Below are 72,089 nucleotides of genomic sequence, written 5' to 3'. Positions count from 1 at the left end.
ATTCTAATATAGTAAAAAAAAAAAAAATGTCTTTATTCATATGAATTCTATAATGAAGCAAGTGATTTTCTGATTGCCTAACATCCTACAAGCATAATACTCTTACAATTTCTGTCATAAAAAGATAAGCTAAAATAATACTATGCACAACTTTTTAGCAACCGTCTTTATGAATGGCTTATTAAATCATCACTTGGTTCCTTATAAAAAGTAATTGTCACGATGGACTGGCATGTGGTGTCTGAGGTGGGTCTCGAACCCAGGTCTCCCAGTTGGGGACAGCTAGTTCTCTACCGCTGGTCTACTGGGAAGAACAGTTTCTTAGAAGACCCATGTGCAGAAGGAAGAGCAAACTCAGAGGCTCAGGTAACTCAAAGGCAGGCAGTCTTTACTTGGTCTCAGTAGTAAAATATAAACAAAATATCAGTTACAGCTTTACAGCACGAAACAGAAGGTAGTCCAATAGGCAACTGGAAGATGAAACTTTTCTACAACAGGTCTACAACACAGGTAATACGTACTGGGTAGGCTCAAGACTGAAGACAGTACAATGGAACTGCCAAACTTAAATAGGTCAAAGAACAGGTGGAAAAACATTAACTTAATGAGCAGTCTTAATTAAAGAGTTCACGGCCGTTAGTGCCACCTAGTGTCCTGGAGAGTTCTCTCATTAAGGTGCAGGGGGTGCCCACCAATGGTTGGTAGAGTAATTTACACGTGGTAGCGGACAGCGCTCCCTAGTGGCTTGGAGAGTCATTACAGGAGGAGTCATGGCGGTGGAACTCTCTGATCAGGTTTGGATCTAGGATGTCTTTAGCTGGCACCCAGGACCGCTCTTCTGGACCATAACCCTCCCAATCCACTAGGTATTAAACCCTTCCACGGACTCGACGTGAATCTAGCAGTTGACGGACCGTATACACTGGCTGCCCACCAACGATTGGGGTAATCGGGGGAGCTTCTTGGCTGTGGACAGAGGAGAGCAGACAAGAGGTTTCAAACGTGAAATGTGAAAAGTGGGGTGGATGCACATAGACCTTGGTAAGAGTAGCCAGTAGGACACAGGGTTGATCTTCCTAAGGATCTTAAAAGGACCAATGAATCGGGGTGCCAGTTTCTGAGACTCTAGATGAAGTGGAAGATACTTAGTTGACAACCACACCCTCTGACCTTGACGTAGTGATGGCCCAATTCTACGGCGCTGGTTGGCCTGTTTCTGCTGCTGTTGTGATGCTCTCAGTAAGGCTGTACGTGTTTTCCTCCAGGCCTGACGACACCACTTGACTAGTTGGGTTGCAGCTGGTACCTGGACCGCCAATTCCTGCTCAGGAAACAAAACTGGGGGATACCCAAATTGACATTCAAATGGAGTCATGCCCAAGGATGAATGGTGTAGGGTGTTATGAGCGAATTCAGCCCAGATCAGACAAGAGCTCCAGGTGCTTTGCTTATTGGACACCAGGCACCTGAGGGTCTTCTCAATCTCTTGGTTGACACGTTCTGTCTGACCATTAGACTGAGGGTGGAATCCAGAAGACAGACTGATGGATGCTCCAATCAGACGGCCAAAAGCTTTCCAAAATCGAGAAGTAAATTATGACCCCCGATCAGAGACCATGTCTTGAGGAAACCCGTGGATCCTGAAGATGTGCTGCATCATGAGGTCTGCGGTCTGACAAGCTGTGGGGATCTTAGGCAGAGGTATCATTCAAGTGATCGACGCCTTGTGGTACCATCCCAAAGAAGTTCAAAATCACTCTCAAGGACCTTTTCCTGGACTGTGCCCAGCTGGTGGAATGACCTCCCAATCTCAATTCGTACAGCTGAGTCTTTACTCATTTTCAAGAAACAGCTAAAGACTCATCTTTTTCGCCTGCACTTAACCAACTAACACTAGCACTTTTCCTTTTCTTGTCTTTTTATTAAAAAAAAAAAAAAAAAAAACCTACCTATGCGTTCTATACTAGACTAACTGAGACTTGTCATGGCACTTGTACACCGTTGTTGTTCTCTTGTTGACCTGACTGCTTCTATTGTTCTCATTTGTAAGTCGCTTTGGATAAAAGCGTCTGCTAAATGATTAAATGTAAATGTAAATGTAGGTATCAGATGACATGCTTTTGAGAATCGGTCTACTACCACCAAGATGACTGTGTTACCTTGTGATTTAGGAAGTCCAGTAACAAAGTCCAAGAAGATATGGGACCATGGACGTCTTGGGATGGGTAAAGGATGGAGTAGACCTTGAGGGTGGGCTTTAGGTTCTTTATTCTGGGCTCATACAGAACAGCCAGACACAAATTTTCGGACATCCACCTGCATACTGGGCCACCAAAACCGTGTCTGGATGCGCTTCAAAGTTCTTGCAACTCCAGGGTGACCCGAAAGAAGAGATGCATGTCCCCACTGCAACACATCAGAGCGTACAACATTAGGAACAAAAAGGTGGCCTGGGGGGCCATTACCTGGGTCAGGCTGTTGTCGTTGAGCCTTCCTTACTGCCACTTCTATTCCCCACTGAACCCCTGCCACCACCTTGGAGTTGGGAATGATGGGCTCAGGTCTGTCCTCCACATCTGGCATGTCAAACTGTCTCGAAAGGGCATCAGGCTTGGAGTTCTTTGAGCCAGGTCGATAAGAGAGAATTAACTCAAAGCGGTTAAAAAAGAGAGCCCATCGGGCCTGGCGTGGATTCAGCCTCTTAGCCTCCCGGATGTATGTGAGGTTCCGGTGATCTGTCCAAATGACAAATGGGTGTTTGGCCCCCTCTAGCCAGTGTCTCCATTCCTGCAGTGCCAGCTTCACCGCCAGCAACTCTCGGTTACCTATATCATAGTTATTTTCTGCTTGGGTGAGTCGACGTGAAAAAAAGGCACAAGGATGAAGCTTATTGTCCCTCTTGGCCTTTTGAGACAAAACAGCTGATATTTTTTGCTTTCTAATCTGATGCATTCACTTCTACTACAAAAGGCAAATCTGGATCAGGGAGAGTCAGGATGGGTGCAGAGGTGAAGCGGTGCTTGAGCAGCTCAAATGCCTGATTAGCCCCTTTAGTCCATCGAAATGGCTTTGAGGTCTTTTTGGTAAGGGCTGTAAGGGTTCTGCAATAGAGCTGAAATTTCTAATAAATCTCCTATAAAAATTTGCAAAACCAAGAAAGTGCTGTACCTGTTTGACAGAGCAAGGCTGAGGCCAGTTCAGAACTGCTTGGGTCTTGCTAGGATCCATCTGAATGCTGCCATTGGAGACAATGAACCCAAGGAAGGAGACAGTTGATACATGGAACTCACTTTTCTCAATCTTCACAAAAAGCTTGTTTCTTAACAGTTGAGACAAAACCTGCCGGACATGTTGGACATGATCTTGGTAACAACGGGAGAAGGTTAAGATGTCATCCAGATAAACAAATACAAATTTGTTTAGCATCTCTCGTAGAACATTATTAATGAATGCCTGGAAGACAGCTGGGGCAGTGACTAGACCAAAGGGCATTACCTGATACTCATAATGGCCAGTTGGGGTGTTGAACTCCGTCTTCCACTCATCCCCGGCACGGATCCTGACCAGGTGGTAGGCATTCCTAAGATCCAGTTTGGTGAATATTGTGGCACCTTGTAGAAGTTCAAAGGCGGAGGTCATCAATGGCAGTGGGTAACGATTCTTTACAGTGATACGATTTAAACCCCGGTAGACAATACATGGACGGAGACTGCCATCCTTCTTTCCCACAAAGAAAAACCCAGCGCCTGCCCGTGAGGTTGAAGGGCAGATGAATCCACTGTCAAAAGCCTTGATATATTGATATATTCCTCCATAGCGGCTCTTTCTGGGGCAGACAGAGAGAATAGCCTCCCTCGAGGTGGACAAGTGCCAGGATGCAGTTCAATGGCACAATCATAAGGTCTATGGGGAGGAAGAGAGGCAGCACGTTCCTTGCTGAAAACTTCACAGAGGTCTGCATACTCTTGGGGGAAACGGGATAACTCGGGAGAGGTAGAGAGATCTGTGGAAGCCACTTGTCTCAGTCCAGATATAGTCAGGCTCTCTGTGGATGGGAAGATTGCCTGTGGCTCAAGAGAATGGCAGAGAGACAAGCCAGACACACAGCAGTTAGGCCCCCACTCACTTATCTGGTTGGAAGACCAGTGAATTCTTGGATTATGCAGAGCTAGCCAAGGATACCCAAGGATCAAAGGGATCTCGGGAGAATTAATTAAAAAAAACGGTATCTCTTCTCTATGAGAACCTACTTGAAAATGGAGGAATGTGGTGCACTGGCTTACCGGGCCAGAACCTAGGGGCCTTCCATCCAATGCGGTAACAGTTAAAGGATCATGGAGAGTGATGGGCTGAATCTTTAACTGTGTCGCCAATGCAGAATCCATGAAATTTCCTGCAGCACCAGAGTCTATGAAAGCCATGAGCTTGTGACGTTCATTGCCCCAGCAAGTTGAGACCTCAATCAAAAAGGCCCGAAGCTGCTGGTCGGGGGTAAGTAATTACTCTCATCCCAGGCCCCCTCTTCTTGGGCCAGAGCTGCCTTTTCTTGCCAGTTCAGGACAATTGGCCCAGAAGTGACCGGACTCACCACAGTACAGGCAACACTTATCTCTCATTCATATCTCCCTCTCAGCCTGAGATAAATGGGTTCTTCCCAGCTTCATTGGCTCCTCAGGACACCCAATCAGTGAGGAAGGTTCCACCAAACCAGTGGGGGTGTGGATCGCGGGTAGTCGAGTTTCATGACAACGTTCACTTTGACGATCTCGAATGCGGTTGTCCAGTCTGATGGCAACATCAATTAGAGACTCCAAATCAGGGGCTGGGTCTCTGTAGGCCAGCTCATCCTTTAACTCACGTGATAGAGCACGATGGAATGCAGCTTTCAGGGCTCCCTGATCCCACTCACTTTCTGCAGCCAGGGTGCGGAACTCGATAGCAAACTCTGCGGGTTCCTTGTGCAAGTTGAAGAAGTCGATGATCAACCTCTGCTCCACTAACAGGGTGGTGGAAGACCTTCCTCATCTCAGCTATGAAGAAATCACTGTTGGACGTGAGAGGAGACCTCCTCTCCCAGAGAGCTGTAGCCTAATCCAGTGCCTTTCCCACAAGAAGGGTTGTCATATAAGCCACTCTGCTGCTCTCTGTAGGGAAACAGTTAGGCTGCAGTTGGAAAGCAAGGGTACACTAGGTAGTGAATCCTCGACTCTCCTCTCTCTGGGTTCACATCATACCTCTCAGGGGCTGGAAGTCTAGGCTTGAGCAAGGGACAAGGTGGTGGAGCATTACCTTGGGACTGGGCTGGCAGAACTGGAGCGATTTAAGGTATGGACTGGGTTTGTGGGGGCTTGAGATATAGATTGAAGTCTCAGACGCTGCAGAATCTCAGTCAGGATTTGTTCATGCTTATGAATGGCCGCAGCTTGGCTATAGAGCTCAGATAGTATCCATTCCACATTGGAGGGGGGAGTCTGTTCTTCTGCTGGGTCTACTTCCATGGTTCAGTCTTGCTGTCAAGATGGACTGGCATGAGGTGTCTGAGGTGGGTCTCGAACCCGGGTCTCCCAGTCAGGGAGGCAGGCAGGCAGTCTTTACTTGGTCTCAGTAGTAAAATATAAACAAAATATCAGTTACAGCTTTACAGCACGAAACAGAAGGTAGTCCATTAGGCAACTGGAAAATGAAACTTAACTGGTCTACTACACAGGTAATACGTACTGGGTAGGCTCAAGACTGAACACAGTACAATGGAACTGCCAAACTTAATTAGGTCAAAGAACAGGTGGAACACATTAACTTAATGAGCAGTCTTAATTAAAGAGTTTACGGCCATTAGTGCCACCTAGTGGCCTGGAGAGTTCTCTCATTAAGGTGCAGGGGGTGCCCACTAATGGTTGGGAGAGTAATTACACGTGGTAGCAGACAGCGCTCCCTAGTGGCTTGGAGAGTCATTACAGGAGGAGTCTTATGCTGTGTTCACACCAAACGCGAATAGAGCGTCAAATTCGCGTCTACCTCATCTAGTTTGCCGCTTGACCATTTTGAGATCATTCGCGCGAGTAATTCGTTTCATTCGCGCGTGAAATTAACTTCACAACAGACGCGAATTCGCGTCATGGGGGGGCTTCTGCCAGCTGAGTTCACGCAGCATTTTCAACCGCCATTTTTATTCGGATAATTTTCTAAATATTACTGTTATTGTGTCATGAAATGTAGTTTTAAAAGTATTTCAAGCGAGAATGTAGTTGTTTTAAACTCAAATATGCGGTTTATTTATAATGACAGCGTCTATTTAAAAAATGTGTTTCGCCGTTCTCGGAGATAAGCTCCATGCGATCAGCAGGAGCTCAGAGCTCAAGTATCCGCCGAGAGCAGCCTCATCTCGGCTAGACCCTCTGACATTTGCCGCTGGCTCTGATGTCTCTTTAGTGGTTCAAGTTAAAATATAATACGTTTGGGGTAAAACGAAACGTTTCTTATCTTTGGCCTTTATTCAATTAATCTATTAATATGTTATATATATACATATATATATATATATATATATATATATATATATATATATATATATATATATATAGGTTCTTTATTTTATTCCTGTCTCTATAGAAAATTGAACGTTTGTAATATAGCTCTGGTTGACTGCTCACTGACAACATCAGTCATTCCTCTTGTTGAATGAGTGGAGAAGGGTATTCCTGCACAACCGGAGGCTGCAGGAACATACTATTGAATGAGTGACTCCTAGCAGGCTCCTGATTGGTTAACGCGGCGCGAATTGACGCCAAAGTTCAAATTTTTCAACTTGGGCGGCAGACGCGAATTCGCGTCAAACGCTTAAATGCACAAAAGCACCATTCGCGCCTAACGCGCGTATCGCGCGAAACGCTCAATTCGCGCGTCAATTCGCGCGAACTAGACGTGCGATTGAGGCGAATTCGCGTCTTCCGCGCCGCGCTAAACGCCCCATTCAGACGAGACCTCCAGACGCGCGTAAACGCGCCTTTGCATTGACTTAACATTGAAATCATTCGCGCCAGACGCTCTATTCGCGTTTGGTGTGAACACAGCATTACAGTAATTAATCATTCAAGAAGGAAACACAAACGTGAACGCAATGGTTGGCAAAATAGAGCAAATATTGGCAATAATGTGTCTATAATGTACTTAATATTAACTTCAACATCACATTTACATTTATCAGACGCTTTTATCCAAAGCGACTTGAGGACAATGGAAGCAACATAACATTAACATGTATTTATGTGTTTATGTATTATATACCTTGTATAATAAAGTATAAAATAGCAATCTTGAAAGGAGAACAAATAGGATAGGCTGATAATGAACCCAGTCAGTGACGTTGAGAAACAGAGTTGCGACATGCTTTGAACTCGCTGCCACGCGGTCACGTGGTTCAACTCCGCAGGTCAATATGTTTGATTGGGTTTAAGTAGGATAGACAGATATATTTACAGCAATTGCTAGTGATTATTAACACATAGTGTGCATTAATTGTGTATTGATAATTTCGCTGACTACGTTTTAAAATCGCATTTGAATCTAGGGAGTGATGAGACAGCATTAATATTTTTTTCTAATATTCTTATTATTTATATTACAATTAGCGTAGTATATAGGGTTAAAATTTATAATTTTGTTTTATTCTAGTGCAAAGAGGCAAATTACTGTTAAATTCCTATGCAATGTCATGGTTTAACCACTAGATGCCCGTATGGCTGTATAATAAATATATTAGACATTATCAAACACTCAGTGTTTATACTTTTTGCTTTTTTTTAAATGTTGAATTTAAAAAGATTAGTTATATACCAGTATTATTTAATGACATTTATGGATGAAGACAATGTAAAGTGAATGTTTAAAAAGGCCTGTAAATACGGAATTTGACCCACTAAAAATGTAAATAACGCTGTGACGATGTCATAAGTTATCTATAATCTTTGGGAGATGTCTTGTGTTTTGGTGTCTGGCTTGTATTTGTTTGGTTTTCGTTTCTGATACAAAGGTTTTATATATATATATATATATATATAGGCCTATATATATATATATATATTGCTTCATTAAATACAAATTTGTTTTTAATGAAGCAAAATATTGTTGTTTTATATGATTATTTCAAAGATTATCAGTTTCATTTCCTTACATTTTCCCCCTCAAGCTCTGTATTTTTGGTCTTCTCCCCTTTATAAAGCACAAGCGATGTTTAAATACTTCATTCATTCACGCACGCTGCATAAATGCTTTTCTTACGAAGTATTTTTTAAGTACAAAAAAAAAATCAAGATGGATTTTCTATACAAGAAAATGATATAAGATAGCCAACTTTGTATTATCGTTTGTCTTGTAATAAATTCAGACTGCAACAGATGTCAACTGAACTGATGTGCTTTATTCACTATCACTCACGTATCTCCGTCGTACTTCCCTCGCACGGCTTACCCCATGACGTACAGCTTACGTCATCACGTATTACACATGTAGAATACATTACATCCCCTTTTTTTTTTTTTTTTTTTTTTTTTAATGGAACTTTAACAACTATCTCAATACTCAACATGGAATTCACCAACAAGCATTATTACTCTGTTGTGTAATTAAACATTTACTCAGATGTCTCAAGTTAGTGCATTTTATAGTCTCTAAATCTTGAAGGAATTTTAACCTCCCTTCCTGATCTTGTGATGATGTTTGGTTTGATTTGTCCTTCAGTTGAACAATCTTGATGTGTGTCTGGATTTATTTCTCTCTCCAGTGTTGCACTTGCATTTGACTCTGTGTCAAAGTCATCTTGATCATTTGTTGATGGAAATTCTTGTTCTTTTGTCTTTAACAGATGCTTTCTGTTTCTTCTGTAGATCTTTCCATCTGATGTGCGAAGAACATACGATCTTGGCAAGCCATGTTTCCTCAAAACGGTTGCAGGATTCCAGATTTGTCCCTGCTGAACTCTCATGTTGAGCATCATTGTGAGCATTCTCTTGATGGTTTGGATCATTCTTTCTGCTTGTCCATTAGATTGAGCATATCTCGGACTAGACGTCTTGTGCTCGAACTGCCAGTTTTCTGCAAAACGCTCGAATTCTTGACTGGCATATTGTGGACCATTATCTGATATTACCACATCCAGTATACCATGTCTTGAAAACAGTGATTTCAGTGCTGGATTACACTTTTGCTGGTAGTGTCATTCAGCTTTGCGATCTCTGGAAATTTGGAGTAGTAGTCCACACACATCAAATATTCAGAACCATTGTGCTGAAACAAGTCAGTGCCAACTTTTGCCCATGGTCTTTCTGGCAGTGCATGAGGTATTAGCGGTTCTTTTGCGTGACTGTTTCGATGAGTGTTGCATGTGGCCAGTGTTGGGAAGGTTACTTTGGAAATGTAATAGGTTACAGATTACAAGTTACCCTGTTTAAAATGTAATAGTAGTGTAACTTTTTCAATTACTTTATTAAAGTAATGTAACTAATTACTTTTGAGTACTTTTTGATTACTTTTCTAAATTTGTGAAATTTAAAGAATAATAAATAAAAGCATATACATCAACTTAAATACAGTTATCTAATAAACATGTGACGTATTCTGTGTAATAAACTCCTGAAACACTGGTGTTTTTTTAAACTGCTGTCTCTTTGTATATGATATGATGATAGTTTTCTCAAAATAAGTAAAATGCACATTAAGTGACACAAAGCAGTTCTAGAAATTATGTTTATGTGCTCGTGTACTCCTATATTGAGGCAGCAGAGGTTGAAAACACTGCGAGCTTCAGTAGGCCTATGTGTAGTAAATGAAACCATGTCTTTGCCATTAATTTACAGGAAGGGCAGACTGGGAAAAAATTCAGACTGGAAAATTCATACAAACAAATTCATGGACAAATATGTTTTTTTGTATGGACCTGACATAAAAAAGGTTTAAATCTTTAATTTGGGGATATGCAAAATAATTAAAAGTTGTCTCCTGAACTGCACCTTCACTTCCATTTTTCTCTTCAGTCTCTTTATTTTGCCCTGTTATCCATCTCTCGTGACTTTAATACTCAAGATTGAACAAAACTATACTTTACAATACAATACTCTACAATACTACAATATCTTTATAGAAAAATCCTAATACTGTACACGAGTCATGTTTTTCCCTTACAAAAATTAACCTTGCTTTTATTAGCCTATATAAAAGTAAAATAACCTTGTTTTTTTTTTGTTTTTTTGCAAATGGATTTGTATTTATTTTTAAATAAATACATTTGTAAAATACTTTTACATTTTTGGTTATCACATTTAAACAATAGTAACCATTTTCTCTGGATTTATAGTTAAATATTAAAATGTAAATTTAAATCGGAATTTTTTTCAGATAAATTCCTACTGTAACATTACAACAGATAATAATGATGTCCTTTAGTATTTTGAGTGATGGCTGGTGAGCAACGTGCTGCTGCTTGATTAAAAAAAAAAAAAAAAGACAAAAAAGCATCTTTACAGATGAAACTGACCTAAAACCCTGAACAGTTCTGCTTCTCTGCTCCAGCTGTGCGCTTCCACAGTCCACTTTATTCTCTCTCTCTCTCTCTCTCTCTCTCTCTCTCTCTCTCTCATTGATTACTCTGAGTCTGATCCAAACCGTTTGGCGGAGGCGCGGAGAGCGCGCGAGTCATGACTAACACTTGACTTATTAGAGATTTAATTATCAAATGGCGGATTCGCAAATGATCGCTTTAGTACATTCGGCAGGCAATTATACAATAATGATATTAAATAGTGGGGTAAAATCGGCTGCCAGGCCACCGGGAATTGTCCCGGTTCTCCCGGTGTCCAGTCCGCGCCTGATTTCCACAGACACGCAGAATGTGCAAGTCATATATTGCATTTTTGGGGCTTAATATTCACAGACACTAGTCGATGTCATGTTTTGATTCAAGTGTACTGACCTACTTTTGATTTAGTCATCCAAAATGTGGCATATTCCGTCCGCGTTAGGCATTTCGTTTTTATGACTGGATTCTAAGAACCAGACTGTATTTCCGCATCCCGGAAATTATTAGGGTGGTATGTCTCAGAATAGTCAGTGCAATTTGGGAAAGAAATCAGTTAAATCTGTATGTGGATGTGTGTAAATATTCAAATGTAATCCCCTTTGTAATCGTTAACAATTTCATAAGTAACTGTAATTTAATTACTCATTTTTTCGTAGTAACTGTAACTAATTACAGTTACATTTTGTAATTAAATTACGTAACGCCGTTACATGTAACTAGTTACTCCCCAACACTGCATGTGGCACATTGAGATATCATTTTTTCAATTTCAGCAGACATTCCGGGCCAATAAATGATGTCTCTCGCTCTTTCCTTGGATTTCACCATGCCCAGATGCGACTCATGAATTTTGTCCAACATTTCTTTTCTCATTCTACTTGGAATGATGAGTTTTGATGCTTTGAACACGAGACCTGATGCATAACTGATTTCCTCTTTAAAAGTCCAATACTTCTGAATGTCTTTGTGCACTGAACTTTTCTCTGTAGGCCATCCATTCAGTATGTAGTCTTTCAGTTTCTGCATTTCAAGATCTTCAGCTGTTGTTTTCCTGAACTCTTCCAGTTTCTTTTCAGACACAGGTAGCTGAGGTGTGACACAGTTTACCTCTAGCTCCTCTTCAAGCAGGTCTTCGTTGTGTTCATCAAGCTAAGCACGACTCAATGCGTCTGCTATGTGCATTTCTTTGCCTGGCTTGTACATGACTTTCAGATTGTACCTTTGAAGCCTTAGCAACATCCGTTGCAGTCTTAATGGCGTTTGATGCAGAGGTTTTTTGAAGATGCTCTCAAGCGGCTTGTGGTCACTTTCTACTTGGACTTTTCTGCCATACATATTGGTGGAACTTTTCACATCCATATACAATGGCAAGGAGTTCCTTTTCGTTTTGTGCATATCGGTGTTGGCACTCCGTGAGCGCTCTTGATCCATATGCTACAGGTCTCTGGTCTTGAAGCAAAACTGCACCCATGCCTTCAGAGCTGGCATCTACTGACAATGTTAACGGTTTGTTGACATCGTAATATTTCAATGTTGGTGCATTTGTTGCTAGAGCTTTAAGTTTCTGAAAACTTTTCTCTTGTTCACTTCCCCAGAACCACTCAGCATCATTCTCCAGCAGTTGTCTGACTGGAGCACTTACTTCCGACAAGTTAGGAATAAACTTGGCAAGATACTGCAGCATACCTAGAAATCTTTGAAGAGCTTGCTTATCTTCTGGTGGAGGTAACTGAACTACAGCTCTCACTTTCTCTTCATCTGGTTTCAGTCCTTCTGGTGTCAGCACATGACCAATATACTTGATTTGTGATGTTCGGATTTGACATTTCTTTTTGTTTAGTTTGAGGTTGTATTCTCTTGCCCTTTGGAGCAGTTTTTTCAGTCTGGCATCATGCTCTTGTACCGTTTCACCCCAAACCAGCAAATCATCCACAATGTTTATCACACCATCCAGATCTTCAATCATCTGTACTACAGCTCTCTGGAAGACTTCAGATGCTGACGATATTCCAAATGGCAAACGCAGGAATCTATATCTTCCTATAGGAGTGTTGAATGTGCACAACTTGGAACTGTCATCATCCAATTTAATCTGCCAGAATCCTTGGTTGGCATCAAGCACAGAAAACACTTTAGCATTTGGCATGTTGGATACAACCTCTTCTACTGTGAGTAGTGGGTAGTGTTCACGTTTGATTGCCTTGTTCAAATCTTGTGGGTCGAGACATATTCGAATTTTGTCTGGCTTGACAATTGTAACCATGCTACTCACCCAATCAGTTGGATCTGTCTGTCTTGCAATGACATTCATCTGTTCCATCCTGTGCAATTCTTCAATTATTTTTTCTTTCAGTGCAACAGGAACTTTTCGTGGAGCATGTACTACAGGTTTTACCGTCGGATCAACTTGAATGTGGTGATATCCTGGCATGCATCCTAGACCATTAAACAGATCTTCATACTGTTTCAGAATGCCATCATCATCAACAGAAACGTCATGTATCCTCTTTATCATCCCTAGTGCTTGACATTTGGATCTTCCTAGGATTGCAGGTGCATCTCTTTCAACAATCTGGAACTGAATCTTTTGTTTTTCACCTTTATACTCACATGTGAGCTGTGTCTGTCCCAATGGCGACATCTGGTGTCCAGAGTACGTAAGTAACTTGCAGGTAGATTTACTCAGCTTCTCTGTTATGCCCAGCATATTGTAGATTTTTAACGAGAGCACATTACATTCTGCACCAGTGTCCAACTTGAATTTCACTTGCATGTCACTTATCTTGAGCACTTCTGACCATTTTTCTTTATCTTCTTGCGTTTCTGTGGTGAGAGATTGAATGGTTTTCAATTTGTTTTTCTGAACTTCAACCGTGCCAAGGAACATATTTTTGTCATCTTCCTGTGTCTGTTCAAGCGTGTGCATTTTTCTTGGCTGTTTATGCTCAATCCGACACATTTTTGCAAAATGGTTCTTCTTATTGCACAGTCTGCACGTTTGTCCATAGGCAGGACACTTTCTCTGTTCATGTTTGTACCCACATCTGCTGCATTTTGTATTTTCACTCGAGTCATGTTGCATTTCTCTTGGTATACTCTTAATTCTCTGTTTAAATTTTACTGCTTTCATTTTGTGCATGTCTACTTCTTCATTTAGTGCTTTCATTTGACTGGATGTGATTTCGTTAGCTCGACAGATGTCCACAGCTTTTGCTAATGTGAGATCTGCTTCTCTTAGCAATCTTGCTCTTACTGTGTCATCTTTAATGCCACAAACAATTCTGTCTCTGATTAATGAATAATGCAATTCTCCAAACTCACAGTCTTTGGCTTTGTTCTTTAGGTCCGTGACGTAGGAGTCAATATTCTCTGACGGTCCTTGAGCCCTCGTGAAGAAAATTTGACGGATGTAAGGTAGGTTTTTTCTTGGTTCACAATAGTCTTTGAACTTTTGTTTGAGAACGTTGATTTTGTCTCTCTCTTCTTCACCAAATTCAAAAGTATTGAAAACTTGAATTGCCTCCTCACCCGCGACATGTAGAAATGTGGCGCACTGCACTTTTTGAGATTTTTCCGCGATACCGCTAGCCGTTAGGAACAGGTCGAATTTTTGAATCCATATCTTCCAGTTTTCGGCTAGGTTTCCTTGTAGACATAGGTTCGATGGTGGCTGTAACTGTGCCATTCTTCTTTCTTTGCATTTACAACTTCTGACAACATGTATTATCGTTTGTTTTGTAATAAATTCAGACTGCAACAGATGTCAACTGAACTGATGTGCTTTATTCACTATCACTCACGTATCTCCGTCGTACTTCCCTCGCACGGCTTACCCCATGACGTACAGCTTACGTCATCACGTATTACACATGTAGAATACATTACAAACTTCTGTTTCCTGGGGGGATCTAAAGTGCATTTTATTTAAGTTAAATTATATTCCAGTGTGGTAATAAAAATAATCTTAATGCAAATGGAAAACAAGATTATTCGGTGTCTATTACCAAAGACTTTACAATAAAAGAAAAAAGAAAAGAGACTAAGTAAAGAAAAGAAAAGAGATTAAGTGCACATCTAGTGTAGCTCCGCCCTCCATTGTGATATAATAGGCTTATTTCAGATGAGCAAAATATGCGCAGAACCGATCACCGGTGATCACCGCGAGATGCATGCCGGTTAGAAAAGTGTCCGAGTTACGTCTGTCTTGCTCTGATGTCATGATGACGTGTGCCAAAAAACTCTTGGGGGGGCAAAGGACTGTGTCGGATTGAGCAGTAAAGTCAATTCAAGTCACCTTTATTTATATAGCGCTTTAAACAAAATACATTGCGTCAAAGCAACTGAACAACATTCATTAGGAAAACAGTGTGTCAATAATGCAAAATGATAGTTAAAGGCAGTTCATCATTAAATTCAGTGATGTCATCTCTGTTCAGTTAAATAGTGTCTGTGCATTTATTTGCAATCAAGTCAACGATATCGCTGTAGATGAAGTGACCCCAACTAAGCAAGCCAGAGGCGACAGCGACAAGGAACTGAAACTCCATCAGTGACAGAATGGAGAAAAAAACCTTAGGAGAAACCAGGCTCAGTTGGGGTGCCAGTTCTCCTCTGACCAGACGAAACCAGTAGTTCAATTCCAGGCTGCAGCAAAGTCAGATTGTGCAGAAGAATCATCTGTTTCCTGTGGTCTTGTCCTGGTGGTCCTCGGAGACAAGATCTTTACAGGGGATCTGGGGCGATGGGGGTATGTGACGAGTGGGGCGGGGACGAGGGATGTGGGAACACAAGCGAGGCTGGTGGAGTGATTGGGAAATCAGCGACACCTGCGACCCACCGCCGGTCTCGAGTCCCACAGAGGAGATGGAAGGATATAAAACTGGAGCGATGACAGTGAAGGACGAGAGAGGACCAGGCCTGGGCTTTAGTTTATGTTTTGCTTTTTTATTTGAGCGCATCAGTCGTCCGTGAGGGGCTGGTGCGCTGTTTTGTGTTTATTTTGTTATTAAAGTCTTTGTTTGATTGTCCGCCGGTTCCCGCCTCCCTCTTCCGGATGAATATGAAGGTTTTATTATTACAATAAGTAATAAGCAATATTTTAAAATCTATACGATGTTTGATAGGGAGTCAGTGCAGTGCTGACAGGACCGGGCTAATATGGTCATACTTCCTGGTTCTAGTAAGAACTCTTGCTGCTGCATTTTGGACTAGCTGTAGTTTGTTTACTAAGCGTGCAGAATAACCACCCAATAAAGCATTACAATAATCTAACCCTGAGGTCATAAATGCATGGATTAACATTCCTGCATTTGACATTGAGAGCATAGGCCGTAATTTAGATATATTTTTGAGATGGAAAAATGCAGTTTTACAAATGCTAGAAACGTGGCTTTCTAAGGAAAGATTGTGATCAAATAGCACACCTAGGTTCCTAACTGATGTCGACGAATTGACAGAGCAACCATCAAGTCTTAGACAGTGTTCTAGGTTATTACAAGCAGAGTTTTTAGGTCCTATAATTAACACCTCTTTTTTTCAGAATTTAGCAGTAAGAAATTACTCGTCATCCAGTTTTTTATATAGACTATGCATTCCATTAGTTTTTCAAATTGGTGTGTTTCACCAGGCCGCGAAGAAATATAGAGCTGAGTATCATCAGCATAACAGTGAAAGCTAACACCATGTTTCCTGATGATATCTCCCGAGGGTCACATATAAAGCGTGAAGAGTAGCGGCCCTAGTACTGAGCCTTGAGGTACTCCATACTGCACTTGTGATCGATATGATACATCTTCATTCACTGCTACGAACTAATGGCGGTCATATAAGTACGATTTAAACCATGCTAATGCACTTCCATTAATGCCAACAAAGTGTTCAAGTCTATGCAAAAGAATGTTGTGGTCAATTGTGTCAAACGCAGCACTAAGATCCAATAAAACTAATAGAGAGATACACACACGATCAGATGATAAGAGCAGGTCATTTGAAACTCTAAGGAGAGCAGTCTCAGTATTATGATACGGTCTAAATCCTGACTGGAAATCCTCACATATGCTATTTTTCTCTAAGAAGGAATATAATTGTGAGGATACCACCTTTTCTAGTATCTTGGACAGAAAAGGGAGATTCGAGATTGGTCTATAATTAACTAGTTCTTTGGGGTCAAGTTGTGGTTTTTTGATGAGAGGCTTAATAACAGTCAGTTTGAAGGTTTTGGGGACATATCCTAATGACAATGAGGAATTAATAATAGTCAGAAGAGGATCTATGACTTCTGGAAGCACCTCTTTTAAGAGCTTAGATGGTATAGGGTCTAACATACATGTTGTTGGTTTAGATGATTTAACAAGTTTATACAATTCTTCCTCTCCTATAGTAGAGAATGAGTGGAACTGTTCCTCAGGGGGTCTATAGTGCACTGTCTGATGCGATACTGTAGCTGACGGCTGAATGGTTGCAATTTTATCTCTAATAGTATTGATTTTAGAAGTAAAGTAGTTCATAAAGTCATTACTGCTGTGGTGTTGGGAAATGTCAACACTTGTTGAGGCTTTATTTTTCGTTAATTTAGCCACTGTATTGAATAAATACCTGGGGTTATGTTTGTTTTCTTCTAAAATAGAAGAAAAGTAATCAGATCTAGCAGTTTTTAATGCTTTTCTGTAGGATAGCTTTAGCAATACGAAATACCTCTAGTTTTGTTTTCCTCCAGCTGCGCTCCATTTTTCGGGCTGCTCTCTTTAGGGTGCGAGTATGCTCATTATACCATGGTGTCAAACTGTTTTCCTTAACTTTCCTTAAGCGTAAAAAAGCAACTGTATTTAAAGTGCTAGAAAAGAGAGAGTCCATAGTTTCTGTTACTTCATCATGTTGTTCTGAGGTTTTGGGTATGCTAAGGAATTTGGATACATCAGGAAGATAACTTAAAAAGCAGTCTTTTGTGGTAGAAGTGATGGTTCTTCCATACTTGTAACAAGAAGTAGAATTTACAATTTTGGCTACATGAAGTTTGTACAAAACTAAATAATGATCTGAGATATCATTACTTGGCTGCATAATTTCAACACTATCAACATCGATTCCATGTGACAGTATTAAATCTAGAGTATGATATCGAAAATGAGTAGGTCCTGAAACGTGTTGTCTAACCTCAATAGAGTTCAGAATGTCTATAAATGCTGATCCCGATGCATCTTTTTCATTATCAACATGGATATTAAAATCACCAACTATTAAAACTTTATCTGCAGCCAGAACTAACTCGGATGTAAAATCACCAAACTCTTTAATAAAGTCTGTATGGTGCCCTGGTGGCCTGTATACAGTAGCCAGTACAAACATAACAGGGGATTTATCATTAACATTTGTTTCTCTGGATAATGTTATATGAAGCACCATTACTTCAAATGAGTTATACTTGAAGCCTGCACTCTGAGAAATCCTGAAAACGTTGTTATAAATTGAAGCAACACCTCCCCCTTTGCCTTTTAGACGTGGCTCATGTTTATAACAGCAATCTTGGGGGGTGGACTCATTTAAAATAATGTAATCATCAGGTTTTAGCCAGGTTTCTGTCAAACAGAGCACATCTATATTATGATCATAGTATTTACAAAAAGTTTTTCCTAGAAAGGGATCTGATATTCAATAAGCCAAGCTTTATCATTTGTTTATCCATATTGCATCTGTTTTTTATTTGTTGAACCTCAATTAAATTGTTAATCTTAACTTGGTTTGGACGTTTTTTGTATTTTCTAGTTCGGGGAACAGACACAGTCTCTATAGTGTGATATCTAGGTGAAAGAGTCTCTATGTGCTGAGAATTAGCTGACCTCTGTGACGTGAGGCAGCTAGCAGACGGTCAGTTTAGCCAGTCTGTCTGCTTCCTGACCTGGGCCCCAGTTAGTCAAGTATAAACACTAAGACTATTTGCCATATTTCTAGAGAGAAGAGTGGCGCCACCCCAGTAGGGATGAAGACCATCTCTTTTCAACAGGTCAGGTCTGCCCCAAAAGTTTGTCCAATTGTCTATGAAACCTATGTTATTCTGTGGGCACCACTTAGACATCCAGCCATTGAGTGATGACAATCTGCTATGCATCTTGTCACCACGGTAAGCAGGGAGGGCACCAGAACATATTACAGTGTCTGACATCGTGCTTGCAAGTTCACACACCTCTTTAATGTTATTTTTAGTGATCTCCAACTGGCGAAGTCAAACATCATTAGCGCCGGCATGAATAACAATCTTACTGTATTTACGTTTAGCATTAGCCAGCACTTTTACATTTGCCAAGATGTCAGGCGCTCTGGCTACCGGTAAACATTTGACTATGGTGGCTGGTGTCTCTATATTCACATTCCGTACAATAGAATCACCAATAACTAGAGCACTTTCATCAGGATTCTCAGTGGGTGCATCACTGAGTGGGGAGAACCTGTTTAATGTTTTGATCGGAACAGAAGAGCGGTGTTTTGACCCACGACTACGCTGCCTCACTGTTGACCCACATTTGCCCTGCTGCAGGGGCTCTGTTGCCGGAACTGAACAATGTACAGGAATCCCTGTGCTAGACGCATCCAAAGCCGTATCTAGAGCCTTAACATTCTTACTGTCCTCAATTAAAGTTTGGATGCGTGTCTCTACTTCTGAAATCTTCTCTGTCAGCCTAACTATTTCCCTGCATTTATCACATGTGAATCCCTCATCTGCGACAGAGATAGATAAACTCTACATGTGGCAAGAAGTGCAAATAATAATAGCAGGAGAAGCCATTACTCACCGTGCTTGATCAAATATTCTTACTGCGGTTGTTTGATGAACTTGTGAAAAACTGGAGCGAGAGAGAGGAGAGGAGAAAAGAAAACAGCCATAGGTTCAAATGAAAACGAGCGCAGGTGCTCTCCAACGACTGCGCTGATCAAAAGCATGATGGGAAACGACTGACTGATGACACAGCTTCATGCTCATTGGCTGAGAATGTCAACTGATACATTTTCTCTTTATTTTAAGAATAAGATTACCCATTTAATTATTTATATTTACATGCGAACTAAACAAAAGTTAAGAATTAGGACATGCGTTTATTTTATTTAAAATTTCTCTTAATTAGAATTTTTCCTTGTTGTAATTTTCACTTTATTCTATTGTATGTTTGTGTAAATTAATAAATCAATCCATTAAAAATATACATGCACACATACATATCTAAATGGACTGTTTAGCCATTATGCCTCATCTTTGTGTGGTTTCATCTGAGAAGTGTCAGGGTCTGGCTTAAAACAAGGGAAGACATTCTGAAGAATGTTTGCTACAAAACAGCTTTGACATGCATAGTATGTGTTACGTTCCACGTGCGTTTCGCTGGCGTGGGAATGTTGATGTTTTTGCTCGCTGATGCACTACACGTGTGTTGTGCGGTGATTGAGTTTTCTTTCTGTTTTGGCCCACCTCTAGGTCGCTGTGACTGGCTGACTCATCTGTCGGTTATCATTAGGGCGGAGCACCACAACCAATCAGAGGCAGTCCAGCTGGTTTAAGAGAGACAGCGGGTTCATTCACTTGTCTCTCCCTCTCTTGCGGCAGCAAGCTGTTATGTGGCGTGCTGAGGTTTTGTATACTCCTTGAGAGTTTTTGCCTGTTTAATCTAATCTACCCGGAGAAGTGTGCTATGTGCTTTAGTGATTATATTTATATTTAGTAATTTATTCGTATTACGTGTGTATCACTATATGAGAATATCACAAGAGTTTTCAGCTACAAAGCTATTTTGGGAAGGAACATCAGGTCAGTATATCGCGATATACATTCTGCCCGTAGCTGCTTTTGTGTATATACACACTAGGTAAGAGGTGAGCGCCAACCCTTGTATTTTTATTATTAGTCAGGTTCTTTAGGCGCCGGATGCGCGAAGATTTCAGTTTGTTTTCTGCATTTTTCTTTGGTTAGGCTTAGGGACTAGTTAAGGATTGTTTTGTTATGTTTTGTTATTTTCTTTAGCGCCACTTAAGTTCTTTCCCATTTTTCTTTATTTATTTATTTATCGCATTGTACATAGCCCACAGACATAATTGCATTGACTGGATTCAATAGCTACGGCTTGTTGTAAAAAAAAAACTCCAGTCAAATTTCTCTCTCGGAAGTTGTCTGTCATGTTTCCTTCCACCACATTCCACACACCAGTAGTGTTTTAATATCCTTAATGTTATGTATATTTCCTAGACACTTTAATATCGTAACTGTATGTAAAAATACAATGGACGTGAGCTGCTTGTTTGCAAACATTCTTATTAGAAATTTCCTCCTTTGTGTTCAGCAGAACAAGGAATTGATGCACATGATGACAAAACAGTGGTATTTCGATTACATCCACTTCGTCTGCGATAAAAACGCCAACACGATCTCCTCCATTGCTAACGTTTGCAGGCGACAAAACAGCGAGATTCAGGAAGTGTCCGACTTCAAAGGTCTTTTTTTGACCCCTCCTCATACTCTAGTATGTTAAATAAAATAGTTAAATACGACGCCCGTGATTGTATATAGGCAGTAATGTGTTTGAGTACGGATAATCTTGTATCGCTATCAATCGGGTTCGAGGCTAGCTTCTGCCGAGTTCATTCTTCTCACTTTTCCCATCACATTAGAATTTATTTTCAATAAAAATGAAGAAAATGTTGTAAAAGTGGAAGTAAAGATCCTGACGGGTATTTAATATTGATTAAGATAGGTTATCTATAATTTTAATAAATATAATAATTTACAATCTGTTATTATTGCATAATGTACAACAATACTGAGGTGCAAATGTATCTGCCAGAATAAAGTAAAATTAGCATCTAATTATTATTTAAACTTGCAAAGAACTGGTACTTTTACATACATGTGCATGAATATCAATGTTTCAAACATCTCACGTAATATATAGGCTATTTCAGCAAAATTACCTGTATATTATTCATTTAATACACAGGTAGGCTAATTTTGCTGAAATAGCCTATCCATTACGTGGGATGTTTGAATAAAAATATATCAATAATAAAAAAAAAAGATGTTTGCTACGGATGGTTTTATAATGGCATTTGCACAGTTATAAAAAACCTGTTCGGTCATCATAGCTGGGCTTGATTAAAAAAAAACGCCTGTTGATCAATAAGCGTCAAAGAATCACGTTACGGTGTTATGACGTCATCAGGAATTTAGAACGTTCAGGGCCTTAAAAGAAGAAAGAAGAAAGCTTTCAGTCAGCTGAGACTTAGCAGTGAATTCACATCATAAGCTTGATCTGACTAAAGTTTCATCCCTTCTTAAAATCAGTTGTCAACAAAACCACTTTGTTAATTCTACACAACATATGTGCTGTGTACATAGAGCTTTTTGTTTAGAATATTCTAAAAAGGACAATTAAAAATGGCAACGTCCTACAATTGGACTGCAGGTGAGGGTAGCCAGGAACCAAATGACTACGGGTCATCATTGCTTGTCAGTGATTTGCACCCAGATGTGACCGAACAATTGTTGCATGCAATATTCAGCCCAGTCGGACCGATCTGTTCTGTGCGAGTGTGCAGAAACACAATAACCAACCAGTCTCATGGGTATGGTTTTGTGAACTTTGAACACCGCCAGCATGCAGAAAATGCCCTAAAGGCTCTGAATTTTTTGGAGCTCATGGGCAAACCAGTGTGCATCACATGGGCCCAAAGGATAACTATTAATGTCCCAGCAAGGCCTGATGACAGGCCAGCTCTATATGATGCAGTTTCAAACTTCAGGGAAATCCTGAAGTACAGAGAGGGCTGCGACAGGGGCGGCGAATCCAAAGAAAAGGAGAGCAGCTCTAATCCACAAGTCTCACTGATTGTGAATGATTTGCACCCAAATGTGACAGAACAGGATTTACATGCATTATTCTTCCCATTCGGACCCATCTGTACTGTGAAAGTGTGCAGAGATATAAGATCCAACCTGTCCCGTGGGTATGGTTTTGTTATTTTTAAATGCCACCATGATGCAGAAAAGGCCCTGAAGGTTCTTAAACTTATAGATCTCATGGGGAAACTGATGAACATCATGTGGGCTGAAGATACGACTGTTAAGGTGCTTTCTAGAAATGATGGAACAGGTTTCCGTGACATTTATGCTGATGAAACTGAACCCACTGAGTCACTGGGAAGAAGGCTTGCTAATACTGTGAAAAGTTTTTCACAGCAACTATAAGCAGCCCAGGAACCTGGCTGGGTATTGGCCTTTTTGCTCTAGCCGTACACAGAGCTCACTGCAATACAGTAATACCCTTTTAAACTAAACGTAATTTACAGGTGGATCTCGATAAATTAGAATGCACACAGACTGAAGTAGTTTAAGTCTTTGGTTCTTGTAATTTTAATGATTTCGGCTCAGGCTCACATTTAAAAAAAAAAAAAAAACTCAACAAATTAGAATATGGTGACATGCCAATCGGCTAATCAACTCAAAACACCTGCAAAGGTTTCCTGAACCTTCAAAATGGTCTCTCAGTTTGGTTCACAAGGCTACAAAAATCATGGGGAAGACTGCTGATCTGACAGTTGTCCACAAGACAATCATTGACACTCTTCACAAGGAGGGTAAGCCACAAACATTCATTGCCAAATAAGCTGGAGGTTCACAGAGTGCTGTATCCAAGCATGTTAACAGAAAGTTGAGTGGAAGGAAAAAGTGTTGAAGAAAAAGATGCACAACCAACCGAGAGAACCACAGCCTTATGAGGATTGTCAAGCAAAATCGATTCAAGAATTTGAGTGAACTTCACAAGGAATGGACTGATCCTGGGGTCAAAGCATACAGACATGTATTTGTATTTGTGTACAGTTGTCGTATTCCTCTTGTAAAGCCACTCCTGAACCACAGACAATGTCAGAGGAGTCTTACCTGGGCTGAGGAGAAGAAGAAGTGGACTGTTGCCCAGTGGTCCAAAGTCCTCTTTCCAGATGAGAGCAAGTTTTGTATTTCATTTGGAAACCAAGGTCCTAGAGTCTGGAGGAAGGTTGGAGAAGCTCACAGCCCAAATTGCTTGAAGTCCAGTGTTAAGTTTCCACAGTCTGTGATGATTTGGGGTGCAAAGTCATCTGCTGGTGTTGGTCCATCGTGTTTTTTGAAAACCAAAGTCACTGCACCCTTTTACCAAATAATTTTGGAGCCCTTAATGCTTCCTTCTGCTGACCAGCTTTTTGAAGATGCTGATTTCATTTTCCAGCAGGATTTGGCACCTGCCCACACCAAAAGTTTGTTAAATGACCATGGTGTTGGTGATCTTGACTGACCTGTATCTATGGTGCAAAATAAATAATAATAGGGAGCCAGCCCTACACATAATTATTATAGGCCTAAAGGACAAGGAATGCAGCTCTAACATGCCACTGGGAAAAATCTAATGTTCCAAGTGCAAATCAGTCTAAAAATAAGTAAATATGATCCTTTAGAAAATAATCTGTATAGTGCAAAACAAATAAATAGTACAATGCATAAACAATATAAGTAAAACAAATAAATTGTGCAGAAACTATTTGATTGTATTCAATTTCTGTCCAAAATATTCACAAAAAATCATGCAAAAATACAACACAGTCAGTCTTGTCTGATTATAAACAGATCTGTGCATTAGATTGAACACAGTGTTGTGTTTGCGAAGGACTCAATAATCACACCGTGTAGCTTTGTTTATGTTGCCGTTTATCAACTGACGTGAAACTTACATTCTACGACCTTTGCCGTAAATCAATGCCATAACCTTTAAAGGCACAGTAACCTGTCACTCGCAGTGCATAACCAAACATAGTCCAACGGGACCCAATGCTGAACATTTTCAGACATAACATTTTCCCCCCACCCCCCTGGAAACTGTAACATAACTTTTAACCCACATTCCCCAGTGTCACTCACTATCACCCTGTCACATAGTCCCCATGCCAGACAGGCGGGACCCTCATTCTCTGAGGGCGTGCTGGCCGTGAAAAGGCGTCAGGCAATGCTGGTGGATTACCCCCCAACCGGTTAGCTCTTGGCCTAGGCTGCCAACCCAGAGCCGCTGCTGTGGACAGAGGTGATGCAGGTGCTGAGGGAGCTGCGACTCTGTGCAGGCGGTTCGAGTGCCAACGAGTCCCATTCTCCAGTCTATAAGTGGCCGGCCCCAACTTCTTAGTCACCCTCAGGGGTTCTGACCAGTATGACTGTAGCTTATTTTGGCGGTGGAGGTGTTTGATCCTGACCCAAACCCCTGGAGAAAGTGAGGGGATCTGCACTCTGTGCGTGGCATCAAACCTCTCTTTCATCCGAGCCTGTGAACCTTTTACCTGAGCTCTGGCTTCCTGGAGCCCTGGGCTCCCACGAGCAGGAGCTGGCTCAGCTCTCAAGCAGTCCAGTGGTTGCTTTAGTTCACGCCCAATCATGAGCAATGCAGGTGACACTCCCGTGGTGGAATGCTTGGATGCCTGGATGGTCAGGAGAGTTTGGTTGAGTGCATCGCTGAAGGTTTTCCCTTCCTCCAGACAGGCTCTGATTCCATTTTTGAGAGTTTTGTTCAGTCTTTCCACCCCCCCATTACTCTCCGGGTGATACACTGCCGTCCTGATGTGCTTGATGGACCGTACCGTGAGGAACTCCATAAACTCTCCAGACACAAATTGGGGCCCGTTATCCGTTGTGATGACCCTGGGGAGGCCCCAGCGCCCAAACAGTTTGTCCAGGCGGTCGATGATGGAGTGAGCAGTGATGGAGCTCAGCTGAAAAACCTCTGGCCACTTCGAATGAAGGTCGTGCACAACCAGCAGGTAGCGAGCGTGAGCCGGTGCCCCGTGGAGTTCTCCACAGAGGTCGATCTGAATATGTTCCCAGGGTGAGGACGGCCAAGAGGTCGGGGTGAGAGGGGCTGTGGCAGGCTGACCAGTTTTCCCACTCAGGAGGCAGCAAGCGCAGTTACGTACCAGCTCCTCAACATCCGAGTCTATGTGGGGCCACCACACTGTGTCACGGCAGCGCTGCTTCACCTTAACCACCCCCAGGTGCCCCTCATGCGCCATGTGTAGCACTCTGGGCCTGAGAATTTCAGGAACGACCGCACGGTGGCCACGGGCCAGGCACACCGCTCCCCAGCAGGAGAGCTCGTTGCGGAAGCGGTAATAGGGGAGCAGTCTGTCATCTACTTTGGCAGGCCAGCCGTCCTGGACGTAGGTACGGAGAGTTGTGAGGGCCTCGTCAGCAGCTGAGGCCTGCTGCAGCTCCGCCAGAGTGACTACTGAACTGAGAGGCCCATGCAGGATGTGGACCCAGTCTTCATCGCTCTCTGTGTCTGATGTCACCCCGCCTGCATCTTTCGTCACCGACACAGCTCTAGACAGGAGGTCGGCCACCGTGTTGGCCCGCCCAGGCATAAACTCCAGACTGAAGTTATACTGGTTCAGCCTGTCAGCCCACCTTAGCAGTCTCATGGGCCTGTGCCCCGAGCCTTGAGTCGCCAGCAGTGCCGTCAGCGCTTGGTGGTCTGTGCGGATGGTAAAAGGCCTCCCATATAGGTAAACATGCCAGCGTTCGCATGCCCACAGGCAGGCCAGGGCCTCCCTCTCCCCCACCGAATACTTCTGCTCAGCTGTAGTAAGTGCCCGTGAGGCGAAAGCCACCGGGCGTTCCACCCCCTCTTGAGTCTGGGAGAGCACAGCGCCTAGCGCCACCCCGGAGGCGTCGCAGGTGACCATGGTGGGCGCGGTCAAGCTGAAATGGGTCAGTGTGGGTGGGGACGTGAGCTGCCGTTTGATGATGCGCACAGCTTCGTGGCAGGCGGGGGTCCAGTCCCAGGTAACATCCTTCCTGAGCAGCCGGCGCAGGGGGGCCGTTGAGTCAGAGTAGTGTGGCATGAATCTGAGGTAGTAGGCGGCCATCCCCAGGAAGGAAGACAGCTGGGATGGCGACTGCGGGTCTGGTAGGGACAGAATGGCCTCAGTGTGTAACATTATCGGGGCGATGCCCTCTTTTGAGAGCCTGAAACCCAGGAACTCGACCTCCTCAACACCGAACATGCATTTCTCAGAGTTCAGTGTGACCCCATGCTGTTCGAAACGCTGAAAGACCTGCTCCAGGCGATCATCATGCAGTGTGGTCGAGGGCGCATGCACCACCACGTCATCTAGGTAGATGGAGACACCCTGGATACCAGCCAATATGAGTGACATTATCTTCTGAAAACAGCTCGGGGCTGATGACAGTCCAAATGCCATGCGTTTAAATCTGAAAACCCCCACGTGCGTGACAAACGCTGTAAGGTCCATGCTGGCCGGTGCTAGAGGAACCTGCAGGTAGCCGTTACGTAAGTCCATCTTACTGAAAACAATGGAGCCGTGGAAATGGCTAGTGAGCTCCTCCGCCGTTGGTAGGGGGTACTTATCAGGAATGATGGCTTTGTTAACGTCTGTGAGGTCGACACAGAGTCGCAGTCCGCCCCCTTTTCTCTTGGCTATCACCAGGTTAGACACCCACGGCGAGGCATCGACGGGCTCTATAACGTCCGCCTCCACCAGGCGATGCAGCTCGGCCTCCACCGCGTCACGGAGAGCCAGGGGGATGCGCCGTAGGGGCTGGATAACAGGGCGGACTGCCAGGTCAACAGTGGGCTGGTGTACAAATCCAGTCATGTGGCCCAGGCCGTTGAATAGTTGTGGGTAGCGGTCAGACCAGGAGGTGGCAACCTGCAGGACATGCAGGCCCCTAGCATCACTCACAGTAAAACCCAGGGCAAGGAACAAGTCTAGGCCCATAATGTTAGCTCCCTTCCGGGTAATACAGAACTTGGTGGCAGGCGCACATTGTTGATCATATCTGACGGGAAGGCAGGCCACACCCAGAGTAGAGATGGGAAAATGGCCGTAGCCTAACAGGGGTTTAGCCGCTGCTTCCAGAGGCACGTGACTGAAGAAGCGGTCATATGTACATTTGTTCAGGATTGACACTTTAGCGCCTGTGTCCACGAGGAGTGGAATGAGAGCTGTGCCCACATGGCAAGTGCAGAGCTTGAACGAAGGCTGTGAGGTCTGTACAGTGTTTATGGGAACAGCAGCAGTATCATGGCAAGCTGGAGAGGAGCGACAGCAGCGTGCAAAATGGTTCAACTTGTTGCAGTTACGACAACGTTTTCCCTGGGCAGGGCATGACTGATCTCTGGTTGCATGTTTAGGGGAACCACAGTTGCTACAGCTTTTGTGCCCACTCTCCCTGGGCCCCCTGTCCACTCTCTGTACGTCCAAACTGTCACTCACCCTGTCAGCCGCTGCTGCCGTCCCTGTATGCTGAACTGATGGTGGTGATGACGTCACAGGCTCGTGCGCAGCGCGGCCGAACTTGCGCACCTCCATTAGAGCTGTTTCCAACTGCTTCCCAATTACTAAAGCGTCCGCTAGTGTCGTGGAGTCTGGCTCTAGTAAAAGTCTCTCCCTCAGTTGGTTACATGACGTTTTCTCTATTAACTGGTCAACTATAAGTCCATTCTCCAAAGCCCCAAACTCACAAAGTCTAGCCAGCTCACGTAATGCTGATACATAGTGGGCAACGGTCTCACCCGGCGTTTGTGTCCTCTGACGAAACTCAAAACGGTGCATCCGCCGGCTTCTTCCAGAGCTGAAGTGAGCCTTCAAGGCGGCCGTGGCTGTGACGTACTTATCATCCGATAAGGTAAGCGTGGCGAAGATTCGCTGTCCTTCCTGCCCGAGGCAATGGCGCAGAAGCGCGCACTTCCTCTCCTCCGCTAGATCCGAGTGTCCTAAAGCCAGCAAATAATCCTCAAACGACACCAGCCAGCGATCCCAGGGAACAGCTGGATCACCGGGAACAGGTAGGAAAGGTGGCGGAGGTGGTAGGACAAGTTCAGACATCCTCGTTCGCCAATTGTTGTGTTTGCGAAGGACTCAATAATCACACCGTGTAGCTTTGTTTATGTTGCCGTTTATCAACTGACGTGAAACTTACATTCTACGACCTTTGCCGTAAATCAATGCCATAACCTTTAAAGGCACAGTAACCTGTCACTCGCAGTGCATAACCAAACATAGTCCAACGGGACCCAATGCTGAACATTTTCAGACATAACACACAGCCTTTTTAGATCAGATGCTTATGATGTCATTCATATAATCAAAGAGTAATAATAATGCTAAGAGAAAAATCACTCATTGTTCTTAATATTTAATACACTCTTTGTTTACTGCTTGAAATATATTTTCCTCCTTCTTATTACATAATATTTGCCTGCATGTTTTGAAACTATTAATATGAACATTTATGAAAGAGTTAATAAAAGCAAAAGAGTTCAACATTTAACCCTCATGAAGTTAATCTGACATATTTTATGAATTTTAATAACACTAACCTAAATTCACAATGAATGCTTTCAAGACATGAAACAACATGTTCTTACAACTATTAAAACATCATACTGTCAAAGCAAAACAACACAAACTACAAGTACTCTGAATTTTTGAGTTAATAATGCTTACATTTATCAGCTTAAACAATAGCATCATTACTCTCTTATTCAACTTTGAATGCATGTTAATGCTCACTGAACAAAGTCTTTGCTAATGGTGTTTGGACCTCCTTGGAGAGTGTAGTCTCATTCTTTTTTTCAGAATGACGAGACGCATTTCTCTGCACAGTTTTCAGGCAAGCATGATTTCCAATCGCAGCATCACAAATGTGCTCCTGTAAAAATGTTAAAACAGGACCATTTCATATCAATATATCAAAACAATTAACACATGAAATGTCAGACTCAAGTATCAATTTCAGTACAGGAATAGTTAATCCTGTAAAAAAAAAAAAAAAAAAAGCTTAAAATACTGTCATCATTTATTTACCCTCATGTTGTTTCTGTATGAACTTCTGTCTTCTAAGGAACACACAAACAATTATATTTTGAATAATCTCTGCATGTATGGGACAGCACATAAACGAGCGCAGGCACACAATAAACAGTTGACAAATTACACATTTTTTTTTAGAATGACAATCAATAATCTTAAACATGGAATTAGAACATGGAATAGTTAAATCAACAATGTAATTCCAAACCCATACTACTCAGTGTTGCTGAACACAAAACAAACTTTAATGCTTAAAAAAACTATGAGAATAAATTATAGTGTCAAAACCGCTTTGAATAATGAACAATTTTACTCACTCAGTAGAGTTTGAGTATATCGAAAAGAATCATTTTCAAATTAATTAAATGAATCCCATCCAATTCAAATGACTTAAATCAACATCATCAAAACTCACCATTCATGCTCTGTTGAAATGATTTGGTCACAATACACACAAGAAACCAATTACTGATAATGCCATTTCAGATCTCGGCAGTTTACAATTGTCTGATCTGACAATATGATGTTGCAAAATGGGTATTATAAATGAGGCAAAATATTTAAGTGGAAAAAATAGGTTGAGAGGAAGAGATTTTGAGGAATGTCTTTTTATGTCCATATGTCGTAGGCCTAAGTAACCAAAACTCTGTGGTTAACAACCTTCTTCAAAATATAATCTTTTAAGTTCCACAGAAGGTTTGGAACAACATTTATGGTGAGTAAGCCTAAATGATGACAGAATTTTCATTTGTGACTTAACTTACGTTATGAGCAACAGTTGATGAGCACCAATGACTTCCATTGTAGGAAAAAAATAATACTATGGAAGTCAATGGTGCTCATTAACTGTTCGAATATCAAAATGTTTTCATAATATCTTCTTTTGTTTTCAGCAGAAAAAAAAACTCACTAAAAGTGAAAGTGACATTCAGCCAAGTATGGTGACCCATACTCAGAATTTGTGCTCTGCATCTAACCCATCTGAAGTGCACACACACATACTGTGAACACACACCCGGAGCAGTGGGCAGCCATTTATGCTGCGGCGCCCGGGGAGCAGTTGGGGGTTCGGTGCCTTGCTCAAGGGCACCTCAATGGTATTGAAGGTGGAGAGAGAACTGTACATGCACTACCCCCACCCACAATTCCTGCCAGCCCGAGACTCGAACTCACAACCCTTCGATTGTGAGTCCGATTCGCTAACCACTAGGCCACGACTTCCCATGGGTAAAAGCCTCTGTTCCGAGTCACGGGTAGGCTAAAATTAAACGTCTTTGAGGAAAGTTTAGCACATACATATCATTAAAAAACATATAATGTTGTATACTGTGACGAGTGGGGCGGGGCCGAGGGACGTGGGAACGAGGCCGGTGGAGTGATTGGAGATGAGCTACACCTGTTCGACCCGCCGGTCTCGAGGCCCACGAAGGAGATGGAAGGATATAAAACTGGAGCGACGACAGTGAAGGACGAGAGAGGACCAGGCCTGGACTTTATTTTATGTTTTGGTTTTATTTTGTGCGCATCAGTCGTCCGTGAGGGGCTGGTGTGCTGTTTTGTGTTTATTTTGTAAGTAAAATTTAATTTGTTTGTCCGCCGGTTCCCGCCTCCTTCTTCCCGACGATTACAAAGGTTTTAATTCATTACAAATACATATTGTAAATGAGATCAAACTTTTTACTTCGCGAAACAAAGAACACATATGTGTATATACTGTACATTCTAAATCATAAACATCTTAAAGACAGATAATAAATGCCTAATTGAAATCTGATAGGAAACGTCCAATATTTTCATAAAAATGTTGGTATTCGAACAGTTGATGAGCACCAATGACTTCCATTGTAGGAAAAAAATAATACTATGGAAGTCAATGGTGCTCATTAACTGTTCGAATACCAAAATGTTTTCATAATATCTTCTTTTGTTTTCAGCAGAAAAAAGAAACTCGTATAGATTTGGAACAAGTGAGTAAATGACAGAAATGTTATTCTGGAAGTGAACTTATTCTTTAAACACAGTCAGTTATGATGTGAACATATTATATCTGTGAAACAGCATCTCTTGGACATGGCGACGACACACTACTGACACAACTTAACAAGACACTGCCTCCTCTTATTTTATTCATTTATTTGCTTGTTTAACTTTGCAGATCTTTTTCATGTACATTACACACTAAGAAAAAAAGAAAAAAAAAACACAAAGTGACCATTTTAATATTTTATTTACATATAAATTTACATCTTAAAGCATCTTACATCAAGTAACCAGCATGTAAATTATCAATATATTTAAGAGCATTTAATATTATTCTAGTTACATTCCTTGGAGCTGCTGGAGTATAGAATATTATTTACAGCAGATAATGTTAAACCAGTTCAAAGATGTTATGGGATTTGTGAAAACTGGTGACTGTACATTGCTGACAAATGTCACAGGTCCATAAACAAGAGCAAGATTTAACATGAACAAAAGTCACTATTTCTGAACTTCGTTCTTTTTTTTGCGCACGGTTGCTTTGTCTCTATCTCTGTGTCACTTGAAGCTCAGAATACTCTGTCTCTGAGACATTGTTTGAGTGTTCCTCTGTCTTGTGCCCCGTCTGGAGTTTGGAGAAGTCAATTTCACCATAGTGGAGATCATCAGTTTCTTTCTTCTCGCCATTCTTGCTGATCGCAGTGACATTGTTAGTACAGATATCCATTGTGTCTCTGTTTTTATCCTCAGCCTGAGTGGGAGATATTTGAGAAATACTGTTTTTAAATCACTTTCGTTCTGCTGTAAAAGAAGCATTGTTTGTGGAGATCATACAGTGAGTGAAGTGAATTAGTCTTTAGAAAATAAGCAGAAAACAATTTACTTTTATACAAACAATTTACAACATTGTTCAGTATGACAGTTGCTGTCTTTTCTCAGTAGATATATTCATATACTCAGAACCATTCAGGAACAATTTTACATTTTGTAATGATTATGTGACTGAATCATTCTCTCAACTGAATGGTTCAAAAACACTGATTCATTCAGGAATCAAACAGCTATGGTTTGAGACACAGATGTGCACAGACATCAGTTCTGCTGTGACTTTATTCTGAACAGTTTATCTTGTTGTGGACAAAACAACTGGCAATATTTAACTTAAAATTTAAGTTTCTCAATGTTACTTTGTACCTGATCACTTCCTATGACATGGGCCTGTCTTGAAGCCTTTTTTCTGTTGCAAAAAAGAAAAGAAAAAAAGAACACAATTGAAAATTCATAAAACATGCAATTAATAAATACAACATTAAAGACATGAACTACATTATTATCTTTTTACCTCATAGTGTAGAAAAATACAGCAGACAACAGAAAAAAAGCCAAAAGTCCTCCTGTGCAGCCAAATATCACCAGATGAGAGAGTCCGCTCTGTCCTAAATTACAAAAGCAAAAGTTCATGAATTATCATCTGAGCATAGAAATACAAAAACTGTGCTTTATTTACCTGTGTGCTGGGCCTCTTCTGATGACTGATTTCCATATTTATTTTGTGCAATGCAAAGGTATGATCCTGTTTGATTCTGAGTTTGGGTTAAATTAATTTTCATTCCCCAAGCTATAGGCGTCTCCTCTCCATGTTTATACCAGGTGTAGGTCAAGTCATTTGATGGACTGGCTCGGCTTTTGCAGGTCAAAGTCACATTAGTGCCAACAGATGGAGTAATGATGACGTGAGTTTCTTTTGGAGGAACTTTAAGAAAAACGCAAGAACATATACAGGGTTAACAATTGATACATTTTCACTTTAATCACATCAAGGATCATTAAAACATAAAAAAAAACTTTAAATCTCTTACACAGGACTCGTAGCATTACTATAGTCTCCACAGTTGAGGCATCAGGCGTATTTCTTGGATATGTAGCAGTGCAGGTGATGTTCCTTTTGTGATCTTTGTATGAAACTTTGAAGGTCAGCTTTGAAACCACTGACTGAGTTTTATCAGGTTTCTCCTGTAACTGTGTTGTATTGTGGGCAGATTTAGGGATGTTAGACCAGGATATTGTAGGAGGTTGTTTGGGGCAGGGGGCTTCAGCAGAGCATCTCAGATTGACTGTAGTTTCCTCCATCACTCTCTGATCACTGAGTTTAAGTTCAGGAGGTTCTGGTGAATCTACAGGGTAAATACATGTAAGAAGGTCAGGTTTTCACACTCGGGGTGAGGTTTAGCACATTTTACAAAGTGTCAGCTACTACATGCATAAACCCCCCCAACGCAGAAGATACAGTTTTATAATGTTAAGGTATTTTTCAAAAATTTAGTTTTATATGTTGACACATATATAGAATGTAAAACTTACTATCAATATATTATGTAATTAATATTTACATTTCTTCATAAAGTTGGGCAAATTCATCTCTTACTTTGGTGTGTGGGTGGTCTGGGATGACATTTACCTGTGACATTGATCCTCACAGTCTTTTTTGTAACATCTGTACTGGGGTTAAATGTTGCTTCAAACACATTTGGCTTCATTTCCAGTCTGAAGTAATAGAGGTCTGAATGATTCTTCATGATGTTATAGAAGACAGTTGTGCAGTTCCTCTCACTGAGATTTCCAGTCATCTGTATGTCACTGAATCCTCTAATGATGTTTTCACTGCTGTTAAACGCTATAAAACCATCTTTTTCTGCAAACTGTGATTTGGTTTTTGTCCAGATCCCATAAATAGATTCTGCCCTCTTACGTTTGTCCTCAAAATCAGAGATGTCGAATGTGCAAGGAATCTGCACACAGGAGCCTGTTAGAGCTGTTACTGTCTGAGGCATCACAGCAGAGTAGATATCATCAGCTGGAACATAAAACACATTAGGCATGCTAGAGACATGAAGAAATGAGCATTTGGTTTTTAATTCCTATTAACTCTAGTGAATGTATTTTGATTACATTACAATTACACTTTAAATGTGGATTAATATTATACTAATAACAAACTGAGGTCATATATCCTTTACTTTTAGTAGCTAACTTTAAAACGCACTGCAAAAGCATTCAAAGTAAACTTGAATTGTGCTAATAACGTTATTATTGTGTGCTTTTAATGCAAATAATGCATATTTATAAATTATAGGATATATAACCAGATGTGTCAATAAGCTGCCTGCAAATCAAGGCGGGGCTGCACGTGTCACCCCGCCCCATACCTACTTTGGGGTCCGTTTCCCAAAACCATAGTTGCTAACCTGTTAGCAACTTAGTTGGTGGCAATGAGAAATTGCATTGCAACCAACAAAGTTACTAACTTAGTTAGCAACTATGGTTTTGGGAAACGCATCCCTGATTGGTTCGATCGTCTTTCATAGGCATAGCTTCATGATAGGAAATGTGTGCGTAGTTGGTGTAGAACAGAGTATGTTGTTTAAAAAGCTAAAAACTGTGCAGTGTTACAAAGCCTTGATTATAATGCACAGTTGTTTATTGTTATCTTGTCTCACTGTCTGATTTATTGAATCAAGAGATGTTAGCTGCTGCAAGTTTAATCTTCTGGACCAGTCCAATTTACAAATGAATCATTGAGACATTATAAAATGCTTAACGTGAAAGTACGTGGGTTAATGCATTAAAACGGTGTTTTAAAAAAATCTAATCGGTAAAAAAAACTTTTAATAAAGCATTATATTCACAGACAAACAGATATGAGCCCAGAATACGAACACAACGTGTTTAATCACGCGTTAAGCATTTTCCTCACATATCCTGATTGTCTGTAAATGTCTGTGAATGCTTTATGAAAATATTTACTGAGTTTGGTCTTTTTAAAAAACGTTTTAATGCATTACGCCACGTTAAGCACGTTAAGTTAATTCAAGGATGTGCATTTATTATATAAAATGCGTGCCCATCATTGATCTCTATGGTACCACTGAATGATATATACAAGTTTGACTAATGCTGTTAAAATGTATGAAACTGTTTGCTGAAATAACCACAATCTTAACAACTGAACTAAAATAGGAACACGGTGCCCATGAAATTGTGTTAGTTTCTATTGCAACAGATTAGCCTACAGTTATGTCCTTTTAGAATCATCATTGGCCTGCAGAAATAAAAGTTCCTCGATTTCTTCACTATAATGAGGAGCAGCATATTTTCCTGAGATAAAGGGGAGGGAAAAGTCTATGTTTTGCAATGTAGTAAAGAAAATTTAAGTTTCATTAAAAAAAAGGCAAACAGCAGACACATTAGTCTATTGCAGTGTCATTTATCAACTTCATGCCAGATAAGTAACAATAATTGTCTTGTCATGCTTTATAAATTAAAACAATACTGATACATGCTTACATTTCTTTTCGTATACTCTGATGCTATGAAATAATCAAATTTTCAACAATTATTTAATTCACAATTTATTATTCTATCTGAAGACCTGATCCTCCCACTGTGGATAATCAACCCAATTAATTTATTAAATGTAGTGGGTTGTTTGTCTGTTAGCCTAAAGATCAGTTTATTTAGCAAAACAATCATTTCAGGGACATGGAGGGTTACAGGCTAACTTTTTTTCTTCTTCTGTGCATTATAATGAAGGCTTTGTAAAACTGCACAGCGTTTTTAGCTTTTTTAACATACTCCACCCTACACCAACTGAACACATTTCCTGTCATGTATGCCTGTGAAAGACAATCGAACCAATCAGAGTAGGCATCTGCAGGCTACAGCCGGGTGTTTCTCAACCAAAGACTCTATAAAAAGTTCTCAACACTTCGCGCATTGCGTGTCAGTTGCGTCGCTTGGTGTGTTATATGGTACTACTGTCATAATCATATATTATAAAACAAGTGGAGCAGTGTGATTGAGAGTTAACCTTATTTTGTGGAAATTATTGATTTTGTTATAGCAATGTGTATTTTTAAACCTTTTTTTTATAATTGTTTGTTGTGGATTAATTGTATGGTGTGCTGTGGTTTTTCTCTTGTTTGCTGTGGTGTTTTGGACTTTTGGTGCTGTTTTTCCTCCTTCACAAACTGCAACAACAAACACTAATTGACACACCTGTAGAACCCCGTTTACATCAGCGATCTAATTTGCCAGCTGATCAGGTCATTCGGATAAAAAGGAAGCTAGATCTCTTACCGGGGTACGCTCTGGATGGAGGAACGAGCCGTGTACTGAAGCGGATGGGCGCTCGCTGATTTTCTCGCCCCTCTGTGTTGTTGCTGACTGGATCTCCTGCACTCTGGTAGAATGGAATCTCGGACTCTGCAGTGTCAACGCTCACGAACCCCCGATTGAAGGGAAGAGATTCTTTCTTTTTTCCCATGCTGATGCGCGCGCGTGTGTGTGCTTAGCATTTTGTTAAAGTCGTTCTTAGTTGTTCATCTCTGTAAAGGTGTCAGATTCGGGGGAGCTGACGGCAGAGTGGCAGACACGATAGTATTGCTGATGTGTCCATTTGAAGCATAGGAAAGGAAAGTTGTTATTCCATTCATCTGAGTTTTGTCAGTTGCAGGCTACGTGCAATCTACCCAATGACTTTCCGATTTCCCCCTGAGAGACGCGGGGCGGCGCTGTGGAAATCCTGGTCCTGGATTTGTTTGAAGTTGGCCAATTGAGATCCTACTGAAACAGACATTGTTTGCCAATGGTAGGGGAATCACTGGGCTGATTTTAGGCCGGACCAGACTTTGGAATTACCCTGGGCAGAATATTGGACAATTTATGGGTTTATTGTCTCCACTGGTTTGAGGAGGAAATTGTGATTTGGATACTTGTTTTTTTTAAGCTTAGCTTTTAATGTAATAAAACGCCATTTGAGATTTCTTGTGTCTTTCTCTCTGTGTTGGTGTGGCTGGGAATCTAAATTTGCAACTTAATAGATTTTTAATCTGTTATTACATTAGTGGCGTAGTCAGCAGGGTTTCCCTTTCCACACCACACAGTGAAGAATGGCAGATGAAAATGAAGGGCAGTCTGAAGGTCCAGGGGGTAATGAACTGGGACTAGGCTAGAAAATGTTCCACTTAATCAGCCTGTGACAAATGCAATGATGATGCCTTGGTTTATGGGGGTCCCATGGATTCCAAGGTTTAATGGTGGCTCAAGTAAAATGAGTTTTTCTGAATGGAGTGGGCAGGTACAGGCCATGCTGAGGGCACAAGAGTTAAATGAGGAACAGAAGATTGATTTTATATATGGGGTTTATATACTGAATTTAGGAAGACGCTTAACAAGTGTGGATCTACTGAGTGAGTTAAAGAGGCTGTATGGGCGTGTAACACCAGTGGCCCAGATAAGGGCCCAATTTTTTAAATGTCATCAACAGGAAGAGGAAACTGTTTCTGCTTTTATTCTCCGTCTTCGGGAACTATTCTCCACATGGAGGGAGCAGGAGCCAGCGGGCTCTGCCCAGGATGAGGGCAGAGTGTATGTTGTTGTATACTCCTCAGACTTTGACACCCACATAAAGCATCTGGAGAAGGTTTTTGGCAAGTTGGCAGCCCATGGCTTAAAGTTGCAGCCCCATAAATGCAGCCTCTTCCAGAAGAAGGTCACCTACCTTGGCCACGTCATCTCTGGTGAGGGAATATCCACAGATCCCGAGAAGACCGTTGTCTTTCAGAAGTGGCCTTTTCCCTCTACTATTAAGCAGGTCCGATCATTCCTTGGGTTTGTAGAGTACTACAGAAGATTTGTGAAGGGTTTTTCTAAAGTAGCAGCACCTTTGAATGCTCTCCTAGTAGGTTCTGCTAGTATGCGGAGAGGAAATGCTGCCATTGAGTGGACTACAGATTGCCAGGTGGCATTCGACGCTTTGAAGACTGCTCTGGTGAGCGCCCCGATCTTAGCATATGCTGACTTCTCGAAACCCTTCCATCTGTACACGGATGCCAGCCTGGGAGGTTTGGGGGCTGTGTTGGCACAGCTACAGGATGGTAGAGAGCGGGTTATAGCCTATGCCAGCTGGAGCCTTCACCCCACTGAGAGAAATGACCAAAACTACAGTTCTTTTAAATTCGAGGTTTTAGCCTTTAAATGGGCTGTCACTGAAAAGTTTAAAGACTATTTGTGGGGCAATAAATTCTTGGCCTTTACGGATAATAACCCCCTTGGTTCACCTGAATACGGTGCATTTGGGGGCCACAGAACAACGGTGGGCAGCACAGTTGGCTAATTTTAACTTTGAACTTAAGTATCGCCCTGGCGCTTCCAATCGTAATGCTGATGTTTTGTCCAGGTTACCACAGGAAACAAGAGCTGACCAGCAGGCCCATGTGGAGATGGCAGTGGTGGAGTCTGAGGCAAGTACGGAAGCTGAAGACCATTGGAAGGATTGTCAGGAGGAAGACCAGACGGTGGCCCAAATAAAAGGTTGGGTAGTTGGAAGTTGTTTTCCAGGAGCTGAGGAGAGGGAAGCGTGCCGACCTGCAACCAAACGCCTCTTAAGGGAATGGAATCGACTACATATCCAGGAGGAAGTGTTAAAGCAGAGAGTCCAGGAGCGTCATACAGGTTTGAGCCTCTATCAAATTGTGGTTCCCAAAGACAAGACTTATCAATTATGGGAGAAGTATCACAATGCCTCAGGCCATATGGGGGTAGCCAAGGTCGAGGGCTTGCTGAGAAAGACCTTCTTCTGGCCCGGGATGGGTGTAGACTTGCAAGACTGGACATCCAAATGCGCAATTTGCACTCAACAGAAAAGAGGACCTAAGGTAAGGGCACCCTTGGTGCCTGTTCTTATGTCATACCCTATGGAAACCGTTTCAATTGACCTCTTGTCTCTTGGTAGGCATGGTGATACTTATCCCTATCTGTTGGTAATAACTGATCTTTTCTCCAAGTATGGATGGGCTGTCCCTACAAAGGATCAGACAGCAGTCACTACGGCACGGGCCCTTTGGCGGTACCTTATTCAGCCATGGGGGTGTGCTGAACGACTTCTCTCAGATCAAGGAGCAGCCTTTGAGTCTACCATGGTGGCACAGCTGTGCAGTCTGTATGGGTGTGCCAAAGTTCGGACTACACCCTACAGGCCCCAAGGAAATGGGGCCTGTGAAAGGTTCAATAAGGCTGTTCTGTCTCTTTCAGGGACATTGAGTTCAGAGGACCAAGTGCGGTGGCCAGATCACTTGCCGACCCTTCTGCAGATGTATAATAACACCCCTCATGAGACCACTGGACTGACTTCACATTTTGTCATGTTTGGCCAACATGCCCGTCTCCCAGTGGAGACAGCTGTCGGTGCACCACCATTGACCCAAAGACAAGACTTGGAGGATTGGGTTCACCAACACCAGTGTCATATATTATAAAACAAGTGGAGCAGTGTGATTGAGGGTTAACCTTATTTTGTGTAAATTATTGATTTTGTTATAGCAATGTGTACTTTTAACCTTTTTCATATTTGTGTGTTGTGGATTAATTGTATGGTGTGCTGTGGTTTTTCCTCTTGTTTGCTGTTGTGTTTTGGACTTTTGGTGCTGTTTATCTTCCTTCACAAACTGAATCAACAAACACTAATTGACAAACCTGTAGAACCCCATTTACATCATTGATCTAATTTGCCAGCTGATCAGGTCATTCGGATAAAAAGGAAGCTAGATCTCTTACCGGGGTACGCTCTGGATGGAGGAACGAGCCGTGTACTGAAGCGGATGGGCACTCGCTGATCTTCTCACCCCTGTGTTGTTGCTGATTGGATCTCCTGCACTCTGGTAGAACGGAATCTCGGACTCTGCAGTGTCAACGCTCACGAACCCCCGATTGAAGGGAAGCGATTCTTTCTTTTTTCCCACGCTGATGCCGAGCCAGATAACGAACAAAAGACTGACTCATTCGTGAGTCAAGAACAGTTTCTGTCAGACGCGTCCAATTCGAGAACTGAGGAGTTGATGATACTGCGCATGTGTAATTCAGCGTGAAGCAGACTGACACACAGAGCGTCTGAACCGAACTGATTCTTTTGATTCTGAACTGATTCTGTGATTAATGTTATGAGCGCGGGTAAACCGAAGGATTGAATCAAAGGGCAATCATCGCAAATGAAGTCATTAGGTCGAGTGCAAAAGAACTGGTGAACCGATTTCTTCAACCGGTTTATTGAATCGAACTCTTCGAAAGAACCAATTTGCGGAAAAAGAACTGAACTTCCCATCACTACTGGTGATCTGACAACCAATGCAACCAGATTTTGACTCAAGAATGAGTCGATCGTTCGTTCGTATCTGGCTCGGCTCTGTGTTCATCTTCAGTTCTCTCTTCACAGCAGTTCAGTCAGTGTACTGTTTGAGTACATGAATTACTCCGGGATATTGGTTTGTTTTAACTCAGAGGGAGTGTCAGCCACATAAAAAAAAGTCATTTGTGGATTAATGCTTATTGGAAATGCGAACCGTTTCAAAAGATTCAGTTCAATTCGGTGAACTGGTTCAAGAAGATCCGGTTACATTGAATGATTCGTTCGTGAACCAGATATCACAAACTGCTTTGTTTTGAACTCTCTCTCACAACAGATACGGAAGAGGAGACAATGCTGAATAAAGTTGTAGTTTTTTATATTTTTGGACCCAAAATGTATTTTCAATGCTTCAAAAAATTCTAACTGACCCTCTGATGTCACATGGACTGCTTTGAAGATGTTTTTATTACCTTTCTGGTAGGGATGCACCGAATATTCGGCCACCGAAGATTTTCGGCCGAAAATGGCCCAAAAGAGCATTTTCGGTTTTTGGCCGAAAGACTTTTATCACCGAAACAACACGGCCGAAATGTTGTGATGATGACGCAAACAGAAACCGCGACCTGAACGTGCACCTGCATAGCGCAGACCACGAGCTCCCCGCGACATTCACTTCACACCAGTGAGAACATTCTCTCTCTTCTTATTCCTTTATTCGCAGCACTAAAGCGTCTCCTAACAAAGAGATTGAGACGGACCACGAAGTGAGAACAAAGAAAGGTACAGTCTTATAGAGTCTGTTAGCACACGTCTCACTGAGATCTTTTCGGATCCTCTGCACTTCATCGCGAATATGCTTGATCCGCGTTATAAAGATCATTACTTGGATGCGGAAATAAGGCAGCGCGCACGAGAAATGATACAGGCCGCGCTGGATGCGGAGAACCCGCGTGGAGACGGAGAAGCGCCAAGCGCAGGAGACAGATCAGAGCGCGGAAAAAAGACTCGTCTCTTGGCATTCACCCTCGTTGTCTGATATTTTCAGTGAAATTCTGCAAGAAAGTGCCTCAAATAATAATACATTGGCTATTGTTCTAGTTCTTAGGCTACTATATATGTGACATTTTATTTACAGTAGCCTATATATATATATATATATACACACACACACACATATATATATACATATACATACATAATATCAGATTGTAGCCATATTTCTGCTAGATTTTCTGCTAGATTTCTGCTTTAATTTGATAAAACAAATTATTTATGCCCTGCCCCTATTTAAATACACTCTCTCAAATATTTCTCAAATGTCAGGCAGATGACAAGCTCAACTGCTCAACAGCTAGATGGTTATCTGTCTGAAGTCCCCATCCCCAGAAGTGATAACAGTCTTGCCTACTGGAGAAGTAATGCACTTTCTAGTCCTACAGAGAACAATTTCAAATGCACTTGACCTAAATGCACTTTGTTTTTATGAGAGAACAGTTCATTTTAAAACCTTTCTGCAGGCCAGTAGGCCTGTACATTATTATTTAATATTCACATGAGTGGGATACATTTTTAGTTTGAATTTTATTTTATACTGTGCATTGTTGCAATGTGCTTAATAAATATTGCATAATTTGTAATTATGTATTTTTATGTTTTTTATAATTTATGTAATTGTAATTATCTTTGAAACTTTAATATTAATTTATGCAATTGCAATGTCTTAATTTTAGTAAAGTTAGTACATGGTCATAGCAATAAATGCAATGGAATAATTGGCATAATTTCTTTCGGTGTTTCGGCTTCGGTTTTCGGCCTTGGTTTTCTCTTTTTCGGTTTTCGGTTTCGGCCAAGAATTTTCATTTCGGTGCATCACTACTTTCTGGACATGGACAGTATACCGTACACACAGCTTCAATGGAGGGACAGAAAGCTCTCGGACTAAATCTAAAATATCTTAAACCGTGTTCCGAAGATGAACGGCGGTCTCACGGGTTTGGAACGACATGAGGGTGAGTCAATAATGACATAATTTTCATTTTTGGGTGAACTATCCCTTTAAGCTGCTCATGTGTTTGCCACAAAACGGGCAAAACATCCCTCGGCCGCAGTCCATGTTCTGTCGCCATAAACTTTAAGCCATTTACTCCACAACCACAACACGAATTTACCGCGCTCACCAACCACAACACCTTTCATCGCGTTACTTCCAGTGTGTGGTACATTCCCTTTCCGTGAAGAAAGTCATTGTAAATTTGTTTTGGGACTGGTAAAAGTGTTTAGCGTCTTGTTAATTTGTTTTCTAAGATGTGAATTTGTTTTATCCTTGGTAAAAGTGTTTTCCCCATGTAATTGTGTTTTATGATAAGTAAAAATGTTTTCCAAAATGTAAATTTGTCTCGAGCTTCGTAAAAAAAGTGTTTTACACTTTGTAATGTTGTTTTGCACTTCCCGGCCACCGTATAAAACCACCCATTAACATTTCTCTGCACGCTTCAACTCTCAATGCACTCCAAGTGTTTCTCATGTAAAACGCAATGAAATGATTTAGCGGTCGAAATACACTGCAGATTTAAATGTGACGCATGAATAGAAAATATTTAAATACATTTTACATTATTACTTTTCATGCAGTTAACGTCTCTGAAGTTTGTGTAATTTTAAGGACTGGTCAGGATACTTTTTTTTTATCATTTGTTTAGTTATTCATGATATTTTCACAGGCCAAAGGGCTTCAGTCACATTTCAAAGTGCAATATTGGCGTTGTCTGTACGTGACATAAAGAAACATGAATGGAGGAAAAAGGGTTTTGGTACCTGAGCAAATAGGCTATAAGAATGTCTTTTACCATTTCAAACTAATTAGCTATGTTGTTTACGTCTTTACTTTTTGTAATTACTTTCTGTAAAGCTGCTTTGCAACCATGCAGAATTGTGATAAGCACTAAAAGTGAAGTGTGGTTTAATTATAAAAAGAAAAAAAGTATACTGCATGATTATTTATTATTATTATTATTATTAGCAACTCAAAACATTTATTTGTATCTATACTATTTTTATACTCAAGTAGATCTCAAATACGGTGTATTAATCTTAACAGGTCAACAGAGGATTCAATAAAAATAAATTAACCAAGTATTACTTCAATATTTAACAAATTAAATTGTTTTATTTTCAAATTGCTCATTGTTATATTTGCCCTGTAGACAAAAGTTGTCTCTGGAAATTCTGTCCTTACAGCACCTTTAGAAATATACTAGATGTTTCTCTCATTTTCAAGTTTCATAAGAAAAATTCTAATAATAATAATAAATAAAAAATGTTTAAAAAAATGACACCGCATAATCTTAAAATAATTTAATTATTCTCAGATTTGAAATACATGCTCAGACTTGTGTCTTTCTCTGGAATGAGTTTCTAAACTAAAGGTTTCTTCAGAAAAAATGTGCCAAGTCTGCAACAAAGGTTCCCAATAGTGTGCACATAGTCTAGTGAGTTCAGATGTTTAGCAAAAGTACAGAAAAACTGATTGTTTGTGATTTTCACTTTTTTTGTGCTCAGAGAACACCATTATGAAAATCACTTTTTAAAAACATGTTGTAGAGGGAATTAACCACTTAAATCCAATTAAGAATAAGCATTTTTTTTCATAATATAATACACATTCTAAGCAAGAATTTGTGCTCTGTATGTAACCCATCCTAAGTGCACAGTGCACACACACCCAAAGCAGCTGGCAGCCATTTAAGCTGCAGCACAAGGGAGCAGGTCAGGGTTCAGTGCCTTGTTCAAGAGCACCTCAGTCGTGGTATTGGCAGCCTGAGACTCAAACCCACAACCTTAGGGTTAGGAGTCAAACTCTCTAACCACTAGGCTACAACTTCCCATTCACAACTTACTCGTAATGATGCAAAATTGACCAACCTGAGTGAGTATGTACCAACACAGAGCTGATGAAAATAAAGGACGTTAACTGGTTTCCTGCCATCAGGGTTCGTAGAGTGGATGACATTGGACTTTACAATAGCAACAAACGAGTCCAAAACACCTTCAGAGTACACTTTATCACTAAACAACACAAAATACATATCTGTCACGAACATTTAACAACCGTAACTCATTGTTTCTTACCTAGTGTAATAGAATTATCTATAAGGATGAGCCACATTTTCACTGTTACACTCACTGTTACACTCATGCAGATACTGTACACAGTCATCTGATATATTGATCATGTTTGCCTTTTCATACACTGTAAAAAATGAACTAATCAGGCTGACCACATTTACAGTAACATCAGTAAAAGCGATTCATCTGAGTGACATCAATTACTTTCATTTACTAAATAAACTTCTATTCATAAAAAACATACATGAATATAGTTTATACCAAATTGTTTTCGCTTTGTGGCAAAAACTATATACCTTTATAATGCTAAAACATTAATGGAGATAAATGACCTGAACTGAGACTTATGGAGGAATTATTGGGTCAGATTATAAACTAAAAGTCTAAAACTAAAAGCCTTAAACCAAAACTAAAAATCTCAATTTGAAACTTAAAGTCCAAATCGAAAATTAATTTGCTATTTAGGATTGGGCATTTGGTATTTAGGATAGGGCATTTTGTATTTATGATTGGGCATTTTCTATTTAGGGTTGGGCATTTGGTCATTTAGCCATTTAGGATTTAGGATTGGGCATTTGGTATTTAGGATTGGGCATTTAATCATTTAGCCATTTAGGATTGAGAATTGGGGATTTGGGGATTTAGGATTGGGCATTTGAGGATTGAGGAGTGTATGCAAATTAGGAGGCGTGGCCCAAATACTGGAGGCTGGGTTTGAAATGGCTGGTGCGCAGAGGCACCTTATGGACAGCAGAGGGAGCTCCCAGTGCTAAGGAGCACACTAACTTCAACTTAATGACAGCTTTGTAACATTTGTGGCCTCAAACACAAAGTCACCAGTGAAAGGAGTGCTATCGGTCTGACGACGAGAAAGCATCAGACAGTGCAGCAGGTAAGATGCTAACATTAGCTACTAGTTATATAAGCTGATATTGCTAACATGCTTTAGGAGGGTATCATTATATTGGGACATGCTGTTTTGATTTTTAAACTGCGGTTAACCCCTCTGACATTAGTAGATACACTCCTTTCACATTGCCACTAGATGGTCTTGTTTCTGTTCGTTTTTTTTTTTTTTTTTTTTTTTGCTATATAGCCTAATTTTATAAATATTGTGAGAGAAAATAAATTAGGCTTGTTCGACTTGAACCGGTGCTGCACACTGCAAGACCGATCGGTTTATGACATTAAAGTACTGCGAGAGCGATTCAAAAGCATAAGGAGCGTCTACTTTCTTTGATGTCATATGTCGTGTGTGTATGTATATACACACTCACCTAAAGGATTATTAGGAACACCTGTTCAATTTCTTAATAATGCAATTATCTAATCAACCAATCACATGGCAGTTGCTTCAATGCATTTAGGGGTGTGGTCCTGGTCAAGACAATCTCCTGAACTCCAAACTTAATGTCAGAATGGGAAAGAAAGGTGATTTAAGCAATTTTGAGCATGGCATGGTTGTTGGTGCCAGACGGGCCGGTCTGAGTATATACATACACACACGCAGTGGTGGACGAAGTACACAAATCAAGTACTTGAGTAAAAGTACAGATACGTATAATAAAATAAGTAAGTAAAAAAGTACTGAAAGATAGATGTTTGCAATTTTATATAGGCTACTTAATTTAATTTTATATTAGCACATATTTTTTTTTATAATCCTACTGCTCAAAATACCTGGGATTTTTTCCGAAATAACCACTATATGGAGTCAAGATCACTGTTGGGAACGTTACTTTAAAAAAGTAATTAGTTATAGTTACTCACTACTTGTCCCAAAAAGTTAGTAACTGAATTACTCTATAATAAAAGTAACTCGTTACCAGGGAAAGTAACTATTTGTGTTACTGTTTAAACAAAAAAGTTGCTATATGTCAAAAAAAAATTATTTTTTGAGCAGTTTTAACAAGTCTGTTGAAATGAGTAGAATAGACAGGTGTTCGTACATAACTTTCGATATTTATTGCACGTCAACAGACAGCAAGAGTTTTATCCTGCACTTCAAATATTATCTTTGTAAGAAAAGTGTTTTTTGGCCACTAGCTTTGTGTGTCATTGTGAGATGCTTCATTACATTAGAGTTGCTTACAACGGATGTCTACAAAGTCTTCGCTCCTGGACATAATACACACATTACATGCACGTTCTTGCCTTTGACCACAATGAATTTGAAGTAGAGCTTATATCTCCACCTTGAAAATGCCAACTTTTCATCGGATTGCTCCTGACTCGCCATTTCTGCTGCTGCTGCGAATCTCTGTGTAGCTGTTGCGTGTGTGTGTGTTTGGCGCCGCTGGCGTTCTGTCGATTTGTGCTGCCTTGTCGAAAAATGCTACCGTAGCTCGAATCGATCACAGAGAATGTCGATTCATTCTACCCTTGATATAATAAGTAAAAATTATATACAAGTAAAAATGACATAATTGTAAATGTACAATTATAAAATTCAAAGTTATGAGTACCTACTACATACGGCACTGTACTGTTTTTTTTTTAAATGGCGTGAAAAGTAAAAATCATCAAATATTCATATTTGACCTGTCAAAGCAAACCTTTCCTTGGTAACTGAACTTTATGAGTAGCATATTCTGATAGACCTACACGCCCTATCAAATAATGCTCCTAGTGCAAATTCACTTAATTTTACATCACTACTCACTCCATATGCACTGTATGAATATGGAGAGCATGTTGACAGATACTTTGTCATCTTTAAGATGTTAGGAGTAGCATATTCTGTAATAGCACCTTTAAGATGTTAGGAGTAGCATATTCTGTAGATATCGCAATGCTCACCGTCCGTCAACCGAAGTCTGGATGCCTAGATTTATGGGCGTGGCAACGCAGAACACAATTGTGAGTCTGCACATGCGCAGAACCAGTAAGTAGCACATCTCGATGGGTAGCATGAATCGACAGAACACCGGCATGTGTGTAAAAACACTGGCTCTGCTTGGCTACCATGAAACACATGACTCTTCCTTAGCCAATCATAATCGCTTATCTCGTTATTAACCCACCTCCTCACTCGCTGTGTGAGCCAGGGGTATATATATATATAGGTGGTTGAATAAAAATATTTGGACATTATTTATAAAAATTACCTCATGTTAGCACCAGCAAGCTTGTTAGCTAGACAGTTAGCATCAGCTAACAATATTTACTTATTTTCGGTACGGTTATGAATAAACATTCATGTCTGTCTACTCGTCTAGTTAATCCAAACAATATACATTACTGTTGATAAACAATATAAAAACAGACGTCTACTATCTACTAATGTCAGAGGGGTTAACCGCAGTTTAAAAAACAAAACAGCATGTCCCAATATAATAATTCCCTACTAAAGCATGTTAGCAATATCAGCTTATATAACTAGTAGCTAATGTTAGCATCTTACCTGCTGCACTGTCTGATGCTTTCTCGTTGTCAGACCGATATCACTCCTTTCATTGGTGACTTTGTGTTTGAGGCCACAAATGTTACAAAGCTGTCATTAAGTTGAAGTTAGTGTGCTCCTTAGCACTGGGAGCTCCCTCTGCTGTCCATAAGGTGCCTCTGTGCACCAGCCATTTCAAACCCAGCCTCCAGTATTTGGGTCACGCCTCCTAATTTGCATACACCCCTCAATCCTCAAATGCCCAATCCTCAATCTTCAAATGCCCAATCCTAAATCCCCAAATCCCCAATCCTCAATCCTAAATGGCTAAATGATTACATGCCCAATCCTAAATACCAAATTCCCAATCCTAAATCCCCCAAATGCCCAACTCTAAATCCTAAATGGCTAAATGACCAAATGCCCAACCCTAAATAGAAAATGCCCAATCCTAAATACCAAATGCCTAATCCTAAATACCAAATTAATTTTCGATTTGGACTTTAAGTTTCAAATTTAGATTTTTAGTTTTGGTTTAAGACTTTTAGTTTTTGACTTTTAGTTTATAATCTGACCCAATGATTCCTCCATAGAGACTTGATTCACAGAAAAAACTCTCAGAAACTCACTGTAAGCTGAGAAAATACTGGAAACTCTCGCCTACAAACAGCTCAGCTCAAGCTCTCACTTTCTGTTATTTAAAGACTCTGCAATGAACAGGTTAGTTTTCAAGTTATAGCCTATATATTTAATATACACTACTTTGTGAGAAAGAAAAGCGCAAGAATTAAATTTCTTACCTCAGAAAAGTAGTTTAACTTTTAAGAAGTGGATGTCCCTAAAATGTTCCTCTTGTTGCAACTACCCTTTTTTAACATTCTTCATGTCAAACAGGAAGATACTGTATTTGTAGGAACTACATACGTCACAAGTAGAGATTCTTCCTTTTTCCATGTTTTACAAAGAAAAGATATGTGCATTATGTTACGCTATTTGGTAATTAGATATCATCATCCCCTAACTTGTGTTCAATTTAAAGACACTGCTTACAGTTAGCTAGCTGCAGGCAACATCTGTTACACTGTAACTTACAGACAGCCTCACAAAAAAATGTTAATTTACAAAAAACACCCCCACCCCCCAATACAAGTGTATTGGTTTAAAGAGAAAACACACTGGGACATTTGACTACAGATCAAACTTTTAAATTATCGATACTGCTTGCAATTTCAATGCAATAGACAGGTCAAAAGAAAGTTAATTGCTTTAAATAAATTGTTATTGAGCTGTTTTTTCTTATGTTGTTACAGGCCCAGATCTACGGGAGTGCTAGCTCAAACAAAAGCAAAAGCACCCTCAGCTGAAGCTGTAATATTAGCATATTGGCAAAACAGATGTGACAAACGACCGAGCCATATATTTGTGTTTGCACTCTGGAGAGCATCAAAGTTTTTATTTTCAATGTGTTTCTATAGTGTTGAGAAGTGTAGCCAATCACATTCATATCTGTAGACATCTTGAATGCAATGGCCAATCAGAGTTGTGTAAGTTATGATACAGTCACCACGAGACACAACACAAGATTTCAAAATAAGAATGTAATGACATTTTTTTGCAGTATTTTTAGAAAATCCTCAATGACAAAATACATGACTGGAAAAAAAGTGTCTCTAGGTGAATTTTGAAATGTTTTAACTTATCATCTTGTGAAAGTCATTTAATTATGAATCATCATATGCAGTAAAAGACAATGATATCCAAGCACTGTAAAAGGTTCTTCAACAAACTGAACTGATTTGCTTCTCTTTTGATTTCATATGAGTCTCTCCAGACCTTAGAATTGTACATGAATTATGAGCTTCTGACTGAAGCAGTGTGACCTCCTTACTGAACTCCTTTCCACAAATTAAACATAAATAAAAATTATATATATATATATATATATATATATATATATATATATATATATATTAGTCTTAATAAATGCAAAAATGCAAACAATAAGTCTAACTATAATCAAAGTACTCTTTTGATATTCAAAGTGAATATAGAGGCAGTTTTTTTCTTCTAGTATTATACAGCGTGAACATACACCGTGAACACACACCAGGAGCAGTGGGCAGCCATTTTTTGCCGTGGCACCTGGGGAGCAGTCGGGGGTTCGGTGCCTTGCTCAAAGGCAACTCATTCGTGGTATTGAGGGTGGAGAGAGTGCTCTACATTCACCCCCCATCAACAATCCCTGCCGCTACGAGACTCGAACCTGCAATTGTTGGGTTAAAAGTCCAACCCTCTAACCATTCTCTAACGTTCACCAAGATGATAAAAGGTCATATGGGTTTGAAGGGACTTGAGAGTGCATATTTTTTCATTTTGTCTACTATTTTATCAACTTTTTTTAAACTATTCTTTTCATATTACTCTTGCAGTACTACGTTTTTTCACAGCAGAAGACTTAAATAGCAATATGTTAGAATTCAGATGTAGTCCAACAAGTCATTTCAGAATTATATTAGAAAACAAGCATTCTAAATGAAAATTTTTTATAAGGAGAAAAATAATGTGACAGCAAGCTAAATAAGACAATAATTTAGGTTTATTTTAAGAATATTTAATTTTTTCACCTGAGCATAAATGTCCCCAAGATAGAACACTGATAGCTTTGTTTTTTTTTTATTTAACACGTGGACCTGCTCATAAACTACATGTGAACATTTTCATTGTTGTCTTCTTCTGTTGAACCTTTCTCTGTAATTTGAGTACTGATCTGAGTACTGATCTCAGTATTACAGTTAGTCTTATTTATCTCTTAGTTTAGAGTCTTTATTTATTCGAACCACAAGGAACACACAAAAAGGACCAGGGATTGAAGTTTAACACTGCACACCAGACACTGGGCTTAAGTAACTGGAACTAAACAAGAAAATAAACACAGCTGAATCAAAAGCTAAAGACACAGCTGAATCAAATAGAACTCAATGGGAACAGGAACAACCAAATATGGGCATAAATCAGACACGGGAGAAACTGGGTCATGTTGAGCACATTGGGAGCAAAACACAACACAGGAATACAAGGACAGTCCATGGACGTGACAACAACAGCCAGTTTTTAAAGAGATTCACTCTTTCTGACAAAAATAATATTTTCCAAAGAAAATATCCTCATGATTAGCTGTTCAGTCAAGTGTAAAGTGCGAGTCAAATAATAGGATACAAATGGGCTGATAAGGCCAGTGCAGCATAGGGTATGGACCCTTCCCCCAAAGGTAGCTATCACCTGAAAAATGAACAGAACAGGCCTCTGGTTCCCTAGCAACCAATGGCACACTATCTGATAACACTAGGTTTACGACACCCAAAAATGGAGATGGGTATAAACGGAGGTCGGAGCCAGCTCCAACTGGGCGGGTCAGCTCCAAATGGGTGGGACTTCAGTTCCAAGTGGGCTGTACAAACCGCCAGAGTCTTTTGATTGGTTTATTTAATGTCATGTTAATGCACGCTGCGATCCCCCCCCCCCTCCTCACCAAAAAACAAAAAAAACAAAGACGACGTCAACTTCCCAATGCTTTTCAGCGTCAAGAAAGAGGAGTTTGAAGGGGTAAGTTTAGACTTGTACAACATATTACAAGTTGTGAAAAAGTACAGTATCTTGCCGGTTGATGTTTTAGTTTTGACGTAGTTAAATAATGATTACAAGCTCATTGCATTCAAGTTTGAAAATGGGAGGACATTCATGTGCAATTTTTACCTTCAAAACTCATATTTACGATTATTCCGAGAGCACGTGAAGACAGCATTAGCAGCACAGATAAATTACATCTTTATTGTGTCTGTTACCCTTTTGTGCTAAATATTTCTGCAATACATATATAGGATTTACGCTGCAGATTACGGACACTGAAGACCATAAGCAGGTTTGGTGACTAATTAATAGATTTAGTACAGTGTTCCATAAGAATGAATCTTAGTTAAAACTCCTAACTGATAATGCTTGACTTTAACAAAGCTGGTCATTGTTTCAAAACCTGCTGTTAGATTTTTTTAAAATGTTTTCTATTTTTACGTGTAACGTTAATCCAAATAATGTAATGCAATTGAAACATTTGGTTTAATTACCAAATTCATTTTTTAATTTAATAATCATAACAGTGGATATATGAGAATAACTGCAGTGTCCACTACCATGCATTACATATCAACAGTATAAGGTGTAGAATTAATTTTGTCATTGTAGGAAACACAAACAAACAAAAACATTCTGTGTAAACTTTGTGTTACAGAAAGTTCAAGTCTTGGTGGCCAAAAGTTAAATTTCAGTGACCTGGTTACCGCCTCTCTCTGCAAACACAAAGGATCACTTTCCTGTAAGCTTTTTTTTTTCTATGCATCAAGATGTGTAATTTATTGTGTCTGAAGATTTTTGACTTGTGTGTGTGTGTGTGTGTCTGTGTTTGTGGGTGGGTCTTTGTGTGGATAAATTATTTTCATACTTTAAAGGTGGACATTTGCAACAGTGCTTGTCCCTAAATTGCTCCAGGGGTATGGTCAGAGACTGTCCTAAATGACAAATGTTGGAATGTAAGTGGCATTACATTCTGTGGATGTCTCACATAAATGTGCATTGTACTTAAGTTAATGTTAACTTGTCAACAGTGAATTATTTTAGGATGTCATTGGACTGAATGTTTAGTGACTAGTGACACTTCATTCCAGTAAAAATATAATCCATAGCCTTGGAGTGAAAGCAGCTGCAAAGTGTTCCAATGCTGATAAAAATCAAGCAAGTTAAAAGCAGGTTCCTTAAATATCTGTTCTACAGGATAGTTTGGGGTTTTGAATGGTTTTGAAGTCTGATGCTCACCAGGCCTTCATTTATTTGTTCAGAAATGCAGTAGAAACAGTCATATTGTAAATTGTAATAATATTTTACAATAACTCTTTTCTATTTGAGGCAGCAGCGGATCTACCCCAATCATCATTAATGGGACCCCAGTGGAGAGAGTGAGCAGCTTCAAATACCTTCAAACGCCCTGCAAGGAGTAGCTGAGCACATCTCCAGAACATCTCTCCCCTCTCTGCAAGACATCCACACCAGGAGATGTAAATCTAGGGCTGTTAAGATTCTTAAAGACCCCACCCACCCTGGAAATCCACTGTTTCATCTGCTACAGGCTCAGGAAGAGTTTCTTCCCTCATGTTATCAGACTACTAAACATGGACATTAAACACACTGAACTATATAGACCGGTTGTTTAGGGCTACCCAATAACTCTCTGCACACTGCGCTTTTTTGACAACCTAACTATGCAGCTCATCCTCCCTGCACATTGTTTACATCTCTGCACATCATCTGTGTAGCAGTTTCTGTGTAGCATCTCTACAAATCATCTGTGTAGTAGTTTAATATATTGTGTATATTTCATTATTTGTATTTAATTATCTCCAAAAAAAATACTTTTTATTTTTTTCCTGTTGTTTCATTATTTGTATTTAATTATCTCTTATTTTTTTGCACAGTCTAAAAAGAGTATGCCAGACCTACATTTCACTGCTTTTTGCATGTCATATAACAAATAAAACTTGAATTTTTAATGGTGTGGAGCGTTACCTGTGATTGAGTTGGTGATAAAAAGGAGATGGGGAAAAGAGTGTCTTAAATTTGACTTTGGTACCATTAATATTTTCCTCTTAAGTCTTGGAATGTTTTTTTATTATTATTAATTCTTGTATTACTATTTAGATTTTTTTTCTTTTTTTAAATAAAATGTTTATTTGTAAAATTTACTTCCACGTGTGGCCTTTTGTAATGTTGTTTCACCTAGAGCCAAGGGGGTTGTAACAATCTAAACAATATAATTCTCCCTCAGATTTCAGACTTGCATTAAAGAAAAACATTAACATACAGTAAACATTTTATTGCTCTAAATTACTCATTCATTTTCTTAAAACTGATATAATTATGAAATTAATATCATTTAATATACTTGAATGTTTGCAGTTGTCACAAAATTATATAAAAACCTCTTGTTAATAAAATTTAAACTACAATGAAAAACAATAAATCTGTTTTTCATTAGTATCTCTACTTTATGCCATCCTCATTCGCGCGCACCCCGGCAATGACGCAATGTGAAATTTCCGCTTAAACCCCGCCCATTTGTAAAGTCCCTCCCACTAGCGGCAAAAGTTCCTCCCACTTGGAGGTCTCCGTGAAGTCCAGCCACTTGTGGCAAAAGCTCCTCCCACTTGGAGGTCTCCGGGCTGCAGCGATACCTACTTGCAAAAATGTGGCTAAGCCACTCTTAACTCAAGTCTCTCAGAAACAGACACATGATGCACATAAAAATGGAGTCTTCTCTAATTTATTTATTGAAAAACCTTTCTTTGAATTAATTCACATACTTTAGGACAGTGGTTCCCAACCTTTTTCAACTCGCAGCCTACACAACCAAACACATATGTTTGCACGGCCCACTGCAAAAGAATTAACTGACTCCGCTATTGTTGGGTAAATAACTTAGTGCTCAGAAGCTAGATTGCTAACTGTCTTTATTGAATGAACTGGCAATGAACAGAAAATAACTCCGGGTTGGCACCCCTTGGCACAACTGCTGTTGTTCTGTAGCATTTGCAGCAAAAATATCTAAGATAAATTGGCGGTTTATTCTTAAACCAATCAGCGAGCTTGAATAGTGGAAGCATAGTTACAGTTTAATATTTATTTTCTGTTATTTAATTTTATATATATATATATATATATATATATATACATTTTTACATATATTAAAAATATTATTATTTATTTTAACAGTAATTGGCGGCCCACCTGCAATACCATTGCGGCCCACAGGTTGAAAACCACTGATTTAGGGCATTGTGTATACTGTTACTGTTCTTGTATATCAGGGGTTCTCAAAGTTTTGATAAGTGAGGGCCAATTTAGGAACCCAACATTGAACAGAGGGCCGCCAAAGGGGCGGGGGAGAAAAAGAAAAAAAAAACTGAAGAGAAAATCCCATTTGAAATAATTTTAATGACCAGGTTGCATCTCTACAGTTAAAATTTATTGCAATAAACACATTTTAATTTATAACTGAGGCTAAACCTGGCAACCTCCGTTGTTGACCACTTTCTCAAAGAGCAGCGACACGGCACCTGCTCTACTCCCGACCATTGCCGGTGCTCCATCTGTTGTCACACCGACCATAGATGCTAGGTTCACTTTGTATGCATCGAGACTGCGACACACAGCATCACAAATGTTGACTCCCTTTATTGTGTCTTTCATACTCTCCACGCTGAGCAGCTCCTCGCCGATGTCAAAGTTCTCAGTGACTGTACGGATGAAAATCAGCAATTGCGCTGTGTCGGAAATATCCGTGCTTTCCTCCAGTGCAATGGAAAAAGCTCCCTTTCCTAGCCCCTCCACACGTTTTTCCAGTTGCTCTTTCAGATCACTGGCCAGATCTTCGATTCGTCGTGTGACTGTGTCATTCGACAAACTAATGTCACAGAACTTTGTTTTTTGCTCTGGACATAAAATGTCGGCTACTTTCAACATGCAGTCTCGCACAAATTCTCCGTCACTAAACGGCTTGCTCCGTTTAGCTATTTCTTGAGCTACCACATAGCTAGCCTGTGTTACAGCTTCACCGGTTTTAGCCAAATTTGTGAAAACTGACTGCTGTGCAATGTAGCCTCTTTTAAGTTGCTCAAGCTTAGTTGTGCGCTCCTTGCCACTGAATTTATCGTAGGTTTTATGATTGGTATCATAATGGCGTTTTATATTGAAGTCCTTGCGCATTGCAATTACCTTCTTGCAGATCAGGCAAATGACTTTATCCGACCCGTGAGGTTCGACAAAGTAATCGTTTGTCCATTTATCTTGAAACTGCCTTTTCTCCTCGCTAACATGACGTTTTTTTCTCGAAGGGCCTGGCTCTCGCTCCATTATCTCCATCTAACGTTACAGACAACCATTCCGTTGAGGCCTTCTGGGAGTGAGGTCAAGTGCGATCGGTCGGACCACACCTGTAATTACCGCTTATGCCTATATGCCGCTAAACACCACTAAACGGAGATTATTTTTTTCATATCAATGTACAGTTTTAACAGTTTTACAAATGTTATCAGATGTTATCGCGGGCCGCCAGAAATGTCCGCGGGCCGCACTTTGAGAACCAATGTTGTATATTGTGTTTTGTGTATTGTATTATTTTATAAATGCTTATGATGGATCACTAGTTAATATAACCACATCTATATGATGTTTGGTATCTGTGAGTTCGTATTTTCATGATCTAAATGAGAGTGTATATTATATGTTGATGCCGATGCAACACATTAGTTTTATAAGAATCATAAAGAATCTTCTCTTGAACCCCCAATCTAATTTCATATGTTAGACACCAGACTAGAGACAAAGAGTTTTAAAACTTCCCTCCAAAAGGTACCATTCCTCATTGGCTCGCTCAAATCCTGAGGGTGTGACATCATCCCCCTATATTGATCACTGATCACCAGATCAGGTGGTTCGTCTAGATTCAGGAATTCCAGGAGAAGATGCTGAGCTAAGGGCCTTAAAAGCCATGCTAAGCTTGTGCCAGACTTCGGCCTTGGCTATTTATTCATCAAGATCCTCTGATTCAAACTGGTCTCATAAATTCACTTGCAGAGACCAGCTGGACCCCCAAAGTGCATCAGGACTCTTTATCAAACAGGCAAGATTAGCAAGTATCAAACTTAGTCTTATCAATTGATACATTAAGTATCCATCTTTTACAAAGGTCTTATTTGTTTCACACTTGAGGTTGTTCATTGTTTGCTCATTATTTAAGTCCCTAATCATGCGATTTTTGCTACATGCTCTTAGTAGTATTGTACAGTAAAAAGGTTATTTTTCTTAACCAGGAGATTAACGTTCTTAGAATTGACAGACAGTTGACACTGAGAGGTCAAGTATACATTATACTTACAGTGGATCTAAATATGAATAATTACTCATAACTAGTTATAATTGATTATTCATATTTCCCCTTTGAGCTGATTCACAACACCAGCTTGTCCCTAGATACGTACTTTTCCCTGCAAAGATATTGCTGCTTCATTTTGAAAGATTAACTTTTCCCTTTTTTTATAACCCCAGAATGTGGCAACACATACCTTGTGTGGCATCGTGAGAGGCTGTGTCATAGAGGGAAGGTATGTGCCATAGATGGCTGCAGCATGGGCACTACAAACTAAGATGGCCACCTTGCCCAGAACTTATATGTAAATGGTATTGCATTTAAGAAATATTAAAGACATTTAAATCACCATTTTGGTACCCTTTTGCTGCACATTAGGATCAGAATGCATTCTGAAATTCTCACTGCATTTTGTTACAATTCTCACACACACGTACACATACTGTTTGCAAAGACCCACCTCGTTTAGTTACTTTGTGACAAGCCAGGCCGCTCTCACAAGTCACGCACATCATGTTCTCACTCACGCAGTGAAAAATGCATCACAGGGCAAAGACTAACATTACACTGAGTGATTACACGCCGACATACAAGAGAGAGCTCAGAGCAGCTTACTGGGTTGCCAACCTTTCTTTATAATATGGAATTGTCCCGTATTTGACACATAAAAGTCTTGTTCCATATTGAACTGATACGGAACAGACTTTGTTCCGGATATTTGAGAATCAGTTCAGTGCAAATCCATGACTATGAATGAAGACATTTGTAGGTTATGATAAGAAAAAAAAACTGACAGTGCGGTAGATAGGCCTACTAATTTCTCCCCGTTTGTCTATGATAAGCGTAGCATTTTTAACATTTTGGAACATCATCAGAGAATGCCTATTTAATTGGTCGTTACAGTCATTGTGAGTCACATATCGTAGCAACGATGACGACAAGTGACAACAGCAGGAAATGTAAAAATGACTACCTCCGAGCAGCCGGCGAAAAAGAAAAGAGCATTTTTTTCCTGTTTTTTCACGACGGAGTGTGTGATATTAAGCAGCACGCATCAGGCAGTAATCACAAGAGGAGCGCGAGGCTGCAGGCACAGGAGGGAGCGATGTCAAGGTTGCTTGTCCGTCAGACGACTCGGCTGATTTGGTAGGCCATGTAACACAAAAAAGTGTCTAAAATGCGTGCGCATCAAATTGAAAATGCATTCCGAGCCGAGAGAGACTCAAATCTCAATTAGAACATTCAAGTGAGAGAACATGGACAAGACAGTTGGCCCCTGTAACGTTTTGATCATTTCGGTTTATGGCTTCAATATTTCATTCGCACTTGTGGGCGGAGCTAAAACGCTGCTTTCATCTGATTGGTCGAATCGCTCCACCTTCAGCTCGGTCTTTTCATTCTTTCAGGCAGAATAAGAGTCAGTGCGAGTGAAGCACTGTAATGTCTGAAACTACAGTCACTGTTAATTAGCATAATATTAGAATCAGATGTAGCTGAGCACATAATTCCTGCTGCTGAGACCTGCAAGAGACCCCGTTAAATTATTTCTAGGTTGTATATAGCCTACTGTATTGTATAAATATTGTCCCACTGATAAAAACAGTGCAAATAGTTCTGTCTCCTTGGATAACAGTGAAGTGGAAATAAATATAGTTAAATTTATGAAATAAAATTAAATAGGATGTTTTGGGAAGGTAAGTCTGGCCAGTTATACAGCAACACGAGTCAGACGAGTCTGAAGATCTGAGCTGAATTTGGTGAAACATTAAAGTTCTAGTCTGTGTCAATTACTCTCATAATAAATAATAATAATAATGTTACCCATATTTTTTATTCAGAACCAAGAGAAAACATTACCGTCTACAGCCGCGAGAGGGCGCTCTGGGGTAGGCTACAGGAGCAGTGAGCAGCATAGAGCTAATTTTACTATTTTTATTTAGAAATGTAGCTATATTAATTTTTACAATTATTTATTAATGTCACACACACATATCTAGTGCCTTATGACTTAAAAGATGAGAGTGGTAAATGTTACAGACATGGAACTGTTCAGTCTATTATTGATTTTTATTTCCACTTCAATTTTATCCAAAGAGAGAGAACTATTTGCACTGTATTTATCAGTGGGACAATATTCATACAATACTACAACCTAGAAATAATTTGCAGGTTTCAGCAGCACGAATTATGTGCCCAGCTACATCTGATTCAAATATTATTCTAATTTACAGTGAGCGGTGGTTAGACATTACAGTGCCTAACTGGCACTGACTCTTATTCTGCCTGAAAGAATGAAAAGACAGAGTTGAAGGTGGAGCGATTCGACCAATCAGATGAAAGCAGCGTTTCAGCTCCGCCCACAAGTGCGAATGAAATATTGAAGCCATAAACCGAAATGATCAAAACGTACACGGCCAACTGTCTTGTCCATGTTCTCTCACTTGAATGTTCTAATTGAGATTTGAGTCTCTGAGTGTCCTGCCTTGTTCACGCAGTGATTGACATGGCGGGAGGGGGCGGACACGTGATCGGCTCGGAATGCATTTTCACATCTTGGTTATGTATGTAACCATGGTTCCCTGAATAGGGAACGAGATGCTGCGATGACGTCACCTGCTATGGGAACACCCCTCGGTGTGACAAATGTCTGAAGCCCTATACCATCCCGCCAATCCTATTGGCCAAATAGCGCATAGCACCGCCCTATGCATGCGTACGCATCGTATACCTGGGTGCCGCGTGCCATTTCGCTCAGATTTCATGAACTGAAGAAGAATGCTATCAAGGTATGGCACGGCCAGGACCGCAGCATCTCGTTCCCTATTCAGGGAACCATGGTTACATACGTAACCGAGATGTTCCCTTTCATAGGTCACTTCGATGCTGTGGTGACGTCACCTGCTATGGGAACGCTATACCATAACGCCTGACGTACCTGATAGCTGGGATCCAAGGAAGCATCTGCTCAAGCGGAGAGAACCCGGGAGCCAGGGGCCATCCTCACATCCAGACTGTAAGACTTGATAAAAGTGCTCGGTGAGGACCAACCTGCCGCAGCACAGATATCATCCAAAGAAGATCCACTGAGAAAAGCTCGAGAAGAAGCCACTGCTCTTGTGGAATGAGCTTTAACTCCTAAGGGCGAAGCGAGTCCACGCGCCTCATAGGCTAAAGATATTGCCTCCACCAGCCAATGGGACATGCGCTGTTTTGTAACCGCATGGCCTTTATTCTTATGTCCAAAACAGACAAACAGCTGGTCAGACTCACGCCATGGGGCTGTACGATCCACATAAGTCTTTAAAGCTCTCACAGGGCAAAGACTTAGATCTCCAGACCCCGCCTCAGCAGGGGATGAAGCCTCCAGGACCACTTGCTGAAAGGGAAAGGGATTAGATGCGACCTTAGGGACATAATTAGGCCTCGGTCGCAACAACACCTTCACAGACCCCGGTGCAAATTCCATGCACGAGGGTGAGACAGAGAGAGCCTGTAAATCCCCAACTCTCTTGAGGGAGGACAAAGCCATGAGAAGAAGTGTCTTCAGAGTCAGGATTTTATCCGGTACAGTTTCCAAGGGCTCAAACGGATGCCCTGATAAACCCTGCAACACAATGGATAAATCCCATGAAGGAACTCGCACGGGGCGGAAAGGCCTCAGCCGTCGCGCACCCTGTATGAAACAAAATACCAGTGGATGACGGCCCACTGAGGCACCATCTATATATTTGTGGTAAGCTGAAATGGCTGCCACGTAAACCTTTAAAGTGGCTGGTGTCACTCCATCTGAAAAATGGTCCTGAAGGAACTCCAGTACTGAAGCCACTGGGTAGTAAACTGGATCCATATTACGAATTTCACACCAGGTTGTAAACAGTCTCCACTTGAAAGCATATAAGCGTCTCGTAGAAGCTGCTCTAGAATTCAGTATACTCTCGGTAGTTTTAACTGAAAGACCGGAACATACTAACTCACTCCGCTCAGAGGCCATGCCCACAGTTTCCATAGATCTGGCCTCGGGTGCCAAAATCAGTCCCTGTGCTTGTGATAATAAATCTTGTCTGAGGGGAATCTCCCATGGAGAGCCCGCTAACAGACTGATCAGGTCCGCAAACCACGGCTGTGTGTGCCACCGCGGAGCCACCAGCAGCAGCTGTTCCACTCTGTCCAGCCGTATTCTGGATAATACCGCTGAGATCAAACGAATTGGGGGAAAAGCATACAAACTGGTCCTGGGCCAACTGTGAGCTAACGCATCTAAGCCCAAGGGTGATGGGGGGCATAGGGAGAACCATAGCGGGCAATGCGTAGTCATGTTCGACGCGAATAAATCCACTCTCCCTTCTCCGAAAATTTGCCATAAGAGATTCACCGTTTGGGGCTGTAATCTCCATTCCCCTTGCTCCAGAGTCTGTCTGGATTACAAATCTGCTCCGAAGTTCAAACGTCCGGGGACATGAACAGCTCGGATCGACAGAAATTTGTTCTGAGACCAAAAGTTCCGTGACGGTCTCTTGGAAAGCACAAATCCCCAGCCGAACCCCGGTTAGGAGAAATTCGGTTGACATCCATAGTTTTAACGACATCACACACCTCCGTGTCACCGAAATCGTCCGATGCAGAAGACAGCGGGGTGAAATATTTCATCTTTTCGTCCACCACTGAAAAGGGCGCATGTGAAGTAATCCCAGACGAATTACGGGGAATGCTCTGCCATTAGACCTAAAAGTCTGAGGCACAATCGCGCTGTCACTGTGCGACCCACTTTGAAGCACCGCACGCATGACACAATCGACTGTGCGCGCGGGAGAGAAGCTTTGCTGTCATCGAGTGAGAGTCCAAGTCTATTCCCAGAAAGGTTATCCGTTGAGAGGGGATTAAAACACTTTTCTGGAAATTCGTGCGTAAGCCCAGGCTGTTTAAATGATTCAGCACAAGATCCCGATGAGAGTGTGCTTGAGTCTGCGATTGCGCTAACACCAGCCAATCATCTAAGTAGTTCAAAACACGAACGCCCTGGAGCCACAACAGGGCCAGAGCTGCGTCCATGCATTTTGAGAAAGTACGGGGAGCCAGAGCTAAGCCAAAGGGAAGAACGCGGGATTGATACGCTTTTGCCCTCTAAAGCGAATCTGAGGAACTTCCTGTGTCTCTTGATGATCTGAATATGAAAGTATGCATCCTTCAGATTGATCGTGACAAACCAGTCGTTTGGTTGAATCTGAGACAAAATAGACTTTACCGTCAACATCTTGAATCTGCTCGGCCTGAGTGCAAGATTCCGACGGCGTAAATCCAGAATGGGTCACCACCATGGAAAGAATTCCGCGGAAAGGAGGCGGGCCTCTTCGAAACTGAATGGTGTATCCGTGACAAATTGTGCATAACACCCATTGAGAAATGTCGGGCAAGCATTCCCACGCGGTCCGAAACAATACTAGCGGTCTCAAAATTTCCGCTTCCTGCAACGCTGTCATACACGTTAAAATGTCCAGGCACGAAAAGCTCATGGCGTTTGTGCACAGGGGAAGTGTATGCGTAAGAGCCGTTGCGTCTCATTGTGTATAATCCTGAAACGTGTCCACGGCAGGAATTAGGCCAACAGATTGAAAATCGGGCTCTGCCGCTAGCGAAAAAGCGGCGGCTGTGCGAGCCGTCATAAACGGGTCGTCTGTGCAGGACCCTTGAATCGCCCCTCGAATTCTGAAAGCTGGATTGCGCAGAGTGTCTGAGGGAACGTTTGGCGTTACAGCTCGATCCAATGCTGCTCAAAGCGCTGTTTGCTGCGAGACAGTCAATGTTAGAGCGTGGGGACTGCAGTGAGAGGGTTGGATGTGCATTAGCAGTCCAACAGCACTCTCTAGTGGAGGGCACAGTCCCTGGCAAACAGGAAGGAAGCGCATGCGTCAAAGTCGCTGCGTTTCGTTGTGTATAATCCTGAAGTGTATCCACGGCAGGATTTAATCCAACAAGATAAACATCGGGCCACGCCGCTAGCGAGAATGCGGCAGCTGTGTGAGCCGTATAAGCTGGCCGTCTTTGTCAGCCTCTTGTGTCGTCCCTCAAACTCTGAAGGCTGGATTGTGCAGAGTGTCTGAGGGGGCGCTCAAATGATAGCTCAATCCAATGATGCTCGAGGTGCCTTTGCTGCGAGACAGTCAATGTTAGAGCGTGGGGACTGCAGTGAGAGGGTTGGATGTGCATTAGCAGTCCAACAGCACTCTCTAGTGGAGGACACAGTCCCTGGCAAACAGGAATGGAAAGCGCATGTGTCAAACTCGCTGCGTTTCGTTGTGTATAATCCTGAAGCGTATCCACGGCAGGATTTAATCCAACAAGATAAATATCGGGCCACGCCGCTAGTGAGAACGCGGCAGCAGTGTGAGCCGTCATAAACTGGCCGTCTTTGCCAGCCTCTTGTGCCATCCCTCAAACACTGAAGGCTGGATTGTGCAGAGTGTCTGAGGGGGCGCTCAAATGATAGCTCAGTTCAATGACGCTCGAGGTGCCTTTGCTGTGAGACAGTCAATGTTAGAGAGTGGGGGTTGAGGACGAGAGGCTTTCTCGTTAAGAACCACCATAAAGAGAAGTAAATTTGCCAAAATTAGACACGACTCGATACGCCTTCGACAAGACTTTAGGCCGCAGCCGAGTTCGGGGGGGGGTGGCTTGTGGGTGTAGTTTATCCACCACGCGGGTAGCCACATAAATAGCTCACTGAGGAAGGGGAGGCGCGTTTCTCCTGTCCGCTCGGAGGGAGAGAACCGCATGTGCCGGCCAGAGCCTACTCTGAGTTCGAAGCCACAGTTGGACAAACATAGTTTGAAAATGCAAATCTGCTGATTAACACGCTCGAGTGGGGGAGAGCGAGCAAGTGGAAACTCCAGTGCATCACTGTATTCATAGTCAAGCCGCACATATCGCCCCTAACCAACACCTCGTGCGGGGCCTCGGCGACTGCAGAAGCGAAACGGTGGGGGTTAGACGCTAGGCGACTTATAGAAATACACTCCAGAGCGCGGATTCTTTTTTTTTTTTTCTTTTACTGTAGCCGTAGGCTATCACGGAGAGAACATGTAGAGAGGCTGCTAACGAACCTCTCATGAGTGCCTCCTCGTGATAAACCCATTATACGGCTCTTACCTTTCATTGACTCATCGCGTCCGCGAAGAGGAGTTAACACTGCTTGTAGAAACCATTGGAGAACGCGAGATGAATCCTAGGGCACAGGTGATTTGCTTCCCTGAAGGAATGAAATCTGACCGAAATGACGCGCGGCACCCAGGATATATGATGCGTACGCATGCGTAGGGCGGTGCCAAGCGCTATTTGGCCAAAAGGATTGGCGGGATAGTATAGTGCTTCAAACATTCGTCACACCGAGGGGTGTTCCCATACCAGGTGACGTCACCGCAGCATCGAAGTGACCTATGAAAGGGAAATGTGCACATTGAATTTTGCTACATTCATTGCGGGACATTGAATGAAAATGCAATCGTAAGTGTCTTGAATGTGAGTGTTAATGCATTTAAGAAAAATAGCATTTAAATGATAATTTTGCCACAGTTTTTGCTTGAACATGTTATACATATCTAATCATTTCTGTAATACATTTTCATTTTAATTTTGCAACTTATAAAGCGTTAAAATTAGTATTCCATTTACATATTAAAACTGGTGTATGAAATGGCAAATGAAAATTATGTAATTTAATTTTCATTTTCATTTTGCACCAAACGTTGCACAAATGTATTGGAAAATGTAAATGTAAATACAGAAATGCATTGTCATTTTACATATTGCATTGTCATTTTGCATATTGCATCCCAAATTGAATATTGCTACCCATATGCTTCCATAGAAATAAAGGGGAGGAAAAAGTCTATGCTTTGCAATGTAGTAAAGAAAATAAAAGTTTCATAAAAATTAAAATGGCACACAGTAGACACATTAGCCTATTGCAGTGTCATTTATCAACTACATGATAGATAATTATATGTAACAGTAAAATGATACATGCTTTTAATTTCCTTTCTAATTCTCTGAAGCCCCGTTCACACCAAGGACGATAACTGTAAAGATAACGATAAAGATGTATTTCTGATGTAAGATGTAAAATTTATCGTTGGAATAACTTTCAAAACGATTTTTCTCAACAATAAAAAACTGACAGCCAATTAGAATGCATCCTGCTGTAACGAGCTCAATAATTTAAAGCGGCAGACGAGCATGTGCTTAGAATAAACAGACGATATCGTTCACTGGTGTGGAAGTTAATATCGTTGTCTTTATAGTTATCTTTATTGGTGTGAACGGGGCTTGATGCTATGAAATAATATAATTTTCAACAATAATTTAATTCATAATTAATTATTCTATCTGAAGACCTGATCCTCCCACTGTGGATAATCAACCCAATTAATTAATTAAATGTAGTGGGTTGTTCATCTGTTAGCATTATTGACTTGGCGCCGGTACAGGATGGCTGCCTCCGTGACGTGCTCTGCATATGTTTTTGTCTTTTTGTTAGTTTGTCCTGTCTTTAGTTATATTCCTGCAATCAGTTTCACCAGGGATGAACTGCTGAACATTCGGCAGAACGCACCACAAGATGTTTTTTCCGGATTTCAATTATTCATACGTTTTACTGAATATTGTTATCGGAGGAGCAGCGGCGCTGATCAAACGCTTCAGGACGCGCAGGCGGGGAAAGCGAGCTGGCACGCTCGTCAGACTCAGGAAGCGCGGATTTCGAACGCCGTTGCCTAGCATCCATCTGGCAAATCTACGCTCTCTACCCAACAAAACGGACGAACTCCTTCTGCTTTCTCGGACAAATAAGGATTTCACACACTCTGCTGCTCTGTGTTTCACGGAAACCTGGCTGAATGACGCCATACCGGACAGCGAGCTCCATCTGCCGGGCTTTCAGCTGTTTAGAGCGGATCGCGACGCAGAATCAACGGGGAAATCGCACGGCGGCGGGACATGCTTTTACATCAATGAACGGTGGTGTACAGATGTAATTGTGTTAAAGAAGATGTGCTGTCCTGATCTAGAAATGCAGTTTGTCAACTGCAAGCCGTTCTATTCGCCGCGGGAGTTTCACTCGCTCATTCTGGTTAGTGTTTACATCCCTCCGCAAGCGCAAGTAAGTCTGGTTTTACAGAAACTCGCTGAGCACATCACAGAGATAGAACAACAACACCCGGACTCTGTTTTAATCATTCTCGGGGACTTTAATAAAGTCAATCTCTCCAATGAACTGCCAAAATACAGACAGCATGTTACATGTCCCACCAGAGACAGTAATATATTGGATCACTGTTACACCACAATAAAGGATGCATATCACTCTGTTCCACGAGCAGCTTTGGGACGTTCTGATCACCTTCTGGTTCATCTTATACCGACCTACAGGCAGAAACTAAAATCAGCTAAACCTGTATTAAGGACTGTAAAAAGATGGACTAATGAAGCAGAGCAGGATTTACAATCTTGTTTTGACCTCACTGATTGGAGTGTTTTTGAAGCTGCTGCCACCGATCTGGACGAACTCACAGAGACCGTAACATCATATATCAGTTTCTGTGAGGATATGTGTATTCCTACCAAGACTCAACTAAATTACAACAATGACAAACCGTGGTTCACTGCAAAACTCAGACAGCTCCGTCAGGCCAAAGAAGATGCTTACAGGAAGGGGGACAATGTCTTGTATAAACAGGCTAAATACACACTGGAAAAGGAGATCAGAGTGGCAAAGAGGAATTATTCTGAAAAAATAAGGACTCAGTTCACTTCGAACGACTCAGCATCAGTGTGGAAAAGTCTAAAGAAGATCACCAATTACAAGACACCACCCCCCAGCACTGTGGAAAATCAACGACTGGCAGACGATCTGAACGAGTTTTACTGCAGGTTTGAAAGAACACCCATCACCTGCCCTGAACACCTCTCCACACAACCGTTCACACCAATAACAACTCCTGCAACCAACCCTGAATGCCTCTCCAAACAACCGTTCACACCATTAACAGCTCCTGCAACCCATCCTGAACACCTCTCCAATCAAGCACTCTCACCATTCACACCTCCTGCATCCCCCTTCTCCCCCACACCTGCAATACAGATCAGCGGTGCGCCAGGTCTTCCGGAAGCAGAAAAGGATAAAAGCACCAGGCCCAGATTGTGTTACACCAGCCTGTCTGAAATCCTGTGCTGACCAGCTGGCCCCCATCTTCACAAAGATCTTCAACAGATCGCTGGAGCTGTGCGCAGTCCCTTCATGCTTCAAACTCTCCACCATCATCCCCATCCCAAAGAAATCCAAAATTACAGGACTAAATGACTACAGGCCTGTGGCTCTAACGTCTGTAGTCATGAAGTCATTTGAAAAACTGGTGCTGGCCCACCTGAAGGACATCACTGGACCCTTGCTAGATCCTCTTCAGTTTGCCTACAGAGCAAACAGGTCTGTGGACGATGCAGTAAACATTGGACTGCATTATGTTCTGCAACACCTAGACAGACCGGGGACCTATGTGAGGATCCTGTGTGTGGACTTCAGCTCGGCTTTTAATACGATCATGCTAAACCTCCTCCTGCTCAAACTAACTGAGCTCTCCGTGCCCACCTCCGTCTGTCAGTGGATCAACAGCTTCCTGACAGACAGGCAGCAGCTAGTGAGGCTGGGAAAATACACATCCAGCACCCGTACAATCAGCACCGGAGCTCCCCAGGGCTGTGTTCTCTCCCCACTGCTCTTCTCCCTGTACACTAATGACTGCACATCTAAGGACCCCTCTTTCAAGCTCCTGAAGTTTGCAGATGACACCACACTCATCGGCCTCATTCAGGACAGTGACGAGTCTGCTTACAGACAGGAGGTTAAAGAGCTGGCTGTCTGGTGCACTCTCAACAACCTGGAGCTTAACACGCTCAAAACAGTGGAGATGACTGTGGACTTCAGGAGAAACCCCCCTGCACTCCCCGCACTCACCATCATGAACAGCACTGTGACTGCGGTGGAGTCATTCAGGTTCCTGGGCACCACTATCTCTCAGGACCTGAACTGGGACATTCACATTGACTCTATTGTGAAAAAGGCCCAGCAGAGGTTGTACTTCCTTCGCCAGCTGAGGAAGTTTAACCTGCCACAGGAGCTGCTGAAACAGTTCTACTCCACCATCATCGAATCCATCCTCTGCACTTCAGTAACTGTCTGGTTCAGCTCAGCTTCTAAATCGGACCTCAGAAGACTACAGAGGGTAGTCCGGACTGCTGATCGAATCATCGGTTCAACTCTCCCATCTATTCAAGAACTGTACTCATCCAGAGTGAGCAAAAGGGCTGTTAAAATCACTCTGGACTCCTCAGATCCAGCACACTCCCTCTTTGAACTGTTGCCATCTGGTCGACGCTACAGAGCACTGAGCACCAGAACGACCAGACACAGGAACAGTTTCTTCCCTCAGGCAATCCATCTTATGAACAGCTGATACACACTGAACACACTACACTTTATATTTATATACACATACACTTAATTTATCTAACACACATACTTAGTATACACTTAAATTTTGCACATAATATACATGTACATACATAACTGCATTTTTGTAATATACCTGCCTACAATTGTCAATTTGTATATTGTCATTCCTTGTCTACTTATTTGTATTTTTTGTATTTTTATATTCTTTTATTATGTGTTTTATGTTCTGTCGCTGTCATGCTGTTGTACTGCGAAGGTTCTGTCACGAAAACAAATTCCTCGTATGTGTAAACATACCTGGCAATAAAAGCTCATTCTGATTTTTCTTCTTCTTCTTCTAAAGATCAGCTTAATTTAGCAAATCAGTAATTTCAGGGACAGGAGGGTTACAGGCCAACTTTTTTTTCTTTCTTTTTCTGTGCATTATAATGAAGGCTTTGTAAAACTGCACAGCGTTTTTAGCTTTTTTTAACAACATACTCCACCCTACACCAACTGAACACATTTCCTATCATGAATGCCTGTGAAAGACGATCGAACCAATCAGAGTAGGCATCTGCAGGCTGCAGCCGGGTGTTTCTCAACCATAAAGTTCTCAACCAAAAAGTTCTCAACACTGCGCGCATTGCGTGTCAGTCACATCACTTGGTGTGATTTCGACTCTATTCACGTCATTGCATTGACTTTCTACTAGGTGTAAATATACCATTAGTGTTCTTTTTATATGGTACTTCTCAGTACTACTAGAAGTAAACAGACAGTTTCCACCGATGAAGGCACAAGTTAATGGATTTAAAGACTGAGTAGTCTTGAATATAGGCGCAGTAAGCGGCACAGTTCCGTTCGTTGGTGGAAGAATGTGAACGTGCAGAACTGCTTCAGTGTTTCAGTGAATGTAGATCAACATTTCTCTGCGCGCTTCAACTCTCAATGCACTGCAAGTTTTTCTCATGTAAAACGCAATCAAATGATTTAGCGGTCGAAATACGCTGCAGATTTAAATGTGACGCATGAATCGAAATGATTTAAATACATTTTACATTATTACTTTTAATGCAGTTAACGTCTCTGATGTTTGTGTAATTTAAAGGACTCGTCATAATATTTTTTTATAATTTGTTTAGTAATTCATAATATTTTCACAGGCCAAAGGGCTTCAGTCACATTTCAAAGTGCAATATTGGCGTTGTCTCAGTGCACGTGTTGGTACTGGTGTATTGGTGGACTATACTAAAATAATCCCTGATCAAATAGGCTACGTGAATGTCTTTTACCATTTCAAACTAATTAGCTATATTGTTTACGTCTTTACTTTTGTAATTACCTTCTGTATGTAAAGCTGCTTTGCAACCATGTAAAATTGTGATAAGCACTAGGCTATATGCGAAGTGTGGTTTAATTATTGAAAAAGCTATAGGTCATAATTAAAAAAAAAAAAATAGCCTATACGGAACGATTATGATTTGTTATTTGCAACTCAAAACATTTATTTTTATCTATAGGCCTACTATTTTATACTCAATCAAAATAAATTAACTAAGTATTACTTCAATATTTAAAAAATGAAATTGTTTTATTTTCAAATTTACATTTGTGCTGTAGGCAAAAGTTTTGTTTGGAAATTCTGCCCTTACAGCACCTTTAGAAAAATAGGCTACTAGATGTTCCTAATTTTCAAGTCTCATAATAATAATAATAAATAAATAAATAAAATGACAGCATCATCTTAAAATAATTTAATTATTCTCAGATTTGAAATACATGCTGAGATTTGTTTCTTTCGCTGGAATTAGTTTATAAACTAAAGGTTTCTTCAGAAAAAAATGTCTGCAACAGATTCCAAATAGTGTGCACTCTAGTCTATTGAGTTCAGATGTTTAGCAAAAGTAAATTATATATATGTGTGTGTGTGTGTGCTCAGAGAACACCATTTTGAAAATCACTTTTTAAAAACATGTTTTAGATGGAATTAAGAACTTTTAAGTATATGCATTTTTCCGTAATATAATACACATTATAATATATTCATCCTTATTCATAATGATGACAAAGATTGACCAACCTGAGTGAGTTTGTACCAACACAGAGCTGATGAAAATAAAGGACGTTAACTGGTTTCCTGCCATCAGGGTTCGTAGAGTGGATGACATTGGACTTTACAAAAGCAACAAATGAGTCCAAAACACCTTCAGAGTACACTTTATCACTAAACAACACAAAATACATATCGGTCACGAACATTTAACAACCATAACTCATTAATTGTTACCTAGTGCAATATAATTATATATAAGGATAAGCCACATTTTCACTGTTACACTCATGCAGATACTGTACACAGTCATCTGATATCGATCATGTTTGCCTTTTCATACACTGTAAAAAATTAACTCATCAGGCTGACCACATTTACAGTTACAAAATACCAAATTATTTTCGCTTTGTGGCAAAAACCAAATACCTTTATAATGCTAAAACATTAATGGAGATATATGACTGGAACTGAGACTTGATTCACAGAAAAACTCTCAGGAGCTCACTGTAAGCTGAGAAAATACTGCAAACTCTCGACTATAAACAACTCACAGCTCTCACTTTCTGTTATTTAAAGACTCTGCAACAAGTTGGTTTTCAAGTTATAGGCTATATATTTAAATCTCTTCATGAGTAGAGATTCTTCCTTTTTCTATATATTTGTGTTTTCATGTTTTACAAAGAAAAGATATGTGCCTTATGTTACGCTATTTGTTAATTAGATATCATCATCCCATAATTTATGTGCAATTTATAAGACACTGCTAAGGTTACAGTTAGCTAGCTGGCAACATCTGTTAAACTGTAACTTACAGACAGCCTCACATAAAACAAGTGTTAATTTACAAACCCCCCCCCCCCCCCCCCCCCCCATACAGGCCCAGATCTACGGGAGTGCTAGCTCAAACAAAAGCGAAAGCACCCTCAGCTGAAGCTGTAATATTAGTATATTGGCAAAACAGTTCTGAAAAATGATCCAGCCATGTATTTGTGTTTACACTCTGGAGAGCATCAAAAGTTTTTATTTTCAATGTGTTTCTATAGCGTTGAGCAATGTAGCTAGTCAATCACAGTCATATCTGTAGACTTCTTGAATGCAATGGCCAATCAGAGTTGTATAAGTTATGATACACTCACCACGAGACAAGAGACACAACACAAGATTTCAAAATAAGAATGTGATGAAATTTTTATGCAGTATTTTTAGAAAATCCTCAATAACAAAATGCATGACTGAAAAAAGTGTCTGTAGATCTATTTTGAAATGTTTTAACTCATCATCTTGTGAAAGTCATTTCAGCATGAATCATCATATGCAGTAAAAGACAATGATATCCAAGCACTGTAAAAGGTTCTTCAACAAACTGAACTGATTTGCTTCTCTCTTGATTTCACATGAGTCTCTCCAGACCTTAGAATTGTACATGAATTATGAGCTTCTGACTGAAGCAGTGTGACCTC

At 40.9% G+C, this 72,089-nt stretch overlaps 1 protein-coding gene and 1 long non-coding RNA gene across 3 annotated transcripts; one reads left to right on the top strand and one right to left on the bottom strand.

Moving 5' to 3' along the window:
* Nucleotides 1-31,953: 31,953 nt before the first annotated feature.
* On the bottom strand, nt 31,954-70,898 carry LOC132115987 (sialic acid-binding Ig-like lectin 7). Of its 2 annotated transcripts, XM_059524468.1 has the most exons (8): nt 48,924-49,009; nt 44,538-44,681; nt 33,894-34,289; nt 33,295-33,609; nt 32,943-33,188; nt 32,778-32,871; nt 32,630-32,672; nt 31,954-32,186 (listed from the first exon to the last, which is right to left on the bottom strand). In XM_059524468.1, the coding sequence occupies exons 2-8, from the start codon at nt 44,623-44,625 to the stop codon at nt 31,983-31,985; spliced, it is 1,386 nt and encodes a 461-aa protein (XP_059380451.1). In that variant the 5' UTR covers nt 44,626-44,681; nt 48,924-49,009; the 3' UTR covers nt 31,954-31,982. The 2 variants fall into 2 exon arrangements, with proteins under 2 accessions (XP_059380451.1, XP_059380452.1); XM_059524469.1 differs by lacking the exons at nt 44,538-44,681; nt 48,924-49,009 and adding an exon at nt 70,657-70,898.
* LOC132115697 (uncharacterized) lies at nt 51,639-53,289 on the top strand. The gene is made up of 3 exons (XR_009425544.1): nt 51,639-51,726; nt 52,409-52,492; nt 53,084-53,289. It is a non-coding gene; the product is annotated as an uncharacterized LOC132115697 (long non-coding RNA).
* Nucleotides 70,899-72,089: the final 1,191 nt, after the last annotated feature.

The sequence above is a fragment of the Carassius carassius genome, chromosome 35, assembly GCF_963082965.1.
Source record: "Carassius carassius chromosome 35, fCarCar2.1, whole genome shotgun sequence".
In the NCBI taxonomy this organism is placed as follows: Eukaryota; Metazoa; Chordata; class Actinopteri; order Cypriniformes; family Cyprinidae; genus Carassius; species Carassius carassius.
The sequence above is the reverse complement of the archived record's forward strand: the minus strand, read 5'-3'. Positions and strand labels throughout refer to the sequence as shown.

Excerpts from the sequence above, each read along its gene's own strand:
- LOC132115987 (XM_059524469.1), bottom strand. The coding sequence starts at position 70,744 with ATGTCATCCACTCTACGAACCCTGATGGCAGGAAACCAGTTAACGTCC. Across the intron at positions 33,610-33,893 it reads TGTGAGGATCAATGTCACAG|ATTCACCAGAACCTCCTGAA; the intron begins GTAAATGTCATC and ends TTTACCCTGTAG. Across the intron at positions 32,673-32,777 it reads GTATTTTTCTACACTATGAG|AAAAAAGGCTTCAAGACAGG; the intron begins GTAAAAAGATAA and ends TTTTTGCAACAG.